Source organism: Sinohyriopsis cumingii, chromosome 17, assembly GCF_028554795.1.
Source record: "Sinohyriopsis cumingii isolate HCF-2022 chromosome 17, ASM2855479v2, whole genome shotgun sequence".
Taxonomy (NCBI): Eukaryota; Metazoa; Mollusca; class Bivalvia; order Unionida; family Unionidae; genus Sinohyriopsis; species Sinohyriopsis cumingii.
This window is the reverse complement of record NC_142977.1, coordinates 63,402,173-63,469,376: the sequence shown is the minus strand read 5'-3', so window position 1 is coordinate 63,469,376 and position 67,204 is coordinate 63,402,173. Positions and strand designations below refer to the sequence as shown.

Sequence of the window (67,204 nt, the reverse complement as noted above, 5' to 3'; positions counted from 1 at the left end):
TTAGGAAACATCTGATAACACAGCTGAAGAAAGATTTGGGATTCACCTCTCGTGACGCTTCTCGATTACTCAAATACAAAAATAAATATTTTTCTGTAAAGTACCGGTAATAGTGCCTGAAAATGAAGGTTACAAAAGATAATCGAGCATAGCAATTGTAAATTTGTAAATGACACATACAAATAAATAACCGGTAAATTTTTGTATGAAAATATGTTGAAAACCAAGGATGAAAAAAGTGCCATAAAGAGTTATGAAAACGTTTTGTCACTGCTAGATTTATCATTGGTATTAATTTATGAACGTCATTTAAGGTATTCATAATGTCGTAATTGCTCGATAATAGTTGCGTATTTCAGTAGTCAAGTAACGTTGAATTCTAGCGTCATTACATCTTATTTGAGACAATGGTTTTTATTACAGTAGCAAGCTTAAGAGACCCAAGAAAAGCTGCCGCTAATGCAATATCAAATTTGATAAACAGACACTTATAATTCATTTATCTCTCTTTGACTCGTCCTCAAACATTGTACTCTTGTAAATAATCTTTTTTCTGGATGTATATCATATATTTCATAAATTTTGTAAAAGAAACAATTTAACGTAATTGTTATATGGTGTCACGTTTACCCCGACCCAGAGTAGCCCAAGTCTGAAACATGCATAATCAAGGTAATTCTGACAAGCCATTGTTTGATGTTAAACATTGCCGCAGGCTAGCACTAATCCCTTACGTAAGAATCGTAGTACGAAGAATTACTTTGTGGTGTTAATATGTTTGCATATTTTGAAGAAATGAATTGATATTTGTAAAGAATTATACAGCTTGCTAGCCGTCGTAAGAGTTAATATTGTAATTAGCTATGTGGGCATTTTATAGTAGACTAGTACATGTGTTCATGAGATTATAGATTTTGTCATTGTTGTATTTGTGTACGCTTGTGGGAGTGTAATGTACAGACATGCGTCTGATTGTTGTCAGATTGTAGTACAATGAGATTAAATATATATGTGTATATACTGATGTGACGCAATGTATTGATGTCTGTATGACAATTCGCTGATACCGTGTTATTACGCCATTGTTTACCCTGCAAGATGTGTGTGGGAATTTCGATGTGTACGCATGCGTGACAGAAACCGTAATAGACATATCTGATGATAAATTGTTGATCTAGTGTGAGGTGAGATTCGATAAAACATATGTTAACGCCTTGTGGTTTTTCACATGAAGCTTTGAGGGACAGACCAGTTACAGTTTGGTCCCGTAGTCTCAGATAGAGAGACGAAGGAAAGGAGAAGAAAGGAGAGAACTCAGGAGAAGGTGAAGTCTAGGAGGAAAAGGGGAGAGAAGGGAGGAAGAGGAAACTGGGAGCGAAATTGGAGGAGGAGATGGTCGAGAGGGAAAAGGAGTCGAAGGAGGTGTTGGAGGAACGGAAGGAAGGAAGGAATTAGCGGGAAAGAAAGAGATGATTAGACGCAAGGACAGGGAGAAAATCGAACTCACACTGTAAATCACGGGATGAATTAGGCTGTCACTTGGTCGAGGGAAAGACGGGTGATTGAGAGTTTATCGTTTTAAATTATCCAATTTATTAAATTGTTATTAATTGAATTTCTTCTTCGTGTTCTCTATAATTTAGCCGTCGGCAACGCTGACTGGGGGCTCAGAGCTGTAAATCTACCTCGTCACTAATTTAACTTTCTAACTCCACCAGCCCGGGGTTTAATTAACTTAATTAATATATATTGGAAGAACCCCAACCCAATGCGTGCAACCGTCACATATAATTTGCGTAATTATTTAGAGGGTGAGATATAAACAACACAAATATACAACTCTATACAAATACACAAAAGTTGATCACGGCGCGAATACAAACCAGTTTCCCAATGTTTAAAGCTCATGGTCATTTATAAAAACACCCCCCCCCACTACAAAACAATATTAAACACACAGGTCAAGAAAAATTTCACACTCCATGTTTGAACGGCGGGGAAATTATACAACGGTTAAAAGAGTAGAGACGATTTAGATTGCTCAAAGGTAATAAATGTGTTCCGCAGTTGTATCATAAAATTTTTTTTTTATAAAAGCATGACGGTCATAAAAAATACTTAAAAACAGTTTACGCATTAGTAACCGGTGAACGATGTGGAACGATATTTCGCTCAAAAATGTACAAAGTACACAAGGTCTTCATCAAAGAGAACATCACCACTGTTAAGAGGCAAATCCTCCCTGGGGCTATTTTCATACTATACGGCAATTTATGTTAAAGTTGTTTCTGCTGAAGCCGTATGTACTGGTATCTTTCTATGCAAATGGTTAACATGACAAAATACATCTGGAGCATATCACTTGTAAATCCATACTCAATTTAACCGGTAGATTTCATTTATAAAAATACACTTTCATTTAAAATTCTATAAAAACAGTATTTAAAATGTTACAACAAAATTTATTTTTCTGGTCGGTAATTGATTCAGCTTCGTGAAATATTATAATCAACAACATATAAGATCAATTACCACACGACCACCGCACAAAATATTCTTTTATCAAGTACATTTATCAGATAGGGAGAAAAATGTTACAGTTAGGACTAATAGGCAGGGACGCGGAATAGCGGGTTCCTATGAATTGCAAATTTTGACTGCGGTGGTACCCCTGACCGTTGTGTGTCCCCAGAGTTTTATCCTATATGTAATGCCATGTACATGTAAATATGACCTAATGACGATGTTGAAGGACGTATTTGGAAGCTTTAAGTAATAAGATTGTTTTATAGACGGGGGCGATTGCGGAGATCGTATTGTTTACCGGAGGTGATTTTTAATAAATGTCAATAACCGTTACAGAAAACAGTGGGCCCCTTTTATCCATCAGTGCGTGTGACCCTCGTAGGTGCTGATATTGCTCTTCATAGCTCACTGACCATGCGCAATGAAGGTTCCATTATACAGTATTACACCATTACGGAGGGCGATTTGAGTTAACAAACTGCGATTCAGCAATGGATATTGTATAAATTTTCAATTAACTGTTTTCCCCTGATGACAATTTCAACAAATATATCTTTTTTTTAATAAATGACTATTTCAAAGACGAGTTATGGTTTTCCAACAATCTTTCAAGTTCTACATCAGTCAACACTTTTCCAAGTCTTCCAACAGTTTTCGAGCAAAATACCAAGTGAGCGATATTTAAGGCCAGGTAAATTCAAATTGGTAGCCAGAAAGCCGATGCACAAGCAACAAAACAGAGCTTATAAAGCCCATATGTGTTGGGTGTGTACAGCAGCACGTAGCAGTCAGGTTTAAGAGTCAACTGGGTATCTACTTTAAATTTAATTTACTTCTGTAAGTGACTTACACTTCATTTTTGAATTTATTTTATCGATTTAACAATTTCGTTAGATAAAGAATTTTAAAATACATATTGGTATACTGTAATTTTAGTAATGTCATGTTGAACTTCAACTTCTCGCATTATTCTAACATTAGTAATATCTTTACTTCTGTATTTCATCTAAGATCCATTTTCAAGAGTTTAAATATTTATACATTCGACGTTTAGTACCTGTTCTTTGGAAAAACTTGTTTGCAAATCCCAGCTGTATAAATTAGTTCGCCTTGACATCGGGATACATCGCAGTTATCGAACTTCGTGTGGATGATCATTGGAGACGTTGTTTCACTACATGTTCTCCCTTTCGTCTAAATTCTGTGTGGTCATTGAATGAGTGCATTTTCTCTTTCCAAAATCACGCTTTAACTAATATTAATTAGGCATAGTCGTTGAATGAGCCCATTTTCTCTTCACGTACCACCCTTTAACTAGTAAAGTTAGTGTGATCATTGGATGAAAATAAGTATCTCCTCATATCACACAAATTTAATTCTATAAATGTATGTGCGATCATTGAATGTATATATTTATATATCACATTTTCTTGGAATGAAACTCCCGATCTGATGAACTTATGTGCGTTCGTCGGGCGAACATAAAACTTCAACTTGTAGTCGTTTAGGACGCAGCTCAAGGGACACGACTCTCTTCTGTAACAGTCACTGATAAGTTGTCTCCTTTGATTTACTGCGGTCCTACTGGCTCCAGTTAAGGTTATCGTCAAGAATTATTAAGGTGGCGCTCACCAGATAATATGTACTTTTGAGAGAGTGACGTATGTAAGGTGAAGTAGTTCGCATTTAAAACATGCACAGTGGAGAGAATGTTTGCATACCTCTATGCTACATTAATGTAATGTGGATGATATTTCTTTTGGATATTGTACTTTTGGAAATTTTACATGATTTAAGCACACTGCTAACTAAAATGACTGCTCCCTTGTGTTAAAAAATCAGTCTGAATTAGTCTAAAGTACACTTTACATAGCAGCTATTAAAATAGGGAAAATGAATTTTGCCAGACTAGACAATACCAGCTTCTGAAAGTGCAATGAATCAATTACCAAATATATAAAATGTAAAAAAAGTTATCGGCTCTTTTTTATACAATTGACCTCTGAAGTTCAGGAAGTGAAAATGACCAAGTAGAGCTAGCACTTTTTTGAAAGGTGCACATTTGAAGTAAGGCCAAGCTGTATACTCTATAACCCATAGTACACCCATCAATCATACACCAAAATAAAGGGAATTAAAGGTTCTTTGCATTATACCTAAGATATACAAGGTCTTTTTTAAATAGCCAGTATAACCAGTGAGGAAAGCCGGGGACATTCTTTTCCTTTAAATTCCTAACCCTATGCAAAATGCGAAACTGTATAGCGCCACCTTAAAGAAAATAAAAAAATGTTTGCAATTATTTTTTTTTATTTTCATATAATTATGTATGATGTTCTGAATAAAATGGTACATTCATATTGCATTTAAGCATGAAAATAAGCTAATTATGATCGGTTTTCTCTTGCTTACATAATTTGCCATGAGGTATGTTTGTGTGAGTAGTGACCTTAATTATGGGGAAATTAGAAGACTTAGAATATAGGAATAGAGTCAACTTAAATTTAAAACTGTTGCAATAAGTGACAGAAATATATGGTGAAAATGTTTCTTTTCATTTATTTGCAATGAAATAAAAAAATAAATGATGAGAAAGTGAATTCGCTTCTTCCATATTAAACAATAGGCAAATATTTTACACTTTGACCTTTGACCTTTATGAAGCTGATGAGTTACCTCCCTTTTCTAATTGTAAAATTCATTGATGATATCTCAGAAATAATTCTGGCTAGTTTCATGTTCCTATCATTCAGCATAACATTGGTTGCTATGTTTACAAAATGTAATGTGCATTCTTAAAATAGCTCACTTTTATCATGGGGGGGGGGGGTAGGCTGGACTTGTTAGAGACTCTGACTCATAAATACTGTTCTGTGGGGAAAAGCAGGAGAATTATTCATAAGGATTGTTTTGATGCTTGCGACTTAAATGTTTCAGCCATATAAACATAATTAAATCATTAAAAAATAATACCTACATCTTCTTTATGGTGGCGCTCACCAGATAATATGTACTTTTGAGAGAGTGACGTATGTAAGGTGAAGTAGTTCGCATTTAAAACATGCACAGTGGAGAGAATGTTTGCATACCTCTATGCTACATTAATGTAATGTGGATGATATTTCTTTTGGATATTGTACTTTTGGAAATTTTACATGATTTAAGCACACTGCTAACTAAAATGACTGCTCCCTTGTGTTAAAAAATCAGTCTGAATTAGTCTAAAGTACACTTTACATAGCAGCTATTAAAATAGGGAAAATGAATTTTGCCAGACTAGACAATACCAGCTTCTGAAAGTGCAATGAATCAATTACCAAATATATAAAATGTAAAAAAAGTTATCGGCTCTTTTTTATACAATTGACCTCTGAAGTTCAGGAAGTGAAAATGACCAAGTAGAGCTAGCACTTTTTTGAAAGGTGCACATTTGAAGTAAGGCCAAGCTGTATACTCTATAACCCATAGTACACCCATCAATCATACACCAAAATAAAGGGAATTAAAGGTTCTTTGCATTATACCTAAGATATACAAGGTCTTTTTTAAATAGCCAGTATAACCAGTGAGGAAAGCCGGGGACATTCTTTTTCTTTAAATTCCTAACCCTATGCAAAATGCGAAACTGTATAGCGCCACCTAAGTGATGAAGTCGTCTTCTGCCCAAGATTGTATTGTACATAAATAAAGAGAATAATCTCTCCCCCATCCACACATTCATTAAGGAATGATAAACTGAGTAGGACACAATTCACACAGATAAAGAAAGTTGGTGATATTTATCCCTGCACAACAGTGACTGCAAACAAGGATTAAAATCAACCGCACAAGAAAAATACCCGAATGTCAAAGTTCAAATCTCTACCACCGTAAAGTATTTCTGTGAATCTAGGTAATCTCTGATTATTCAGTTTATTCCTGTCTACTGTAATTAAATTTTGCATCTTGAATCATGCGTAGAGTATGCATAAAAATGTCTGACTCTGTCACACTTTTGATCCACTTTATTACATAAGGTGTCTTTAACAAATAAAGAGTCCCTAATATATTGGGTTGTTTTATTGAAAATCAAATGAGAAATAAAGTACCTAACTGTACTTTAAAAAAAAAAAAAACATTACAAGATTTCGTTTTAATTTGAAACTGACTTTCAGGCACACAAAACAAATATCTTCTATTGGAAATAAGTTACTACAAATTTTTAAAAAAAATATCTTTTATTAAAGATATGTTAGTCTTTGTGTCTTGGTCTTAAATTCACCTAGTGCAAAAATTGCATTCTGCTGAAAGCTAACACTGCAATTTCTAACAGCTATCAAATTTAGTATTTGCTTTGAAATTAATTTTCTGATTGCAGTTTACACATTTATGACTTAAAGGAGACCAGAAACCAATGGAAATATAGAATAATAATAAAAGTACTAATGCAGAAAACCTTATTCTGAAGTATCATCTGCGACCGTAATGCCAATATTAAAATACTGGCCTATCTTCTAGAAGCTGAATTTCCGTGACCTCGTATGCAAAATTTCCGTGCCTATTCGGTTCCTTTCGGGATGTGACGTCATAGTAGCGACTCCAGCAGCCCAAGTGGGAGTTGCCAGAGTAAAAGACAATACCGTTTTGCGTTGCTTACGGGTGTAATAAAACATTAAGAAAAGCCTGTGGACAACACTTTTTTTTTCTTTTCCGAAAGATAAAGGCATAATGAAAGAATGGATACATTATTACAAACGAGTCGATTTCAAAGCAACACCATACAGCACTATGTGCTCGTTACATTTCTCAAAGGACTGTTATGAGAGGGATCCTGAAAAAATGGCAGCTCAAAGATACGCAAATGCTAGGCCTAGACTAAAAGTTGGCGCTGTTCCAGACATAACGTTGAATAATAAAAGTGTTAAACGTGCGAGTTACGAAAATAGGCAGAAGGCCGAGTAAGTGACCACAAAATGCAACAATCAATTCACAGATCTTTTATCTACACCAGCAGTGCTAAAAATAAATCTGATAGCCCGACACCCTGGGCCCCTCTAGTTTTAGTTTCGGCCCATCCTGTATTCAAAGTGAGGTGCCCGTCAGGCTTGTCGAAACAAAAATTGTTTGCCTGAGGAAACTTTGATCGCGCTGGTGAAATTAGTAAATGTATTTTCAAGATGTTGACATACATGCCTTAACACGGCACAATCTAAATCAAATCACTACTGTCCAAGGTGAAATTTAGATTTGATTTTAATCAAATGGAGGCTTTGCCAAAAATAATATTCTAAACCTGCTGTCGTGTTTCGAAAAAACACAATTTTCAGTAATCTTATAAAAATTACAAATTTAAAAAAAAGTCATTGTATACATGTAGTATGTATAAACGGTAATCTGAAATGATTGGAACTGATATAAAACTATTCCTTGGGCAGTTTAGATAGCAGCGATTAAAAGAAAAGAGGTCAAAGTTTCACATTAAATGGCTGACAATAGAAACTGGGGGGGGGACTATTGACCCAACCCCCAACCCAATGTGCGAGCGCCCATGGGACGTACCTTTTCTCCATGTGATACGCCTCATTATTCCCCCAGGACAAGCCCATTTTGCATATTCTGGTCAGCTCTGGCTAAATTGCAAAATAGCTAAAGTTTTGATTTAAGTACGCAAACAATAAAGCCGGTGTGACTAATGAACATAACTCCTTATCCTTGCATTGATCTTGTGAAAAGGACTGCCCTTCGGACATACTTCAAAGAAACCATGTTCGACAGTGTGTGTATGTTTAAGCACCAGCAATTGATTGCCAAAATAAACGATGCCTATTTTGTTGTTACTTACGATGCCATGGACTTCAGGTTTAAGTCTTAATGCATGTAACACTGTTTGCTGAACAATATACTGCATGGTATATTTTGTTTTATTCCTTGTAATTTAATCATGGTAATTAAACTTTACATATACGGTAGAGGAATGTCAGGTGTTAACTGGCCGAGTTTCTATGGCGGAAATGGAGATGCGATTTTGTTTGCAGAGAAAATTTCACAGTGATCATTCATTTAAGCTAATTGGTGACAATTTTATTCTTTTAATTTTTTTATACTATAGTACTGTCGTAGTTGTTTAAAAACATCTGAAATTTACTTGAATAATGTTTAATTTTCACGTTCTATTTACTAAAGAAGAAAAAAACTGTTGTGTGATATTAATTATTTTGTCCAGTACCGGATTTAGACGTGTGTGCGTGTGATTTGAATTTTTAACGTAGCTTTAACAATTTTTCAGGCATATCACTACGATGTCTGCAGTGTGGCAGTTTAGACTGTGGATTACATACGTTATACCTATTTATAAATGGTTTGGGGTTGGGGGTTTTTTCTTCTGACAAATGAAAATTGACAGACATAATGTAATAATCGGGACTTCGCTGCGAAAAATTTAGAGATATTACGAGATCGGGATGTAGATGAGGAAATACCCCCAAAATCGGGAGGTTTTTCTCCCGGCTTGAGAGTTGACAGGTATGAACTGTCCGGGCTTGTGGAATTTCAGTCAGGGCTTGAGTTTATTTAAGTCACCAGCCCGGGGCCTGTGCCTAAAAAATTTCTTTTAGCACTGACAAGTACAGTACATAAACTATTATATCAGACTGCAGATTCAAGTTTTGAATGTGCAACCCAAATGTGGTCTCCTTCCGTCTGCCTCGCTCGCCAATGTTTATGTTTGTATTCGAGGACTGGCTAGTATTGCGTCATGGTACCACGTGATCTGTCGTCTCATTAAAACTCGGAAAAACTCGGTAATTTACGGAATCGTGGTATCTTCCATGCAATAAAATCACTACCCGCTTACGATATTTAATTTATAAACATGACAGTCGAATTAAAATCTGTAGAGAATTACATACGTAGAAGGAAAATTTTGATTTCTAGTCTCCTTTAAGTACAAAGACGCATAGCATGCAGGCGAAAGAGTTTCACTAAATTTGCCACAAAATGACAGTCTGACGGGCTTTTCACAATAACTATCTCCCCGACGAGTTCATCAAATCATGAATATATTCTGAAAAAAACAGTTTAAAGACTGAATGCTGTCTTTCACAACTGGCATATTTTGAAATGCAACAAACTATGGTGTTAATAAAAAAGGATGACTTCAAAGTTCACAAAATGGTACATAATATTAAAATTGCCTGCACTGCAATGAAAACAAACATATACAAAATATCACATACTTACCTGCCATTCAGGAACGGTTTTGCTACTGTCTCTAGAATGAATAGATTTTGCTCTTTTTTATTTTCGATTTTACGAAATTTTTTGATTATGGCCTGGATTTATATGTGACAATAACACATGAAAATACATCGGATAGAAGAAGCTAGGGAGAAGAATGTTGACATCTGCAAATGTGTTTCTGTTTCTGTCACTGAATGTTTGAAATCCTAATGTGGGAAAAATATGAAGTCTTTCAAATGCAAATATAAAAAGGACGCTATGGAATTGAATGCTTATTTCATTGTGAGTGCAGTGAGGAGGATGTAATTGCACTTATATTCGAAATTACAGTACAATTTCGAAACGTGAAATCAAGATTGAGAACCTATGACATGGCTCATGTAATACGGATTTGCGGAACTAAGAAAGTACATTTTGAGGAAATTCAGGACGTAAAACTGTAAGTATATTTTCTTTCCATTCGTATTACCAGCTAAACAAGACAGTTTATGCTTTGTCACTAGAATGTTATTTATAAGGACATTTCTTGCGTCTACTGTATATTTTAGCCTAAATCCGAAACATTGTATCAACAAAGTTAACGCTGAATGTGCCAACGCAGCTGGTATGTGGCAGTCCACAAAACATCTGCTTTACTTCATTCTGGAACAAATTTAATCAACCAAAACGTAAAGCGCCTACTACGCGAGTGTACATGATTTGTTTACAAATTAAAGGCGCTGGCGTCTGCGTCCATTGTTTGTTTACAATAGAAAATAGTTCCTTTTATGCACGTGAATGCAATATGAATGTGTGCAATATCGTAAAATACTGACCGATTCTGACAATTTAAAGTTAACGGAGAAAAAATGAATATATATATAATAATAATAATAATAATAATAATAAAAAATAAATAAATATATATATATATATATATATATATATATATATATATATATATATATATATATATATATGTGTGTGTGTGTGTGTGTGTGTGTGTGTGTGTGTGTGTGTGTAATATCTCATGTAGACGTTTGTATCAGCGATTGTATAACACCCAACACTGCCGAGCAGCATACAACAGATATCGCTCAAGCACAATTTAATATCAGACATAAATTCGAACTTCAGTCACATGCGCAATAATATTGCTACATACTCAATACTTAATTTTGTATCGAATTTCTTTGCAGTAAGAAGGGGCTGTATACAAGGAGATTCTATCTCACCATACCTGTTTATACATTGTACTGAAATATTGTTAATATTACTGAGAGGTAATATAGATGCTAATGATATAGTAATTAATAATAAAGAACATTAAATTTACACAGTTTGCGGATGATTTAACACTTATCTTTGACAGTTCCCAGAAATCTTTATGTACTGCTCCCAATCTATTTTAATATCGTGATTCAATACTAGGTCTGAAAGTAAATCATGATAAAACCAAAATAATACAAAAAGTGGTAAAAGCTTTAGTAATTGTGTACTCCATCGCGCTTGCTGGAAATTAAATAATTTGAGGAAAATCTCCATTTAATCGAATTTACTTTTCGGAGGAACTACATGAGATGATAGATGCTAATTAACAAAAATACATTCCCAACATACAATTACTACTTAACTTGAGTACATTTGAAAATTGTAAGACAGAATTTAACACTGAAACGGAAAATTAATTACAGTATCTAGCTCCTTGTAATAAAAGTATTAAAAAAAAACAAACTCTAGAAGAAAAAAAAGACAATTTGAACTTATTCGTATACCTCATCCGTAAATGCCGACCATATCTCTCTCTCTCATGTGTGTGTGTGTGTGTGTGTGTGTGAGTCGGGCGTTTTTTAAATAGAAATAAATACAACACTTGCTGGTCGTGAGGTTTATTAACCAACAGGAATATACTGGATAAAAACCAGAAACAAAGACTCGAAATAAACAAACATTACAATTCTCTGGAAGTATGACTATCACTATAGATGCTTCCCGATGTGACCACTAGCAGACGATATTCTACCACTTTACCTGGGCGATGGGCAACCTAGCCGCTTCTCCTTTATGCGACCACCAAAACCGGCCATGTTGAACAAGGCACACTGAGGCAAAATCAAATTACATGTATACATTACAAATATAGATACTAACAGAAAGCCCGATTTGCGTTATGTTTATATATGAAGGCATATGCAAAAGCAGAATGGGTAAGGTGTTTTTAACGTGGACGCCAGAGGAAGAGGAGCTAAGGACTTTTAATATGTGGCATGGGATCTACGTTAGCGCCCCCTTCGTGCGGTTACTGCATTGTGACTGATTATTGACTCACGCACTTATTCACGACAAACACGCACCTGGGTCACATACTCTTGACATTTAGCAAATTTGTGTCTACAGCATAAAAATTCCAAGAACAATTACACAATTAGTAGCTGAACATCATGTCTTCTGAAATAAATAAAAACATTATTCAATGCATGATAGGCGTTCATAAATAAGATCAAGATATTAAAGCAACCTTGTGTGCAGGACGTCACGGGTTCGAACTCCGACTGAGTTATAATAAAGACTTAAAAATGGTACTAACAACTGCCTCGTTATGCGCTCAGCATGAAGAGGTTAGTGTTAGGACTGGTCACGACTGGTAGGCCTGGTGTCAGGATAATGTGACTGGATGGGACATGATGCTACATGTCTGCGGCATGATTCCCCAGTCCTAGACACGACTTTAAACCATCACACTGCACACATCGTAGAGATATGACTGAGAAGAAAAAAATATAAAGCTACGTTACGAATCCAAATGACACATACAAACACTAATTAGAAGCACAAAAGAAAGGCAGTGTCGAGACTAGCATTGGTCTGTGAACGACGATTTATGGGGCTCTAATTTGCGCGCTTGAAGTCCTGATTGGGTGCTTGGGGGTCCTTAAGTGACGTGTTATTCTCCAGAAAAAAGAACGCATTCTCTGACCTAGGTATCGTCGTCGTAAACGGGAATAGCCCTGTGTTACATTTCCTTTTTTTTTTTTTGGGGGGGGGGGGTACATGTTAGATACTTCCCGGAAAGTTTTTCATAGTGTCCTTGGAAAGTTGTTGGTTATCATCCTAGGAATAGTAATAGTCCACTATGGTCTCCCTCGTGCAAAGAGTACATTTTCTGCTTGGAAAGATCAGTGTCCATCAGGAATTTCTGAAGGACTGTTCATAGCACATGAAAATTAATTATTTAGCAGCGTATCATTGATTAATTGTAATTGTTTATATGAAAGTGTTCGGACTCTGCTTTGGGGCGTTAAGTCTCTTGGAACCGTTTTCGGTCGCTGTAGCACGGGGCGCTGTTGTCGGGGTGCCTTGGAATTAGATGTAAGAAGATGTGATCAGTTGACAGGTATTGATGAGGACTAATATATTTCGCGCAGTTACGCTAAGGTCTTTTGGGATACGCGTTATCCCGGTGTTTGAGTTGTATTTATATTTTCAAGGCATGAAGTGCTTCCGCTACGTTACGAAATGTAATAAGGCGAAATCATGCAGTTGTGAGGTTGTCATGTAGTTGTGAAGTTGTAATGCAAATGTGAAGTTGTGATATTTGTAGTCATGTATTAATTAGAGAAAAATTATTTGTTGTCTGGGTGCGTTGGAATTTCTAGCAGACAATGGTTCTTGTCGAGAATTCCTTGGAAATATGGGGAAAACAAGTGACTTCTAGCAGAATTCGCGCCAGGGTTGGATTCGCTCGGAAAAGATACCCCTTTGGCTTATTTCAAACGAAATGTTGATGAATTATCATTTAGAATGATCTGGACCTGCGATCCAATAAAAAAAATATTTCCAAAATATACTTTGCTCACAGCAATTTGTCCCGTTCTTATCTAACAAATGTGCAACTTTCATTATGAACATTAGTTACCTTAAAAAAGTTGAACACAATTTTAAATGTTTATATTGGATTGTCTTACATTATTGACAATACAAGTTCATATGTACACAATCAATGGTCTTTCATTATTCTCTAATTTGTTTGTTGGAGTATGTGATGCATATAGTAGGTATAATGTTGAACGTTATGCATATAGCATGTATAATGTTGACCGCTATGCATATAGCAGGTATAATCTTGAACGGTATGCATATAGCAGGTATAATGTTGACCGCTATGCATATAGCAGGTATAATGTTGAACGTTATGCATATAGCAGGTATAATGTTGAACGCTAGCGTCGACGAAATCAACACAATGCTAAAGCTTTATTTTTATCTTTTTATTTATTTCTTTTTTTTTTTTGTTCAAGTCCATAACTCTGGGAAAATGCGAGACACAACGTTTCTCGGAACCATTGTTATTAATACGATGCGGTGTATGTGCTGAACTGTCTTTACGTGAAGTTGTCCGGTGGTAGAGAAATACCATAAATCACATGGTCTTTACATATATCAATGCACCTCATTGCATGAAGTATTATTCGGTTTGAGAACTATATGAGAGAGAGAGGGAGAGAGAGACTGAGCTACCTTGTATATTGGTATCCACACGATCTCACTTATGTAATGTACAAAGCATCCGATAATGGTCCCACAAGCTAGTCCGAGGGAAAGATAACCAAGTAATAAAAAAAAGGAAATAACGCTCACTTAACGCATGCGCACGTAACTTCCTTTGCACTTCCTGTTGTACAAGACAATGAATGGAAAATTGCTTCGAAACTAGTGTAATGATCTAAATTTGCTGAAACGATATCCATAATTAACGTAAGCACGCATTACTCACTTTATTACTGTTATTATTGGCTTCACAAAGTTTCTAAAATATAAAGTTGTATTAGTATTGACGGAAGATGAGAGGGAAGGCTGATCGTCGGCTTGGGGAGTTGTATTGCTGTCCATACCCTAGCACAAGACGCAAAACTTTTGTTTGGTGTTTTACATTTCAGTAACATAAGTACGTAAGTTACATAGTGCTGATGCAATGGGAGTAAAATGCCTTGCCCAAGCCGTCTCAGGTTAGTTCGATGGTTGCATTCGAGCTAGTCCTAAAATGTAAGACGTCTTCTCTAAAAAATAAAAAATTGTTGTTGAATGACGTTTTAATGCCTAAATTAAACGGCGTTATGCATCATGTTCCTCGGTCGACTGACAGGGGAATGAGAGGCCAACATTTTTGGAACATCTGTTACTCTTGGCAGACTATATTGACACTTTTCCACAAATTAAAGTCTGCTTTAATGGGACTAAGTACTAATATTAGTATCCTTACTCGTACCTCGTGGACAGGGTACTAACATGAGCATATACGTGTTAATGGAGCAAGCCGGGTGTAATTCACACCCGGCGCTCTTTTAGCATAATAATAACACTTTAAACAAATTTCTTGCATATAATCCAATAAATTGAGTAATCCTCATATTTAATACCGGAAGTATCGAAAATCGATGTAGAAATAGTTGTAAAATCTTGTTTACCTTGTTTAGCCAATATTTTCATTTAGATTATCCGCCATGTTATTTCAAATAATGATTACTTCCGTTCTCAGCCTCGTTTGTTTGTGTGCCATATAAGGACATTGACGCCTTATTTGGAAATGTAAACAGATCATAATAAAAATTTGGCACCGTTTAGGTCAGAAATTCTGCGCATTAAGAGTTTGTTTGTTGTGGGGTTTAACGCCATTTTCAGTACATGATAGGCTATGCATGGCGGCCATTATTAATGGTGGAGGAAGAACCCAGGAAGAACCACCGACCCTCGAGAAGCTATTGACAGGCATTCTCACATACCCACATTGGCTGAATCCTAGATTCGAACCCACGCAGACAGAGGTGAGATGGTAGTGATCCGTAACGGAGAGTGCTTTAGGCCACTTGGGGGCCCCTGCATTAAAAGTAAATACGGTTTATCTGCAACTTTAATATTCCACCAAGAAGCAATTATTCACACTTGATTGATAATAATATAGCATAGAATTTCAAAAATATGGTCTGGCAAGCCTTACGTAGAAAAGGGGTCATGGCGGACAGGATAAGGTTAGAGTAACCATGCCAATTTATTTTGTCATGTAAGGGCTTAATAAATTCAAAATAAGCCAAACTTCTTTCACAACATGATTATACTTATGTAGTTGATTTGTACACTGTATGTTTTTCTGACTTTAGTGTTGATTTTTTTTGCTCCATTACATGATATGGGATCATTTCGTAGCCTCAGCCACAACAAATCAAGTTGAGGCAGCGACATCGTAACTAGGGACTAACTCAGATGTCTTTTTCCTAATGGATTCAAATTTTGACTCTTAGCAGATGGACATGTTTGTAGGTTCCGTTGACTAGATTTAGTTGGTTGAAGTTCGACGTGCTGAAAGAATGCTGAAGTAGTTTTGATTTGAAATATGTTTCTTAATGAAATCAATAAAATTATTAGGTAACTTTAATTTTAAAGATAATTATCTTTCAACCAATTTTGTCATTCTGGCTTCCATGCATTCCATCCATTCTATGGTTGGAATATACCTTGCCATTGGTTTGTATCCCCTACTGATTTAAAAGACAAAAAGCACAAATGAGAAAAAAGATGTACAGAACTTTGTTCATTTATTGATTTATACTCTCAAACCTGATTATGCCCACGTGGAACCCTAAAACTGTTAACATCTGCATGTTTCATTCCAGACGGAAGTTTTCATTGTAAAAGACGACCTGTTTGCCAGTCTTTTCCAGTGCCTATGCAAGTCCATTTTCAGGGAAAGGTGTATGTATGATTACACATGTATATACATCGAGAAAATACTGTCAGCTGCTTCCGAAATTTACAATGTCGAATGAAGCAAAGGAAAAGAGTGACAATTACGTATTTGCCTATCACATTGATTGAAGAAGCGGTGTAATTTCTAAGTAGATGTGTGCAAAGGATATAACTCTAAACTCTTAACATTATGTTTATTTATGGAATTATGTGGCAGTTACCAAATATCATGAACTTCATTACAATGATAATAATAATAATGAGGACTTTGTATAGTGCCTAATCTTTAGAAGCTCTAAGCGCTTTACAACATTAAACAACACCTATAACATAAAAAACATAATGATATTATATTACAAAAACAACATGAAATTAGAAAAACATTATAAAAAAAAACATGCTGAGAATATTTCAGGTAGGAAACATTATTAGGTCTTTAAGTTTGTTATTGCAGTCGAAATAAGTGAGTTTTGAGAGCACTCTTGAATGTGATCACTGTGTCTTTGTGTCTAAGTTCAGTGGGCAATTCATTCCCCATTTCTGGGCCCTGGTATGCAAAAGAATGTTGTCCATATGACTTTGCTTTCATAGTGGGAATAATGAGTATACGATTGTCAGAAGAGGAGCGCAAGTATCTTGCTGGTGTATACACATGGGTGAGGTTGGATAGGTATGTTGAACTAGAGTCTGACAGCGAAGTGTAGCACAGAGAACAAATTTTGTGTTTGATGTCTTAGGAAATCAACTTTCCCATACTCTATGCAACAAGGCATCATGTTAGTATGGAAAGTCCATTAAGCATGAAAGGCACACAGAAAGCCAGTGTTAGGGCCACTCTGGTCACATTCAGGTTAGAAATTATAAATCAGTGAATGAATTGACTTAGTTATGTGATCTTTTTATCACATTAAAGATTACCATTATTGAAATTGGAAGGGTGGTTAAAGACAAACAGGGAGGTATAGTCAGAATATATGTCAATAGAACTTGTAACTTTGACCACTGGGCCACCTGAGACCACAAATAAATATTGTATTATTAGTGCTTTCTTTCATGGAAATTAATGAATTTCATGACGTGGGAGGTTGTTTTTTTTCAAAAAAAAATTCTGAAGTGTTCTTACTGAAGTAAGTTTCATAAATGTCATTTGAAATTGACAGTTACATGAAATAATAATCAGATCTCGGAAACGCTTAATTACGCGTATTTGGATGCCAATTTTTGATCTGGGACACAGAAAATCACTGAGGCGGTAGTCCTTCGTACGCATATAATAAGTGTGCGGCAAATTTCAAAGACTTGCCAGCTGCTTTGTGGGAAAATGTGTTGGTCAGTTACCTGTGCTGATATTTACAATGACAGAATTCAGTGAGTGAAAGACCCCTTGATGTACATACATGTTGCCATTATAAGAGTACTTCAAAAAGAACATCATGCAATAGCGGGGCAGCAATTTCAAAGGCTTTGACTGGCGCCTGGGTGGGAAAATGTACCGATATTTACAATGATTGAATTCAGAGTCAGAAAGACCCAGAGATGTACATGTGGTCATTTATAAAAGTACATCAAATAAACAACTTTAGCTTTCATTATTGTTTTCGTTTCCGAATGTATCAGAATAAGTAGTGCTCAAGAATCAAGCCATGTTGAGACTTAGACAAAATGCCATTCGTAAATTTGGATAAGTATGTTGGGGTTAAATGGCAAACTTACGAAGATTGTAACGAGATTCGGAAGAGTGCTAAAGCTGCTAGAATTGATAGTTTGGATAGGACAGTAGCTAAGTGTAAGAAAGTGTGTGATGCCTAGCTTAGTGTTTGGAATAAATCCTTACTTGGATCGACAAAATTCAGTATCACTCTGATAGACGAACAAGAGCTATTTAAGAGGTACAGTGACTGACCATACTTTTTTTTAAATGCCCCTCGCCTTAGCCCGGTTAGTTCTAGTGTTTGTAGTGAAATGTATTCATCAATAGATAGTAGCTATGCCAAGTTTTGATATCAGTTACATTGACAAACTCCTGCCCATTCACAAGCATATGTTTTGATAGCTGATTAACCATTAACCCTTTTTCGAGTAAGGTAGCAACTATCAATTTCCTGCATGATATCCTTTGATGATAAAACATGCATGTTTTTTTTAAATCAGAATCGGTGATCTGGATATATATTAACTGAATCTTGTACACTATTTCATCATAAAATTACTTTGAAACAGTGGGCCCTACGGGAAATAGTGGCGGACTTCGCTAAGTCTGGGGTGTACCAGTTTATTAGATTGTTTTCGTACATCTTCGGGCAAATATTTTCAGAAAAATATACAAATTATTGAATGCAAAGCCAAGGTATTATTTTATTCAAGATTTAACTTTAAACTGCAAATTATGTAGGTCAGAAACGTAGAGGATAATGCTGTGTTGTGGAATTCGCAAGATGCGCTTTAAGGGCTAAGCTGTTTTCCGACTTGACATGTATTTGCAAAAATACAGGGAAAAAACAGCAAATCAGATAATATTTAACCATTGCCTAAAATTACTACAAGGACGTAGACAAATAAATAAACCATAAATTTGCAATCCTGTTAATGGACTGTTGTAATGAAGCTATATTAAAGTGAGTGATTACATTACAGAAACCTCTCCATCTAAAAATAGATGCACTCACGGCAGTGTTGATTCTGTAGGAAAGTAGGGACTGCATCTTTTGATGGTGGGACTCCTATTTTTACCAAACTGGGAGTCCTGTACTCCTTGTTTTAAAATCCTAGCGAGTTCTCTGATAATAATAATAATATTACAGATTTCCCATTGGTCTTGGAGTCATGGAATTTCTGACAGTGGATTTTACCAAATTGATAACTGGTAATTTCAGGAAGTGCTGAACACCGATTAGATAAACTTGTTTTATACACAACACTGTTACGATGAATAAATGGTTTCATTTCATATAACAAGTAGTTCTTGAGTTTGATGAAATGGCACTGGAAATGTTTTGGAACCGTGATGGAATTTGGTTTTGTTACGTCTGCAGGAACCCTGAATAAAGTTGTTATTGTTGTTGTTGTGGGGTTTTAACGCCATTTTTCAGCACACGCTAGGCTATACATGGCAGCCAGTATTAATGGTGGAGGAAGAACCCGGAAAACCCCAGAAAGAACCACCGACCCACGAGAAGCTACTGGCAAGCTTTCTCACATGCCCACATTGGCTGAATCTTAGACTCGAACCGCCACAGACAGAGGTGAGATGGCAGTGATCCATAACGAAGAGCACTTTAGACCACTTGGCCACTCGGGGCCCCCCTGAATAAAGTAATTGTAATAATAAAAATGAAAAGTATTTGTTGTAGTGGCATCAGAAGATGCAGTACTAACAGTAGCACTAGTTCATTGCTGTATTGCTCTCACAGACCTGCCAACCCTCACAATTTTGGGGTGAATTTTACGGCTATCATTTCAACAGTCTCTAACTGTAACCATATACAGTCTAGTTATCAAGGGAGTTCTATTACATGACGTTAAATATCCAAATAAGTATGATAGCTGTCTGTAAGAGAAATAGGGAAGATTTTAGAAATAAGTCTTGTACATGCCATATATATTTGTACTTAATGTTGCTGTTGTGTATTTGACATGAAAGAAAACTGATATCAATGAGGGTCATACTACCAGGCAAAGTAGGCAACTACGTCACCTAAAAAATGAAAACTTCACCTTTTTCTGTTATAAAAGTGAAAACAACTTCACCCTTGCCATTTTTTAATTATGTACTTAATATTACTTTTGTGAATTTGCCATAAAGATTCATATCGGTGTTTAAAAAAATCTGATAGCCTGATGCCCAGGGACCCTATGATTTCAAATCAGGCTCCACCAATATTCTACGTGAGGAGCACATTGGGTTTGTCAGAGTAATCTAATTTTCTGAAGGAACTTTGAAATGCAGAAATTAATTTTCAAGATGTTGAAATAGTAGATAAATAATATGTATGCAGCATACCCACATGAAGATCATCAGCTCATCATGTTTTTGTCAAAAGCTGTAAATTTTGCAAACAAAGTTATGCATGTGACCTGTGAATAGATTACTCTTGTTAGTACTCACAGGGTTTTAACATACATATGACTTTAAATACCAGAACCTTTCTATTGGGTACAGGAATTGTTCCAGCAGTCAATGCAACCAGTTCAGTGAATCATGGCCACATATTGGGCATATGGCTGTTGTGTGTACACGACAAGCTGTTGATTACTTTATTGTTATAATCTGTAGACTTAGGCCCAATGCAGGATGTTTTATAAGGTATCGTAAGTATGAAGGGATAAAATGTCATATCGGCTCTTGAGTCTTTGATTAATTATTGGTCGTCCATCTGCAAAGTTGAGACAAAAGGAAAAAAACAGACCAAAAATGATTTAGGATAAAGCACTTCAGAAAGTATTTTTGAATTCTTTAATGGTCTTGTTTACTTGCTATTGCATTGTTCGAGAGGTTTCAAGTTAAAATGTAATCAATAATAATTCTGCCATCCCATGTTCACTCTTACAAGGGTGTAATGAAACACAGATTAAACATATTAAGCAGCACTTATGAACAGCATCAAAAGTGTTAACATCAACTGTATAAACCATGACACATTTAAGATGCTAATGAAAATAAACACTACTGATGCACCAAGTAAGAAGGGCATTGTTAGAGAAATTAGACAATTGCTGACCTCATGACCTATAGGAAATATAGCTTCATGTGAAATCTTTCTGAGCTACAGTTAATATGCAAGTGAATTTAATATTATTTTTTGTCTTTTCATATTTGAAGTGTGACAGTTGCAATGTTTTGTTTAAAATAATAATAAAAAAGGGTAAATTTTGGGCATATGGTATTTGGAATCAGGGCTTGTGGAATTTGAGTCTTGGTTTGTGCTCTTTTAAATGTCACCAGCCCAGGGCCTGTTTCAAACTTTTTAATTATTTGAGAACTGCATATTACTAAAAATATGTCTGATTACACCCAAACTTGGTAACAAAGGTTGCATTACAAGCATTATCTTTTTCAGTTCAATCAGAGAGAGAATCCCAGCTGGCAGACATGAGTAGTTCAGAAGAAGTTTCCTGGATCTCCTGGTTTTGTGGATTGAGAGGAAATGAATTTTTCTGTGAGGTAATATAGCTCATGGTATTAGCACATCTTTTAGGTCTGTGTGTTCCAGCATAATGCTTAGGGTTGGTCAGTCATATTGTTATTATGTTTTATTGTTTTATCACTGGGCAATAGTCTTTCGGAGGAAATCAGCAGATCCCTAGTTTCTCAGTACTCTAGCATAGCTGCTATGGCCTAATACACATGAAATTCAGGTTTGAAACGTGATGTCAGCAAAGAATATGGTGAAGACATGTTGTCATTGTTTTGATGGAGTTGGCTTCAGCATTCAGATTTTGCATTTGATCCATTCTTTTGTTGCTATTGGATGTACTGGCATAAAACTCTGGGCTTAGTCATGCTGCAGGCTGCTACTCACCACAGGCAAAAGTAGATCACAGTTATCTACATTTCACACTCCATTCTATTTTTGGATTTACCTCAATCCCTCTGGCTATTATATCTACAGCAGTGAAGCTTGATGGGTCTGTTCATCTTGGAGGGTATTACTCGCCATGTGTAAATGTAGGTTGTAATGACATACTATTTTTTATCTCCAGTGTTTAATTTTTTGTATTTAGCTGTATTTCTGACATTATTATCTGTACAGTTGTGGGTGTTTCATTTTCGAGGGTAAAATTCACCACAGGCAAAAGTAGCCTGCAATGACCTTATCTTTATGCTTTAGCAATTTTTCAAGGGTTGTACTGTAAATTAGTGAATATAACATGCGTCAAAGTATAACACATACTCATTTATTACCCACAACTTTTCTATTGTGTGGAAAAAAACAGATTCCCATATACATTCATAACCTGCAGGTTTTCATAAGGAATAGTAGGTGACCAGAATCTTTGTTGGTTTCTTTTCATCTGGTGCCTTAAGCATAGCTGCCAACCCTCACGAATTTGGTGTGAATTTCACGACTTTTTCAGCGATTCACGGATTCACGCCATAAGACAAAAATTCACGAATTTTCCGATCCTCAATTATTTTAAATCTTTAATAAAATAACCGATTTTCCGTTAAGCGCTAGTCGTGATATTCGCAGTTGCCGAAATGGTCCGGTACCGCTGGTCACTATATTAGTAGATCTACAGCCGATTAGTACAGTTGGCCCGGTCGCAAGCATTTTAGCCTATTTTAATCTGTATGTATAAGAGTAGTTTTACAAGTGCTTTTGAGAGAAACTAGGGCCTAACCGGAAATTTGCTCCGCGCATGCGTCAAAACACTGATTCGAGTTACCGTTCAGCATCGTTCAGCATCGCATTAAGATTTTGAAAATGTCTTCACCACCAAGGAAAAAGAAATGTATTACTCAAAAAGTGAAGTTTAATTTGGAATATATCAAAAATTGGCCATGCATTCTGCCATTAAACATTGATATTCATTCATGCTTTTTGCACTCAGTGTGCCATCGCAGAGACGATGTGAGGAAGAATGTCGGTTGCAAGAAACACGTAGAAGTTGGTGAAATTAAGAATTCGCAGATTTCAGCTCTGGAATATTTTAAACCATTGGCGGAAGACCGCAGGCTACCAATGCTTAAGCATTATTTGTGAGTTTTCTTGTGTCGAACACAATCTACCTTTATCAACTGGAGAACATGCTAAACATTTGTTCTGACATATGTTCCTGGACTCGAAAATCGCTTCCAAATTTTCCTGTGGAAGAACCAAAAATGCTGCAGCTCCTGTGCATTCTTCACAGCAACAGTGATAGCGAAAGAGTATTTTCTTTAGTGAGAAAAAAAAAGGACAGACTTTAGGACCTCCTTAGCGGCAGAAAATTTGTGAACAATTTTAGTCCCCAAGTTCTACCAGCAGGCAAGAAGTCGGAACTGTTTAGAAAACAAACTTACAATCAAGCAGTTGAGGAAGTTCAAGTCTGCCACAGTATCATGTCTTAATAAATAAATATTTCTGCATATATGTAGTGTTTTATTTTTATTTTGCGAACTTGATATAGCGTAGTATTGATGGTCGGAGTAGTCAGAGTGGATGGAGTTATTGTCATGGTATTTTTCACGAATTTGTGTCCAAATTCACGACTTTTTATCCCTATTTTCACTAATTGTGAGCCTGGAAGGTTGGCAGCTATGCTTAAGTGGTTAGAGCGTCCACCTTGGATGCGGCAGTTCGCAGGTTCGAACCCCAGCTGAGTTATACCAAAGACTTATGAAAATGGTAGTTGTAGCTGCCTCGCGGGCGCTCAGCATTAAGAGATTAATATTAGGACTGGTCAGCCTGGTGTCAGGATAATGTGACTGGGTGGGACATAATGCTGAATGTCTGTGGCATGATGCCCTATTGCTAGACACCATAGTGATATGACTGAAAAATTGTTGAAGTTACATTAAAAATCTAAATTACACAGACAACCACACACATGCTTCTTTTATAAATAGTACAAATTACTTGGGTATGGTGAATCATCGTTTCTGTTACATTGTACTCAATAGATTTCAAACTGAAGAATCAGTTGACCCTTGGGCTCAAAATCTCAAGAGTGAAAATGGAAATCTCAATAGTCAAAACTTAAATTTCGAGAGTCGATTCTTTTGGACACTCATAAGCCCATAGCTGTGATTCCCTGTTATTGGTGGAAGCAAATGATGTTTAAGATATCTTGTCTCATGCTGAATAATGAGAAATACTTGTATCTTATTTTGTAGGAAACATACAATCTTATTTTTGTAAATGTGTTTCTCTTTCTGTGTTATTGTGTGTATATTTGGTATATGAAACAGACATAAGATAACTGTATACTTTATTATATTTTCAACTTCTTAACATAGTCTTTTATCAAGTGCTCAAATCATTTTATATGCAAAAGTATGCCCATGCAGCTACGAAGGTTAAAATTAAAATGTAAAGGTTGTACATCAAGGAAGTGTCAGTACACTTTTCCACTTGTCCTTAAATTTTCTAAAAGGTTTCAGAGATTGACTCTCTTTCTCCTTGTCCTCAGAGCTGACATTATCTTTCTGTTTTTTTTGGAGTTTGATGGTCAGAAAATTCATCACAGGCAGGTTGTTTCCAAGACTATTAAAGAAAATATACTTCTTTGCGCAATTGTGATCTTCAAGTTAAGATGTATGCACTGAGTGTTATGTCCATTCAGTATTTGTTAAATGTTTTGTTGATTGAAAAAAATTAATCGCCAATGAAACACAATCCCACACTGAAAACTGGCTTAGCAAGACGCCTTATATTCCCATTTTGTCTACCTGGTTATAAATTATAGCACAATCAAGCAAATGCAGATCTTTTATAAGAAATAATTCCAGTGAAGTCATAAATGATTCCAAATTTTTAAATATTCCCCAAATGAAGCAAATTGCCAATAAAAATAATTTAAGTTGGTCCACTTACCCTGTGAACCAGCATTGCAAGCTGCCATAATGATATACTCCATTTCTGACCAGTTGATTATAAGTTTATGTCCAAACATACCAGCGGTGCTATTTTGATCAAAAAGCAGTCTGTTCATGTCATAATTGTTTCCTTTTCCTCTATTATTAACTTCAAACATAATCTCAAAACAATTCAACCTAATTCAGTTCCTCCTCAGTGAATTGTTAGCTCCACCCAGTTCATATATATCTTCCATTGGTGCACTATCATTGGCTGTCAAGGTATAAACTGTTGTTGAGTAGGTGTCAGTCAGTACCTTCGAAAGTAAATTTGTTATGTTTAGTAAGAAACTAAGCTGGAGGTGAATCAAGGGTAATTAAGATTGATGCTCCAACCCAAATCTACATGCATGAAAGACACGCACATTGAAATTTCCATACGTCAGAAATAGGTCATATTTAAGTTCCATGCATAAAATCTCCAAGGGCACGTGTCTATTGAAAAACTTGTGTTACCACTAAATCCTAAACTGCCTGAATTTCAATGCATATGCTCTGTTTAATACAGTGCTGTACAGCCCGTGGGCCGCATGTGGCCTGCGGGCTGATTTTAAATGGCCTGCCAGAGCTCGAGCAGCTATATAGTTATTGCTTTTCAGTTTTCTGCTGCGGCCCTCGGCTTCAAGAAAAACATTTTTCAGTGGCCCATGGTGGCAAAAAGGTTGCATAACACTGGTTTAATAGGACATACTGCAGCAGAGATGTTTCAGTCAAACTGGGTCAATTCAAAATTAGTTTCGTCACCTTGAGCCATCTCAACTATTCCACGATGACACCACATGCTTAAATGCAAGAGCAAAGCTGCGCCTGTTCCTTCAGAATCAATAAAATAATTGGCTACCCATAAATAATGGACAGATGGCATGAACTTCACACCTTCCAATTTTACAATAAACAATGTACTGGTAGTCATTTAGGGTATGGCAGCTTGGACAAGAATAACACTGGCTACTGTTCACAGTGGAATCTGTAAATATGAAATTCTACCAGAATTCAACTCATACAGCTGTCAATCTGACTACGACAGTGAATCATACACAACATCACAGGTCTCAACCATCAGTTAGGCAAGCCTTGCCGAGTTTATGAATGGTTTTCAATACAGCATGTTGAAATTTAACAAAATTGTTATCACTCATTTATTAATATTATTGACATTGTTATACTGTGCCATAGAAGTTTATATTATAAAATTATATCTGTGGCAGTTTAAGATTTTAGTAAACACACCAACATTGCCACTCTTCGTAAATTAGTAAGTTATTAAATAGAACGTGCTGATGTTATAATGTTGTATCTTGTCTTGTTATTTTATTGGCTTGAAAATTTTTAGCTGAAATGTAAAAGATAACTCATTTACTATTTTGAACTTGGTGCATTGTTTGATATAGGAAAAGAATCTTTAAAAATATTACCTCATCATGGTAATATGAATAAAAATCAAATCGTAAAACAAATGGACATATATACATATATTCCCTGTGTGGGGGTGATAGGGAAAAACTTGGATAACTCGTATGTTATATTGACAGTTTATGGTAAAATATGCCATTGTTGATCAGGTGAGACTAAGCATTCCATGGATTTCTTGTTTTATGGAGTCTTGCTGACATCCCTATTTTTGAGGTGGTGACCTTTTTGACATTCTTCAGATTGGACCTGCCTGACAGATAAATGTTTTAATACTAGGATGAATGATGTTATTGGTAATGTGCAATGACCTACCACATGTATCCACCAATGTTTTCCTTAAGGAAGTGTCAAGAGGTCAGTTGCAGTTGTACTGTAGCTGCTGTCTTCAATGTTTCCGAACAGGCCAAGTGTCTCAATGGGCAGACCAAGACAGTTGGCTGCAGTGTCGTTTGGTGTGTAGAAAATAAATGAATTTGAAATCCCAGTCAGTCAGTTGTTTAGATTCAGGATCTATCCTTGGGATTAATTCAAATGAAAAAGTCACACTATGTCTTTTCATTTTCTTCCATTTTGTTGAGAATTTAAAATTTAGTAATTGTCTTAATTGCTTTGAGGTGCCAGCTATCTCTCCCAAATATTAAATGCTATAATTAGATTATGAAGTCAATTCATACATCCCTCGTCATTTTAAAGAGCAATCTCAAAAGTTGTTTTTCAGTGGTCATATGCTTCATAATAAACCTTTGTGCACATTACACTTGAAAACGTATGAATGCATTTGCAATGAATTTGTGAAATTGGATATTTTTGGCACAAATGCAGGCATCGTGCATGTAGTCATTTTTCATCAGTTACTTGAGAGGTTTTACAAACAACTTTGCAGACCTAAAATGAGAAAAATGTACTATTTCGATAATGTTTACAACTCATTCTTAATAGAGTGTCAAACAAGATGTTGTAAATTCCACATTTTAATCACCCTTTTCATTTCCCTGTATATTGCTGTATGCTGCAGGCAAGAAAGACACACACACACTCACATGACTCCATGCAGTTAAGATCACTGCTCCGGTGGCCAAGTGGTTAGAGCGTCCGCCTTGGATGCAGGAGGTCGTAGATTCGATCCCTGGCTGAGTCATACCAAAAACTTACAGAAATGGTACTAACAGCTTCCTCGCTTGGCACTCAGCATTATGAGGTTAGTGTTAGGACTGGTCGACCTGGTGTCAGGATAATGTGACTGGGTGGGACATCACTATAAACTGCCACACTGCAGACATCATAGCGATATGACAAAAAAATTGTTAAAGCTGCATTAAAAATTCAAATCATACACACACACAGTTAAGATCAAATCCTTCCAGTCCAACCTATGTGTCAGTCTTCCATCTCCACTATAAAATGACTTTTTTGGCACCTGAAAGAATGTCATCCCAACAAAGAACATCATCATACCTTGGCAAGGCAAAGATTGATGTTTCAAAATCGAAAAAGATTCCCCATTTGTTAAATGTCATCTTAGCTTCTAAAACAACCCAGAATTGTGTTTGCTTGGCATCAGGAGAAAAATTCATAAGCAAATCCTTCCTGCTTCAGTGCTTCCTACCATGAACTCCTTTCAGACTATTAAATCTGAACACTGATGGTTCAAAAGACTGCAAAAATGCTGCTATAGCCCTTTTTAGTGGTAATTACACATTAAAATATTGTTAACCTGATGATGAAGCAGTTCTTTTCAGCTAAGATCAAGGAAGTCAGTCTTATCTTCAGTTAGTCAAAATTCATTTTATCTTTCCTGACTCTCTTCAGTACTTAAGTTTGAAAACCCTTTTAAGAAATACTTGAATCAAATACATAAAATTATCTACATCTCATCATATAATTTTATGTTGGTTACCTGGTTATGTGCACATCAGAGATAACAAAAAAGCATGCTGCACTGCCAAAGCAGCCTTATCTCTCGACCTTCTGATTTTAAAATACACTATATTGATTTTAAACCTTGTCTTGTTTGGATTTTATTTAATACGTGGCAGGTTGTCCATAAGAAGCTTCACTCAGAAAAACCCACTTTAGGCAAATGGTCCCCATCCTATAGACTATTCATTAGGATGAAGTGGTTGTTGCACATCTGAGAATTGGACATGCTCAGTAACTTAGTCTGGCTTTGTTTTGAATGGAGGTTTAACCCGAGTGTGACCATTGCAATGAATCCTATGCGACCAGACACTTTTCAATTGGCTGTATAGACCTCCAGCCATTACAGAATCAATAATATCATGTTAAAAATATGAATGTATGTTTTGATGGAATAAGTGTATCTCAGAATTTTGATTTCTTGAAAGTAGCAACTATTTAAAACAAAATATAACTTCCTGAATCATCTGAGTGGTTGATTGATTTGAAATACCTTATGTCAGGATTCTTTTCCTATATTTTTTTTTTTAATGTGATTCTGGGTCATGTACAGTACTTTGCTACATTATGTTTGTTTTTTGGCACTATGTGGCCTTCTTTTGTTGATGCACTGTTTGACCTTCTCTTGTTGAAGCACTGTTGGACCTTCTTTTGATGATGCAATGTAAAATCCAAACTCATCATCACCATCTTTCTATTTTACACTTGTGCATGGATTATACAGGATTCATGAAATGAACTGTTAGGAAACAAATTTTAATTTCAGTATCTTAATATATACAGTACTTCAGTGGAATTTAGAACAAGTTTTTGAATCCCTGATATTAAAAATTTAATTTATCAAACTTGGCAGTTTACACCCCAGAATAATACCTTGGGATCTCCTGCCCCCCTTGATTTTTAATGTTATAACAGAAATAATAATCATAATATAAAAAATAAATATAATATGATAATAATAATTAAGGCTTTATTTTATGAGGGTGACACAATTAGCAAAAAATGAAGTCTCATGTTTGGTCCTCAATTATCATCATACATTCAGGCAAATGTATAAAATAAGACAGAAAACAAACATAAAAAAGGCAAAATTGACTGGTGTACATGAGAGCAACTAAGTATGAATTTAGCACACAGAACATTGTGCACACCAACATGCATGATTGAAAACATTTTCATACACACACACACACAGAGTTTTATATAATAATATACATATTCAAATATACCACATAGTTGGCTATAACATATTATAGACATTTTCTGGATTGCATCCGTATCAAACATCTGTGATGAAATGACGTCATTGATGATACTTCTTTAACATCTCGAGGTTGACAGTTGCAAATGATGTGACCCGAGAAAGCCAAACTATTTTTATACAATTCAGTTTTGGGCTTAAGAAGGAGAAAGTTATTAGATGACATAGAGCGTAACATTGATAGACTCAACCAGTTGAAACTTTGTACATAAATTTCGCATTTCTTAAACATATTCTTTAACAGATAGTCATCATCTTCAAATTCTTTATATTTTTGGACATTTTCAACTCTTTTGTCATGGATAATTATGACTGTTCGTTTTTTGAAGTCTTTCCACAATTAACAAATTTTGCTTTAAAAGCAGCATCGCATACGAAGTTGCTGTAGTCCAGATGGGGTTGAATAAAACTTTATAAAACGTTATCCTCTGGTTTAAGATTAGACATTATTTAATTTTTTATAGTAACCAGATATGCATAGCCATCGTTTTGGTAACATTACTGATGTGATCTGACCACAATATATTGTTATCAACTTGAAATCCTAAAAGTTTAGCTTGCATAAAAAAAAATTCAGCTCCATGTCATTAAAATGGATGTGGGAAATATCATCTTTAATTCTGTTACATCTTTATTGAGTGGTTATCAGCATCACTTTGGTTTGCTTAAGTTAATGAGCATTCCATTATGTTTACACCATTTAGAGGGTTTTACAAAAGCCGTATGTAAGTTTCTTTCGGCACTAGTTTTAGACAAACTAATAAATTTACCAGGTGGTGTTTTCAGAATATATCGTATCATTTTCAGTATTTACTGTTTACAAATCAGATAATTTATAAACGTAAATAGTAGTGGCTCTAAAATAGATTTTACTGTTGAGATATTTTCTCTCTTGATATTCCATTGCCCAATGTTGTAGTTTAATATGGTCCTTATACCTTTGATGGTATACTATGGAATTATATTCCATTGCCCAATGTTGTAGTTTAATATGGTATGGTCTTTATCCATTTGATGGTATAGTATTGCATGCTATTCCATTCCTCTATGTTTTAGTTTAATATGGTCTTCATCCCTTTGATGGTATAGTATTGATTGAGATTCCATACGATGTGATAAGATATTTTTAATGTCAGCTTTCAGGGCTGAGCAAAATTTTTTTAAACACTAGTCCAGGACAAGTGGTTTCAGAAAATTCACTAGTCCCACTTTTCTCTTCACTAGTCCCACCTTACTCGTCACTAGCCCCACCTTATTTTTCACTGGTCCCAAAATGGTAATCACTTGCCGAGATTTGATGAGACATATGTGCTTAATCCATAGGAAAAACAAAACAAAACGATATCCAACATAATTATTTCTTAAAAGAATTTAATTTTTCAAGAACATTGGTTGTTATACATTTGGCTTCTTCAGGTTCATTTATATTTGTTTTAGCTGATGGATTTGAAAATATATCCATGTATATGTCTGCCACCTGCACCAATACTAAGCAAGCAGTTGATAGCTGTGTCTGGGTTAAAGTCCTCAAGCTCTGGTCCATTTGCAGAAATCTTCATTGGCATTTGTAAACTCTTTTGGTTTAAGGAATTCCTTAAAGAAGTCTTGATTAAGTTCATTGAACTAGATCATTCGTTCACGCTCAGAATCCGTCTTATGTTTTATCTCTCCATTTTCGAACAAATTTACCTTCGCCGAATCGCCGTTATTACCTTACTTGCGAAAATAATTTAGCGAACTCATTTTATCCACAGAGTAATTATCAGCTTGCTTGACAACTACTTGTAAAGTGATCATAACATCAATTTTCTCTTTTAAATACGAACTGAAACAGCTCATTAATTAGCGTAATTGTTTCGCTTCAAACACAAAATCGCACGTGGAAGTTAATCATCTGTATATAATCAATTTTAATTAAAGAATCATTACTGTCATTTCATCAGTTCATAAATGAAACCAACGCTGATGTCGGTTAAGTACCTTTCATTAATTTAATTCCACTGACTTGCTGGATTAAAATCACAGTGAGCCACTTGTTATGATCTAGATTGAGTAAACTCATTGCAACAAAACTGCTTACAACACTGCTAATTGATCATACTGGCTTTCTTTTGTTTGACGTGTTTTGATTTGCCAATAATTTGGTCACTTAGTCCAATATGCAGTCAAGCAGTAAAAGGATGTAAATGTATACACGAAAAGGGGTAGAATTAAGTATTCAGTATGCCCAGAGGGCATGATTGGCCAAATAAAGGCAGATATAGTGAATAAAGCCGTAAAATAAAGACTAGCCCGACTTTTTTAAAAAGCACTTGTCCCGGACTAGCGACTTGGCAAATTTTACTTGTCCGACTTCAAAAATGACTAGTCCGGGACGTCAGGCTAAGGGATTTGCTCAGACCTGGCTTTGGTTAAAACAACAATTCAGCATAAACTGTGATGAACTTTTACTGACATTAGACCCAGAGTTGTAACTTAATACATGTATGGTTATCACATACCTGGTGATGGTACAGCTTTTCGTTACATTCAACAGCCCAATGCTGTAGCTTCATCTAGTTTTTGTCCCTCTGGTGATATTGTATTGCATGAAACTCCTTGGCCTAATGTCATTGTACGATATGATAGTGACAGACTTGAGGAAATATTTCACTTTTTTGTTGCAATGACTGCAGATTGAGGAAAGGTTATCAAATTTGGTGTGCAGATTGAGGGAATGTGATCATACTTGATGTGGAGATAGAGGGAAAATGTTTATGCATGGTATGGAGATTGGGGAAATTGTTCATGCATGGTATGGAGATTGGGGAAAGTGTTCATGCATGATATGGAGATTGGGGAAAATGTTCATACATGGTATGAAGATTGGGGAAAGTGTTCATGCATTGTATGGATATTGGGGAAAGTGTTCATACATTCTATGAAGATTGGGGAAAGTGTTCATACATGGTATGGAGATTGGGGAAAGTGTTTGTACATGGTATGGAGATTGAGGAAATGTTCGTGCATTGTATGGAGATTGGGGAAAGTGTTCCTCAATGGTATGGAGATTGGGGAAAGTGTTTATGCATATTATGGAGATTGGGGAAAGTGTTATGCATTGTATGGAGATTGGGGAAAGTGTTCATACATGGTATGGAGATTGGGGAAAGTGTTCATGCATGGTATGGAGATTGGGGAAAGTGTTCATACATGGTATGGAGATTGGGGAAAGTGTTCATATATTGTATGGAGATTGGGGAAAATGTTCATGAATGGTATGGAGATTGGGGAAAGTGTTCATGAATGGTATGGAGATTGGGGAAAATGTTCATACATGGTATGGAGATTGGGGAAAGTGTTCATGCATTGTATGGATATTGGGGAAAGTGTTCATACATTCTATGGGGATTGGGGAAAGTGTTCATACATGGTATGGAGATTGGGGAAAGTGTTCATACATGGTATGGAGATTGGGGAAATGTTCGTGCATTGTATGGAGATTGGGGAAAATGTTCATACATGGTATGGAGATTGGGGAAAGTGTTCCTGAATGGTATGGAGATTGGGGAAAGTGTTTATGGAGATTGGGGAAAGTGTTCATGCATGGTATGGAGATTGGGGAAAGTGTTAATGCATTGTATGGAGATTGGAGAAGTGTTCGTACATGGTATGGAGATTGGGGAAAGTGTTCATGCATGGTATGGAGATTGTGGAAAGTGTTCATGCATGGTATGGAGATTGGGGAAGATGTTCATGCATTGTATGGATATTGGGGAAAGTGTTCATGCATGGTATGGATATTGGGGAAAGTGTTCATGCATGGTATGGAGGTTGGGGAAAGTGTTCATGCATTGTATGGAGATTGGGAAAGTGTTCATGTATTATGGTGATTGAGGGGAAGTGCTTGTGCATTGTATGGAGATTGAGGGGAAGTGTTCATGAATGGTATGGAGATTGAGGGGAAGTGTTCATGCATTGTATGGAGATTGAGATGTGTTCATGCATGGTATGGAGATTGGGGAAAGTGTTCATGCATTGTATGGTGATTGAGGGGAAGTGTTCGTGAATGGTGTGGAGATTGGGGAAAGTGTTCATGCATTGTATGGTGATTGAGGGGAAGTGCTTGTGCATTGTATGGTGATTGATGGGAAGTGCTCAAGCACTGTATGGAGATTGAGGGGAAATGTTTATGCATTGTATGGAGAATGAGATGTGCTCATGCATGGTATGGAGATTATGGGGAAGTGTTCATGCATGGTATGGAGACTGAGGGAAAGTGTTCATACTTGGTATGGAGATTGAGGGAAAATGGTCATATTTAGGATGATGTTTTAGGAAATGAGTAGATATGAATAGATATGAATAAAGGTTTTTCATTGATAAAGTGGATTCAGTATTTAACATCATTTGATGGAATGTGATTAGTGGCTTGTGTCTCATCTTTTCTTTTGTTCAAATATGCTATTCATTTGCACCTTACCATGTACCTGAGCTGTAATCATTAAGTAAACTTTCAAGCTTTTCTTGAATGTTTATTATCAAGAACCTATAATTTACACATGTTCCATAGTAAAGTTGAGCACCCAGTTTTCATTCAGAGTTTCTTATTTTCTCCATCACTGTATGTACCTAAATGTAATTCTTGTATTGACTAAACAATTTACGCATCCATCACCTAATTTTAATGAGTGGGTAGGAAAGGGTGCAAAGTAGGTGACATTTTAGCTCATTAAAAATAGAATTTGGGTGTCTAGTGTGAGTAGAAATCAATATATTGTATTTCCTCTCTTTGTGTTATAAAGTGATGAATTCTTAACATGTTGTCATTTTGCTTTGAATCCCTTGGTTAAATCTTTACACAATTTACATTCACCATTTAGTCAATTATTTTCTGTATATAATGGTGTTGTTTTTATCTTTACTAGGTTGATGAAGATTACATACAAGATAAATTCAACTTGACTGGGCTTAATGAGCAGGTGCCCCACTACAGACAAGCACTAGATATGATTTTAGACCTTGAACCAGGTAAGCATGGCAGTGCCTTAAACACATTTTCCTTTGAAAAATGGTCAGTTAGCTATATAGATGGTTAATTAATTAAAAAAAATGGGAGCTAAGGTTTAGCATGTATTCATTTGATAAGAGTTCAGTTTTGTCATGCTCACAATGGCAGAAGTATTACATGATGGTAACTTTTTGTTAGGTCTTGCTTGTAGGAAGCTCAACATAGAAATCACATTGGCATCCATGAATGTATATGCCTGTACATCCATCTACACTCTAGACTAAACTGGATGTGGAAGTTTTTAATAAGTCTGTTCTAAGTAATGCTGTAAGTATCAAAGCTTGTTAGTGGGCTCAACATGCAGGTTATGACCAGCTTCTGATATATATATTATATTCCTAAAATTTCAGCACAGCTGACCCACTGGTCTTGAAAAAATCAGATGTTATTTCTCAGTGTATCTGACACATGAGGTCTGATATTTTCTTGAAGAGGTTGCTTCATTTTTTTTAATGAATTTTTGGTACTTTAAGTTATTAAGATGTTCATGCTGTCCCATTTGTCATGTGTGAAATAAGAGAGCATGTGTGTGTACTTATTTTGCAAGTATAAGTAAATGTGTTTGCTACATTTTCAGTTTAAGATGATGAGATATGCAGTGTTTGAAAATTAACAAACATGACGTGAAGAATTAGCAACTGTGATCCACAGAAATGTCATCTAATTCATGATGCTTACAATCTCTGAAAATAAAGTCTGGCATGTGCTTTGACTTTTATGAAATTAAATATCACATTCTTTAAATTTTAATCTAACTAGGTCAAAGTCCTACTTTTACTAATAAAAAAACCAAGCATATTTTATGTTTTTATATTTTTAATCGATAAATGCACTTTCTGTTTCTACAACTTATTTTATAAATCACTGACATTTATAGGATTTTGATTTTAAAAAAATGGATCTTATATGCACTTTCATTTCCCACTCATAAAAATGTAAAATTCTTCAGCTTGTTTATATTTAAACAGACTTCTCACTTTCATGGTGTTTCTGCTCATTATTTCATCATTTGCTATAAATTTACTATTTGCCTATTACTTCACCACAAATGACAGTAAATACCTTGAAATTCCATCATTAATTTCATAAATACTGAACATGGATCTTCATTGCTCGGAAAACCAGTTAAGAAAAACAATGTGTTTGAAGATTGAAGGGGCCACTAAAAATTTGATTTTCTTAGTGTGACTTAATATTGCAGTGGGAGAGAAAAAAACAATGAATTCATTTTAACTGTATCAGTTATACATTTCTTGCAAAATGGATGCCAGCCCATCTCTTCAGAGATTCTTCAAAAAATCTCATTGCTAAATTAATTTCATAGAAACCTATTCAGTATCAGAAAATCTGCCGATGAAAGTTGAATTAACATAGTGTCTATGCATGTAAGTTCAACATGATTTCATTCTTTTTCCTTTAATTAATGCACAGTTGTAAATGAAAATGAAGTCTTATTGTTTAGTTTTGAACTGAACCTGTTTTCGTTGGGATCATTACCATGTGATTAGTCACTTTTCTTGCTTCATTGCCCACAGGTAATGTCACCAATTACTGTCATCATTCATTTCAATTTTAATTCATTTCCCAAGGCTTCAAAATACATAGTACTTTGAGTTAGTATAAAATAATTAAAATTCTCCAACTAAGGCATTTGGCATGAAAAAGTCAGACGTTCTTGACTATTTGCTTATTTATCTGTCATAGTTTGAGTTAATATTAATCACTAAGAGGCTTACCTGGTGGACAGGGAGATAAAATCAAGCATCTTGATGATTTAGTATAGTTACCTAATAATTGTGGAAACAGAACACAAGTTTTTTGTGTGTTTTTTTCTAGTACAAATCTAGCTTTTTCTGTTCAGTAATTGTGATCAAGCAAGGATGTACAAAGTAGATAGCATGATGCCAGGGACTAGTTGATGTTTCTGTCAGACAAGTTCCTGACAGAGCAAGTGCAATTTAATAAAACCTCCAGGTCCCAATTTCATTTGCAGGATCCATACACTGCTTTGTTTTTTCTGGTACCATACTCTTCTGGTGCAGCACACACACTTTAAACTGTGGCAGTAAATGCAATCTGGAATTTGATTTATAGAATTGTTGATAATGCAAAGGAATACGACTAACAAAATACATCTCAGACAATTAATGGCTTTATTTATGCAGATTGGATTATAATTAATGTTTCAGTAAGATTCATTTCAGTCTGCCATTGCTAGTAATGGGTCAGATTTCTCTTGAACTGCAGTTAGAAATCAGCTCTAAAAGTCAAACATTTTCATACTAATTAAAAAATATTTCATCATGAGCATACTTCATTCTTGTCTTTCTCCATTCAGATGATGAGTTGGAGGACAACCCTAATCAGAGTGACTTGATAGAACAGGCAGCGGAGATGCTTTATGGGTTGATTCATGCCAGATACATCATGACAAACAGGGGAATAGCGCAAATGGTAACACAAGTGTTTACATGATGTTTTAGGATTACAAATATCCAGCTCTCTTTCATTTACTGTGAATTCACATTTTTTGAAGGGGAGGATATCAGTCATATTAGATTTTGTGGTTAGTACAAACCATGAATTGAAAAATCCAGCAAACTGTGATCATTCAGTGGGGAAAAAATAGGACTTAAAACTCATCCACACAGCTATATATTAATGGTATGGATTGAAAATATTATTTGTTTGAGGGGAATCTTATGTCTTATGGCATAGTGTCAATTCTTTATCAAAAATAGTTTTGCTTACAATAGTCCTACCAAAATTAATAACAATTGAACCACCAACATTTAATGTCAGTTTTGTATGTCAAGAGAGTCAATTCAAAATGAGGTAAATTATTAGGGCTGATAGGTTACTGCTTTTGTATTGGAAAATGTGAACCAGTGTTTCAGATGGAAATAGTGCACAACCTTGAGAGTGCAGTATATCCATCCAACAAGACAAGTTCATGTTTTCCCATACAAATGCAGTAATCTTTTTATTATATGCTCATTTTCTTATTCTATATAAGACTTAATTATGTAAACAAAACTACACAAAACAAAGTAACTGAATGTATGCCATATTCCAAACTAAATACACAACAGGAGATTCATCATTACGAAACATCAACATTATTAATGCCCACATAACTCCACCCAAATAAATTTAAACTTAGTCTTGCACTAGACATAACCTTTGAAAGAAAATGGTTTACTTAAAATTGAAATTTGGAGTCAAATTGTGAATGAATGCACGTTGCAACAACTTTTCCATTTGATCTCGATTTTGGTATTTTTTGTCATTTCTGTGAAATTTTGTGATTATGGACTGGTTTTATCTGTACCAATTCTACATGAAGTACATCAGATTTCAATGGCAAAGGAGCATAGTGTTGATATCTGCAAGTGTGTTTCTGTTCTGTCATTGAATGTTAAAATCATAATGTGGGGAAAAATATGAAGTCTTTCAATTGCAATTATCAAAAAGATGCTGTGGAATATAATGTTTATTTCATTTTGAGTGCAGTAAGGAGGATGTAATTGCACTTGAAATATAGTCGAAATTACAATACAATTTCGAAATATGAAAAGCTTGAGAACCCATGACATGATTCGGAACTACAAAAATACATTTTGATGAAATTCAGGATGTAATACAGTACGTATATTTTTTGCCATTCTTATTACCAGCTAAAGAAGACAGTTTATGCCTTGTCACTTGCATGTTATTTGTTGGAACCAAGAATTTTTTTAAATCTGGCATCGCCTAAATCTGAAACATTGTATCAAAAAAGTTAACGCGGAATGTGGCGAAGCAGCTGGTATGTGTCAGTCCACAAAACATCTGCTTTAGTTCATTCAGAAACAAATTTAATCAACCAAAATGTGAAGCGCCTACTACGTGGGTGTACATGATTTGTTTACAAAGTAGTTATCATACAGCAATCATTGCATATTAATGATATCACGTTCAGTCGTATTCTTCATTGAAAAATTGTTGGGTTTTTTGGGGGGGGATCTGTGAATTCATCCACATTGTCAACGCTGGCATCTCTACTTTTAATTGGCTCTAACAGTTGGTTTACTTCGTCCACAGACAAATAAAATAAATTAGAAGTGCTGACGTCTGCGACCATTGTTTGTTTACAGAGAGGAAGTAGTTCCTTTATTCAAGTGAGTTCAATATCAATTGCTCACAAGTTCAATATTGTAAAATACTGCATGATTGTGACAATGTCAAGTTATCGGAGACAAAAAAAATGAACATATAAAAATACTTGAAACCACTGTAGAAAATGTTTTAAAATGAAAATAATTACAGTAATTCATCCAGTAATGTTTCAGAATTTAATATAAATTCTATAATCACATACAATGAAATGAATTTATAAAATTATTGTAAACATTTTATTTTTATTATCCCAGTAACAAAGGTAGCGATGCTTACAAAAAATATTGTAAACATTATTTACGGCAGTATTTTTACAGTAGTAAAATGAACTATCTAATTTTATGCAAATTAGTATAATTTCAATCTTCCAAGTCATCAGTATTCTCATTAGTTGGAGTTGAAAAACGATGAAAATTTGTACTTGTGAAAATAAAGGAATTTACAGTATGGTTTGTCTGTGTAAGGAGTTGAACATTGGTGGGCATTGTTTTTAACGTAGATGGGGTGACCAGAATACATGTAGCTCTGTATCCTGACCACTTTTGCATTAGAAGTGAAGAACTTCCATCAGTGCATTTATCTGTAAGAGAACTTGAATATCAGAATCAGATCACTGAATTTCTTGTAATGCTTAAATGAGTGCTTGGTGGCGGGATTATGAACTGGACTAGAAGACAAGCTATAGCATACCTGTATCATGTACTGTCACTGAAGATACATAAGGCCTCATTCAGAGCCTGACATGTGCTTTTCCATTTAGAATTGGTTTGTTTAATTAATTAATTTGTTCTTTCGTCCTGACATTCCTTGGCAATTTAGTATGCATGCTAGTTTCTTATTCAGGTACATTGCTTGGTTATACTGTTACAAATCCACCAATCTTGTGCTCTTTCAGGGGCTTTATAACGTTCTGCCAGTTTTGTGATCTTAATTCTTTGTGATCCAATGCACTTTTAATTATAAGGGAAGCATATGCTACTTTTCTTCTCACTCTATCTTCCACATGGATGATTATTTTCTGTATCTCTTGTTTCTTTTGCTTTTTGATATGAGCACCATCTTGTCTGTTCTGATGCTGATATCAGACCCTAAAATGGCTGATTATACCATGAAATGAAAACAAAATGCAATTGGAATGTAGAATGAATGCAGATTAAAATGATGAAGATACATTTTGAAGTAACTGAAATACTCAAAAGCAAAATGCAAAACGATGAATGAATAAATAAATGCATTTCATGACTCGATTTGAAAACATTTCTTTTCAGGCTGCCACTAAATTTCAGTCAAAAGACCTTTCACATGATAATCCAGGATCCGATTCTTTACAGTGATACTATCTCCACTGCAGATGAGGTGTGACATTGTTCTTGTTGAGGCAGATCACTATTTTCACAAATATCATAATCCGAGAAATAAAATCAAGCAGTCATGACATGTCATATCCTGCAGCAAGGGGGACATCATCCTCATATTTGTTATCACTGGTAATGACAACTGTCAGTCTGATGTCTAATACGACCACAATGACAGCTATCTTGAAAATCTTCTCATTGCTACTCCTCATAAATGAAAGTTGTATCACCAAAAGACATTTCATAATGTTTAGTTGATCCTAAATGAAAATAGTGCCACGTGGGCATCCAATATGGCTGTCACAACAGCTGTTTGGTCCCAAATAAATGCAAATGTTGGTTTCCTAACATCCATGTATCTGACATGGTTTCTGTCTCATTGTTTTTGAGTTAATGCCATTTTCCTGCACATGAATGGCTATACAAGGCTTTATAACTGGTGGAGGAAGAATTTGGGGAAAACCCAAGTAAGAATCACTGACCTACAGGAATCTACGAGCAAGCTTTCTCAGATACCCAAATTGCACAAGATTGAGACTCCAACCCATGCTGACAGAAGTGTGATGGCAGTGATCTGTGAGCACATTAAACTGCTCAGGCCCTGGCTTCTGAAAATATTGTTATTACTATTCATACTAAATGGAAATCATTTCAACTTGGGGTTTTCATTAGAAGACTTCTTACAGGGGCCACAAGTGGCCGAGTGGTCTAAAGTTCTAACCATTACGGATCACTGCTGTCTCACCTCCGTCTGCATGGGTACATGAGATATCTTGGCAGTAGCTTGTTGTTGGTCAGTGGTTTTCCTAGGTTCATCCCCCACTATTAATACTGGCTGCCATGTATAGTTTAACTTGTGCTAAAAAATGGCATTAAACCCTACAGCAACAAAACTTATGAATGGTTTCTTAGTCCTAAATAAAAATTTGTGCCAGTCTAACATCATTATGGCTACCATGACAGCCATCATGAAAATCATATTTTTGCTACATGTCCCAAATGGAAAGTCTTATTGACTTTGGGTTTTCATTGAAGTCTTCCCAGGTTGTCTAGTTTGGCCTAATGGCCATCATGAAAATCTTCTTGTTGTTTCACTACCTGAACGTATGGTTATATTAACATGAGATTTTGGCCAAAATAATTGTACTGCTAAGTTGGTTCTAAATGGAACCCTTATGGTTGCTATAATAGTTAATTTGTTGTAATTGCTTAGAATATATGAGCTGGCTTTAACACTCATTACTTTAAAAAGAAATGAAGTTATCTTGAATTCCTGGAAATTCATTTTGGTCAGCAGGGCTTCACCCATTTGAGAGACTTTTGTTAAAGTAACTATGTTTCTCAGTAATATTTACCTGATCATAATATGGGTAATTTTTCCCAAGTCTTTGGCAGAGTGTGCACCTCTGCACCCATAATATGGGTAATTTCTCCCAAGTCTTTGGCAGAGTGTGCGCCTCTACACCGATAATATGGGTAATTTCTCCCAAGTCTTTGGCAGAGTGTGCACCTGTACACCCATAATATGGGTAATTTCTCCCAAGTCTTTGGCAGAGTGTGCGCCTCTACACCCATAATATGGGTAATTTCTCCCAAGTCTTTGTCAGATTGTAGTTAATAAATGTTGGATGCCAATTCCTCTTTCCACTTCTAAGCCCAAAGACATTTTTTTCACTAGGGAGGATGGACTTGTGACATAGTGAAATGACTACTAACATGCATTATTTTCAAAAATTGGAGGGTGGGCATATAAGGAAACATATGCTTTGTAAATATTTACCAAAAGATTGTACAGATGGGGTGAGTGAATGGTTTTATCACTATGCATGGGCTTATCAGATACAGTATTTTGATAAGTTAAGTATAATTGAAGAAAAAAAACATTTTACATTTTAAAAAATGAGTTTGTTTTGTGGTCCTTGATAACCCAAGCTTGTTTGGCTTGTTATTGAAGTACCTTGTTGAGTTTTGGGTTTTTTTGGGGAGGTGTGTGTGTAAATGTGTTATTATTTTAATGTTCGAAAATGTGTCATGTATTTGGTCAGACAAGGACCATCTTTGCTCTTAAACTTTCATCTTATCCATGCCTTCAATTAATTAACAGGAGAATTTAAATAATTTATGGGAGAAAGTTGATATAAATACCACGAACAAATGTTGTTATTTTCAGTCTTGACATGGCCATTAATAAGCACTAAGAAAATACTATCACAGCTGTTAGATATGAATGTAATGCCAGCAGACGTGTCATAATTCAATGTCTCTGATGAGCTAGAACTTTCCAAATTACTGTCTTTATTTTTACAATACATAGGGCTGTCTTTTATCCTGCCAGTATCATGAATAATGATATTTTTATGTTTTAGTTCTGCATTTTTTCAATATCACATACTTCTTTCATCAGCTGTGTATTCAACAAAAAAATATATATATATAAATTTTAAAAATATAATATTAAAACCATGATATGCTATATGTTGTTGTCTTGGCTACATTTGCAGAAAGTTGTGTCATCATAACACTATCACATGCAAGACTCCGTTTTCTTCACAACTTGAATATAGGATTTAGGATATTTTTTTCCATTGTTGCAGATTGAAAAATGGCAACAAGGGGACTTTGGATACTGCCCAAGAGTATACTGTGAAAACCAACCTATGTTACCTATTGGTAAGTTGTGATGCATCTACCAGTAGGTACATTGTATGCATTATGGTAAATTGTCATGTGATATCTGGTATAATTTGTCCCTTACGGTAGGTTGTGTTTTATCTAGGTACATGTTAGGCCTTGTGGTAAAATTTGTTGTTATATCTGGTATAGTTTGTGCCTTATGGTAGGTTGTATATGTTAAATCTGGGGACATTTTATGCATTTCAATACGTTGTAATATTACATCCAGGTACATGTTATGCCTTATGGTAAGTGTTGTTATATTTGGGACCACTCCGGTGGCCTAGTGGTTAGAGCGTCCATCTTGGAAGCAGAAGGTCGTGGGTTCAAACCTAGGCCGAGTCATACCAAAGACTTACAAAAAATGATACTAACAGCTGCCTCACTAGGCACTCAGCATTGAGAGGTTAGTGTTAGGATTAGTAGGCCTGGTGTCAGGATAATGAGACTGGGTGGGACATCATGCTTCATGTCTGCAGCATGATGCCGCAGTGCTACACATCACTAAACTAAGCTCATACCCATGGAGTATAAAGAATCTATTTTTAGTTGTTTACATAAATGAAGTATTAAAAAATTAAAAAGTTAATCAGGTCAAGCAGAAATGAACTCAGTTTTGGTCAAGGTCAAGTCCATCAAACAATGTTAGATCACAATAACATTTAATGAAAGAAAAAATTTAAAACTAACAAACAGACAATTAAATTAAATATACATAACATGGAAATATACCATATTTGGAAGTTTGTATGTCTTTGATTGGCAGAAAATAATTGCAAAAAAGCCTATGTATGGGAAAACTATATGCAGTAGTAGGCTTGAACCAGGAACCATTTAATTATTTGACTATCACCACATAGGTACAATTGGATGTGAATTCGCAGATTTTACCAGGCTGGATTTTCAGCTGTATTTGTCGTAGACCAGGAGAGTTTATGATATGGTCCACCTTCCATCTGTTAACACATGTTTGTTGTTTATACTTCAGAGCTACTTGGAGAATGGCCATAAAGCTTTACACACACAGATTTATTCCATGGTCTAGTTGGTCCTAAATGAAAATGGTGCTACTCAGGCATCAATATGGCTGCCACAATGGCAATATTGAAATAATGCTGTCACTACTCCTCCTGACTGGGTGACCATATTAACATGTGGTTTCACTAGAAGACTTCTTTTGCTGTCTTGTTTTTCATAAATGATGGATGGTTATATTAACATGTTTTCACTAAACCACTTCTGAAAATTTAAAAATTATTCCTCCTAAATAGAAAGTCAGATCATTGTATTGTTATCACCAGAAGACTTCTTACAATATGTAGTTAGTCCTAACTGAAAATGGTGCCTAGTAAGACTGCGACAGTGGCCAGCTTGAAAACCTTGTTATGATTGATTCTTCTGAATGAATAGTATACCAAAATGGGGTTTTCACCGAATGACTTTTTATGATGTCTTCTTGATCTTGATTAAACTGTGGCCATCTTGAAAATTAAGTGGGAAGTCATTTTGGCATGGAGTGGATTAAAAAAATTCATGTGGTGGCTATCTTGAAAATCAAGTGGGAAGTCATTTTGGCATGGAGTGGATTAGAAAAATTCATGTGGTGGCTATCTTGAAAATTAAGTGGGAAGTCAGTTTGGCATGGAGTGGATTAGAAAAATTCATGTGGTGGCTATCTTGAAAATTAAGTGGGAAGTCATTTTGGCATGGAGTGGATTAGAAAAATTCACGTGGTGGCCATCTTGAAAATTAAGTGGGAAGTCATTTTGGCATAGAGTGGATTAAAAAAATTCATGTAGTGGCTATCATGAAAATATTCTTTTTTCTACACCTCCCAAATGGATGGCTATATCAACATGGGGTTTTCATCAGTAAGCTTTTGTATTGTCTCAATAGCTGTCTTAAAAATATTGTTGCATGTCAATCTTACAGACTTAAGTAGCAAATACCAAACCTTGTATGCTCCAAAAAACCCAAAACCGAATTTCATTTCCTATTTTGGCACAGAAATTAGCTTGCACTTAGAAACCCCCAAAACGGCTTTGGAAATGATGCATATTCTGAGTTCAAAACTCACATTACTTTTCAAAAAATATGTGATCTTTGCCAAATGAAAATTCTTCAGCAAATCGTGTTTTTTCAAGGTATATTTGTTAAAATCTGAACCCTTTATTTTAGTCATATGACCCATATACAAACAGTTGTTGTTGGTGTTGTTGTAGGGTTTAACGCCATTTTTCAGCACACGATAGGCTATACATGGTGGAAAGTATTAATGGTGGAGGAAGAACCCGTGAAACCCCTGAAAAAACCACCAACCCACGAGAAGCTACTGGCAAGCTTTCTCACATACCCACATTGGCTGAATCCAAGACTTGAACCCATGCAGGCAGAGGTGAGATGGCAGTGATCTGTAACGGAGAGTGCTTTAGACCACTTGGCCACTCGGGGCCCCCATATACAAACAGAATGAGACAAGATTGGGGAAACATCCTTTGGTACCATCTTGAGCCAGTTACTGGATAAAGTCTTAGGTTTTCAGTGCAGAATTTACAGCCATGCTCAGATCTTTGAGCTACTTTGAAACCTCTCACACAAAAAATTACAAATTTTATCATCTTTTAGGATTCTTTATCTGTACTAAAAGCAATGCAAAACTTACAATTTTAATACTAATTAATATCCCAAATCATTTAAAAGCATTCTTTTGCCCTTTCAGTCTGGAAAAAGTATTCAGTACTATTCTTTCGCTTATTCACATTGGTGCTACAGCTAATGATAAGGCAGATAAAGCAGCAGGGTCAAAAAGTCAAGGAGCATTGTCCCTGACTGATGAAAGAATAGTTGTTTCTGTACAATAGCTCAAGTTCTCCAGCAGCTATTTACTAAACTTTATAGGTGGTCTGCACTTGGAGCAAGAAAGAAGTCTTGATTTGGAGGTCAAAAGATCAAGAGTTATTATCACATTGACTGAAAAAAATTATTTAACTGGTTCAAACTTTGTGAACGGCATGCCCTGGATGCAAGATGTTTATTGATTTTGGGGTCGGGGCAAAGGGCAAGGTCACTGATGGAACAAAGTAAAATGGTTTCAATAACATTAGCTCTACATCACAGAATTTGATCAAACTTTAGTTGATGGTTTACACTTTGGCTAAGAAGAAACCTTTTGATTTGATTAGTGGTTCAGGTCCCTTGACCAAAGAAAGAAATATTTAAGTTATTAACCATGCATTTTTGTCAGAGTTATGATTTACACATTGGGTTTTTTTAAAAAATTGCTTGTTGATTTGGGGGACAAAAGACCATGGTCACTGTAAATGAAATATGGAAAACATGTTTTGTATGGTAACTATAGTTTTAGACCACATACCTTGGCCAAAGTTTGTTGATGGCTTGCACTTAAGGATTGCTGGAGGTCTTTTGATTTGCAAGTCACTAGGTAAATAATGAGGATCATTATGAATCAATGAAAAATGCAGAAATTGTTGGTTCTAAAACAAGTTTCTTGACCAAGGTTTCTGAACAACTTGCAATAAAGTAATGAAGGAATCAGTCATTGGTCTAATGGTTTTTGCACATCAAGTTTAGACTGCATATTTTGACCAAAGGTTGAGGTCTTTGAGATGAGACCCGACGTTCACTAATCTACAGTGAATTATACTCTGGCATACCCACATTGAAGACTGTTAAATATGGTGACAGGTTTATAATGTGCTGTTCATGTTACTCTTTTAAAATCTTGTATCGACTCCGACACAAAATTGTTTTGTGCCATATTTAACGCATGAAGAAAAAGAGGTATTTGTCTTGTAATACAGATACCTCTTTGAGGCTGGCATGTTTTACTAACAGTAATGCTATGTATGATGTAACATTTGGTCATCAGGGTCATAATTTGGGATTATTTAAACTTGCAACAGCGAAACATGATATCTGTCAGTTGAAATAGGGACTACTTGTTGAATTATTGTTGAAAAACGTGGAAAGGAAGCACTAGTCATAGCAAACTCATTTCATTTTTCTGCAGATTCCAGGAGAATACAAAACCACATGCAGATTTGCTGATGCAGATAAGGTGCAAACAAAACTTAGCATTGGTATCCATATGCACATAGCACTGTTAACTTGTAGCATGTTGTGCACTATGGACAAATACTGCATTCTGACAGTTGAATTAATGGAGAAAATAACAAATATATAATAGATTTCTTTATTCCTTTTCCAGGTTTATCGGATGTACCAGCTGAGGCCATGGTAAAGTTGTATTGCCCCAAGTGTCAGGATGTGTACACACCGAAATCGTCACGACACCACCACACAGATGGAGCATACTTTGGCACTGGGTTCCCGCACATGTTGTTTATGGTCCATCCTGAGTACCGGCCCAAGAGGCCAGCTAATCAGTTTGTACCAAGGTACATTGATTACAGATCTGGTTTTTGTAGCTCTGCAGGATATAAGCCAGAAAATCTTGTTTGGTCTTTTGTCCGTCCATCTGTCTGTTAATACAAGTTTGTTATCTGGTTTGTTGGTTTGATAAATGGACTTAGTTCCATTTTTCAGCGCATGATATATGGCGGCCAGTATAACTGGTGGAGAAAGAATTCAGGAAAGCCCCAGGAAGAACCAACCCACAGGGAGCTACTTACAAGTTTTCTCACATACCCACATTGGCTGAGCATGATACTAAAACCCATGCAGACAGAGAGAGATGGCAAAGAACATGAAAGGTGAACACCTTAGACAACTCGGCCACATGAGGCCCCCATGTTTGCTGGAGGTTACCATGAAACTTTACATGCATGCATTCATCTCATGGTCTAGTTGGTCCTAAATGTTGTTGCTTGAGTCATCAGACTAGGTGATTGTTTGCATCTCTTAGTAAAACCCTCTTTAAAAGAATGGAAGGTCACTATGACTTACATTTCACTTTTTGCTGGCCTTGGTAAATTTTTGCAGTAAGCTAATGATTGATTAGACTTTTGGCACAGTATGAATACTGCTACATTTGGAATCATGAAAATTGGTATGGTAAGGCATCTTGATAAGACCACTGCAGTTAGAGCATCCACCTCGGATGCAGGAGGTCGTGGAATCGAACCCAGGCCAAGTCATACCAAAGACTTATAAAAATGGTACTAACAGCAGGGTAGTGTTAGGACAGGTCAGTCTGGTGTCAGAATAATGTTACTGGGTTGGACATAATGCTACATGTCTGCAGCATTGTGCCCCAGTGCTAGACATCACTATAAACTGCCACATTGCAGACATCGTAGCGAAGTGACTGATTTTTTTTTTTAAAGCAACATTAAAAATCCAACTCTCACACATACATGTAGATGAGTTATAGAACCTCATTACAAAAGTAGATGACTCTGTCCCAGCTTCAGTGTTACTGGTTAATTTTTTATTTCAACTATTTTTTAATTATTAAGCAAGATGATTGTGTACATCTTTGTTATTACTATACCTGCCCAGAAAAGGTCACTGTGACTTACATTTCACATGTTACTGGCGTAGGTTGAAATTTTACATTTTGCTTATGACAAAATAGGTGTTTTTGTATGCCATGTACATGCAGTCCCATCTAAAATCATGGAAATTGGTGGGAGATGCATCTTGACGAGCAGTTTTCTGCCACTGCAGTAGGTCATTATGATTCATATTTACACTTCACTGACTTAGCTTCAATTTTTGTAGACACTTTTCATGAAATTGATGATGATATACATATTGAAGATTACCACACCAGTACAACAAAAGCAGGTCAATGTGATTTGTATTTATTTTTTTTACTGGCCTTGGTCAAATATTTATATTTAACTTGTGAATACACGTGTTTAAAATACTATATTTATATTGTCTTTACTAAAACCATGAAACTTGTGTGAGGATGCATATTGATAAGCACTACACACTTATTACCAAAGGAGGCCACTATCACCCATGTTTCATGCTTCAGTAACTTGGCTGACATTTGTTTCAAGTTCATCTTTTGGGTGTTGTTGATATTACAATCCTGAAACTTGATAATTGGATGTATCTGTTAGTAATATATCCTTACAACCAAGGAAGGTCACTATGACTGATGTTTTATATATTACCACATAGATTAAATATTTGTGTTTACATAGTGACCGCATAGATTTTTCTTTGCTGTTTTACATCCCTTTGTGACCAATGCAGTTGGATGAATGAAATAAATCATTATTCAGTGTAGATTTGGTAATGACTGTACTTTGTTATGTTGTGGTCAGTTACCCACCGCAAGTTCAGCTATTGTACATGTGAATGAGTTCAGGAATTTGATGAGTGGACTATATGTATTTCATTTGAGACCAAAGTTGTAGTGGTTACTCACGGTAATTATTGATGCATAAACTCTGTTTCAGATAGCATTAAACTGTAAGGTTACCTGAAACCTGTGACTTTTACCCTGTAAAATTTGGCTTCTAATGACGGAGATTGGTAATATCTTCTGAAGCAGATTTTCAAGAATAGAGAGTTTAAAATGAATCAGATTTTTATCAAAACATTAATCGTACCTCTACAGTGCCATCATCTTGTTTGCATTGTTTTCTATGTCCAGCCATTGGAGCAAAAATTTCATTGTCACAATCATTTTGCTTAAGTTTTATTTTCAGTATGGTAATTAATGTTTGCAGTCACTGCTGGAAACCACTAAAAGCTTCGGAGAGTTGGTTAGGTTTCAAACTTTTTATTATACTCCAACTTCTAGAAGTTTATAGGATTCATTCCTTAAGCAGCCCTGTCTAACATAATAAGAGCATACAACATGTCAGATATGCCAGTAAACTGTTCAGTTTTTGGGGGAGTCAGGTAACATAATCTGTTGTCAAATATGCGGAAATGGCATGGTCCATGATAAAATTTAGTAAATATATCCAAGCAATAAAAATAGATGGGTAATCAGTTGTGATGCACCAATCATGGATTTTTAAATTTCAGCAACCACCGATTCTGACATTTGGTTATTTTTTCCCCTAGGTTATATGGCTTCAAGATTCATCCCTTAGCATACCAACTGCAATACCAGGCAGCTGCCAATTTCAAGATGCCAATGAGAGGGCTTGGACATAACAACAGTAAAAGATGAAGATCCATTCTTGAAGAACAAGAGAATATTCAGGAAAGAAAGAAAACACTTTGACTCATCCTTGGATTGTCTTGAGCTAATAATTGACTTTTTTTTATAAATCATGACTTGCATAAACATTGTGCTTTAAAAAAATGTTATAAAGAGTAATGTGCGACAAACCTTTTTTTATGCTTTGCTGATATTTTAAAAAAAAAATTGTCTGCTCTAGTCCTTCTTAAAAAGACCTAAGTGTTATAGTTTATTATTTAGTACCACGATAATAAGCACAGAAAAGTAAATCGTCTAATTTTATAACAATTCAGCAAACAGAATTATAATAGCAAAAACAACCCATTGTATTGAAAGTTGGTTTTGTTTAATGTTTCAGATTTTGCATACCATTAAAGTGAAGCAAGAATTGTAAACTTGTTATTATTATTATTAATATTATTATTATATTGTTATTATTATTATATTGCATTGTCCTCATCCTCGTGGGTATTTTCTGCAGATTCACGTGTCCATTATGTCATCTATTGTGAGGGATTTAACTAGTGTCTTTATAACTATATCTGAACAGTTAGTGTTTACACCAGTTACTGCTGGGTATGTAGTTCAGTGTGACATTTTGTATATGCATTTAGCAAAATTATTGCACAGAATTTTGAAATATCAATAATACAGTAAATAATTTCCATGGTGCTACTGGTAAAAGCGACCCCCCCCCCCAATATAACCCGAGCAAGAGCATCATGACAGAAAACAAATATACTGGTAAACCAGTCAATTTGATGTTATAAAAACAACCATTTCCAAGTACATAAAAAAATGTAGAAAATATCAATAGTTTATCAGTTATATTATTAACTCTATCACCCCTGGATATTCTTTTCATTTTCACCTGAAATGGCAGTAGTAAGTGCCTTTTGGTGGTTACTTCTAAATGCATCCAAACAATTCTTCTTCCAAGATATTTACATTTGGCTGGTGAACAGCTCCAGAGGCCTAGCGATTAGAGCAGCTGCAGGAGGTCGTGGGTTTGATCCCCGGCCGAGTCATACCAAAGACTTACAAAAATGGTACTAACAGCTGCCTCACTTGGCACTCAGCATTAAGAAGTTAGTGTTAGGAATGGTCGGCCTGGTGTCAAGACAATATGACTGGGTGGGACATCATGCTACATGTCTGCGGCATGATGCCCCAGTGCTAGACATCACTATAAACTGTCACACTGCAGACATCGTAGTGATAGGACTGAAAGTTTTTTAAAGCTACGTTAAAAATCCAAGTCACACACACACAGCTGGATGCTAAATTGCATAAAAGACATTGTGTTTGATTTTGCTTATGCATGTGCAGAAGGGCAAAAATTGGACTACATAACTAGACATAAATCTTTTAGTGAAAACCCTGTGATGATACAACCATTCATTCAGTAGAATTGCAGTAAGATTTCCAAGATGGCTGACTCCATGTTCATATGACCATCTGTTCAAGGTGGAGCCCCCAAGTGGCCAAGTGGTCTAAAGTGCTTGCCTTTATCGATCACTTTACATACCACATCAGTCTGTGTGGGTTTAAGTCTCTGGCTCAGCCAGTGTGGGTATGTGAGGAAGTTGCCAGTAGCTTTCCATGAGACAGTGGTTCATACCAGTATTTCTGGAGTTCTGCCTCCACCAATTATACTGATTGCCATGTATAACCTATCTTCAGAGATGCCCCCAGGTTTTTATCTTAAGGGGGGGTTTCTCCTCTTGTCACAAAAATAAGGGGGTAGAAAACAACTGAGGGGGAGGAGGAAACAGTCATACTTCCTTATTTACATAACTCTTCAGTACTCAACTCTTTGTTCATTGTTTCTCACCCTAATCAGTTTCATATCTGATTATTCAGAACACCCATTCACAGCTAACAGGTATTGTCTTTTGGATAATTTTTCTCCAAAATAAGATGTTTCACTAACGTAAGCTATGCCAAAGTCTAAATTACTGTCTTCAGTTAGCACTGTACTGGCTACTACGCTCGATTTAAAATTCTGTAATGCTGTATTAGGATTTAAGTTCATTAATGCCATAGTCTAATTGTTCAAGCAGGCATTTTGGTCAAATTAATATCTTTACTTTTTAATTTCATTTTTAGATTTTTATTTATCAGATTTATCGTAACCTTTATGCAAGAACTATATGGTTTTGCAGTACATAATCCTGCAGGGCTAAACTGTGACTAGAAAAGAAACAAAAAGTACATTGTAGTTATAAATCATTACATTTTAATTTGACTTCGTTTGTCTGTCTTTTCTACGTGCATGCTTGAAATACCACTGAAACAAGGGGTTGACCATCATGCCGTCTGTTTTCGTCCATCCTGTATGTACATCAGATTGGAATTTAATGGCAATATTTGGTTCTAAATCATCACTCAATGGCATTTCCTTTAACACTTTCCCAGCTTTTATAATCTAATATACTTCCCAACTTTAAAAATAAATTGCCTTCATTACTATGACAGCCAGTATTTGCCGAACTAAATCATCATCTATAGATGAACAACAATGGAATCGTACCATTTTTGGTCTTCTTGATAGCCCATGTAACATGCATTTGTAAAACTTCCTTTCTGCAATGTTCAGACTTCGACACAATGCTTGTTGCAGATCCCAATGTGTTAATTAAGGTTAACAACCATTCATGTCAAACAGAAAAACCAGATGTGTAAACAGTTGCCAAAAAAACAACTTTGCAACAAGTGCTTCAATAATTTTACCATTTCTACAAGTACTTTAAGGGTGAACAGCTGAATAAAGTTTGCATAATGTGCATGGTACATTTTCATATGCATGACTTGAAATTAATTTGCAGGAATTCTTGCACATCACTGCTTTCCAAGTGTGCAAATTCATACAAATTTTGTGTGAGTCACGCAATCGCTGACCGTAGGAGCATCTCTCTATGTTGCTCCAAGAAGTTATGTTAAACCCAAAATGAACAACCACCCATCCATTCAGGAGATTGGAACCATTATCATTCAGGACAAACTAGACATATCTCTTAGTGAGACTCCAAAACCATCTACTGAGTGGCCATGACACCATTTTCAAAGTGATGGCCAGATTGGATGTCAGATTTGTGCCATTTTCATATAGTACCAATTAAACATTATTAGAAGTCCTTTAGTGAAAAAACCATGTTGATATGACCACCTGTTCAGGAGGAGTAGTGGTAAAAAAATAAATCCAGACTGCCATTGTTGCAGCCACATTTGATGTCTCAACAGTACCATTTTCATTTAGAACCAACTTGATGATTGAGTGAATGTGTGTGAAAAGTTTTGATAGCAAAATCTTGTTAAGTAGTTTACAAGTAACAATAACAAAACTGTTCCAATGGACAGACAACAGACCCTCCCAATAGTTCTACTGGAGTTGACAATACTAGAATTAGGTAAAAGACCTTCATTGCACGCCCCCACGCTTTGAAGCTATGTCTCAAGAAGTATGGCCTGATTGAAGGGCAAATGTTTCAATGCTTTTAATATGTATTTCTCTTTCCATATCCAGTTAGTGCATGTGTGTGTCTGCATGTATATATCTATATATGGTTGTATGGTGGACATTTTGAGTTTCAAAGTTTTGTGATAAAGGGCAATTCACAAACTCCAGGTGCATGAACCAGGACATGAATTGGATGCTAAGAGCATTTATCTCCTTGTGTCCATTAAATGAATATAAGATTGTTGGGTAGGAATCTTCAGTTTCCAATCATAAGCCAGTGCCAAGTTCCCAATCCCAGGGGCACAAACCAGTCTGTGCTGGATACATGTCTGAGTTCATCTCATGCCCTTCATCTAATAAATGATTAGAAGGTGGGAATCTGGACTGGTTCCAAGCCATGATCCAGGGAAAGTCCCCAACCTAACGAACATGACCTATGGTCCATATTGGATACATCTGGTTTTATCTTGAGTCTTTCAAACTTGTATCGTCACTGGTTTAGGAAATCACTATATTACTAATTGCAGAATGACATAATTTCCACTTTTTTTTCAAAATGTATTTGAATGGATTAATTTGGGAAATTATTTAAACATATGTGTCAATGATAATTATGAAATAAATGTTCCAATATTATGAATACTTGAAGGTTCTGTGCTGGATAACAATGCACACCTTCCATGAAACAGCCTGTCCGTGAAGGAGAAACACAGAATGACAGATCTGCATATATTCTAACTTGATGTTACTAATAACAAAACACGGGAACTATAATGACAAGACCTTTATTTCAATTTTCAATACCAACTGTACTTAAACTTCAGCTATAAACAGTGGAAACTCTAGCTAAAACAATGTCCATTTTTCATAAAATATAAATTGCTCTTTTCCATTCAAATATAGAAGACATGGTTATGAGGGATTTGCAACTACTGAAAAGAAAAAAAAAGCAAGTAGTAACCAATACACATTCCCAAGGATTCTTATTCTTGTTTTCATCTCAATTTGTACAGGTTTTAAAGTCCATTTTTATTTTGTGCATTCAATGGTACTTGCAATAGCCAAGTTCCTCCGAGTATGAGGCGTTCAGTTTCGACTCAAGTTGTGAAGAAAATGTGAATTGTTACATGTGAGTAGTCATTGTTAATGATAATTATTATCTGTGTTAAATATTTGAAGGTGACAGTTTGACATACAGCCATACTAAGCATCATTTCTTTAAATGCATTTTTTTTTGTTTACAGAAACTAAACCCAATTATTTTATGCACTGTAGGTAAAGTAGAGAGAGGGGTGAAAAATATACACAGAATCCTTCAACATTGGAAATACTAAACACAGGGCTGTCATATAATACATTTATTGTTCTTTCTTTTTTCTAAAAAAGAAACTAACTTCTTTATTTCCCTCTCCCTCCACCAACATAATCTTGTATCTTTTATGCTGGATATGAGTCAATTCAGTTGATTTAATATTATAGCAGGGTCCCCACTCAATAATGATTTTTGGGCAAAGTGATATCTGTCCACTCCAGAATAAGATAGCGGGAAAAAGGGAGAAGTGAGTGAACCGAAGTCAAAATATACAGAGTTCTAAAGAAAGACTTAAAACATAAGGCAAATAACATAAATAATAAACAAAAGGAAATACTCTCTAGATGTTATAAAAATACAAAACTTTTTTAAGCCTGATTCAGCAAAATTGTTGTTGAATTTTATTGCAAAAGAAGATAACCTTAAAAATAGGTTACTATCAAAAACAGGTGACAGATATCAAAGTACAAGTTTTCTCTCACTTTTACAGGGTGTAACATGAAGCAAGCTTGTTTCCCTTTACTAGTAATCAGCTTTTAAAAAAACATCATTTTCTCTTTATTGGGCTACAAATGCACAGAAAACTTCAAACATCATGTGTGAAATTTCATCCTAAATCGCACAAATTGAATGCAGTTAGATATAATTGACACAATACTGACACAAAAGTTGATAACAAAGCACCAAAATGGTTTAATACTGCTGTTTGGACAGAAAAAAAGACAAAATTCAATTTTGTACTGGGCAATATTATAGCATTTGATAGCACAACACAATCTGTCAGTCTGACCCTGATGCAGGCTTAGTAATATAGAATATACCTGATGCACCAACCCATATAGTAAGAGGTAGGAAATGGCGACAGGATCTGTCTTAGCTTAGTGGTCATCATACTGGAGTCTTGAAGGTTGCAAGTTCAAATCCTACCAGTGGATCAAGTTGGGGTGGCTATCCTTGTGTATCTTTGGGCAAGGAACTTTACTGTAATTACCTAAGTACTAAATAGCCTACTGGTGTGGCTGTTATAAAACACAAAAATAAAACCAAATCATTTTTGGTTGATTTCATTCATTTTTGCACATTTTCATTAATGTTTTGGAATAATAATAATAATGAGGACTTTGTATAGCGCCTAATCTTTAGACGTTCAAAGCGCTTTACATTAGACAACACCTATAAGATAAAAAACATTTATAATGATATGATTACAAAAACAAACACCATGAAATTAGAAAAAACATTTAAAAAACATGCTGAGAATATTTAAGGTAGGAAACATTATTAGGTCTTTAAGTTTGTTCTTGCGGTCGAAATAAGTGAGTTTTAAGAGCACTCTTGAATGGGATCACTGTGTCTTTGTGTCTAAGTTCAGTGGGCAATTCATTCCATGTTGCTGGGCCCTGGTATGCAAAAGAACGCTGTCCATATGACTGTTTTCATAGTAGGAATAATGAGTATACGATTGTCAGAAGAGGAGCGTTAAGTATCTTGCTGGTGTGCACACATGGGTGAGGTTGGATAGATATGTTGGACTAGAGTCCGACAGTGAAACGTAGCACAGAGAACAAATTTTGTGTTTGATTCTGGATCGAATGTATAGCCAGTGTAGGGTACAGACTAGTGGGGAAGTGTGCTCTGATCGTGGAACTCTTAAGTATGATCCGAGCAGCTGTGTTTTGAACTTTCTGAAGTTTCTGGAGCAGATATTGAGATGAACCAGACAGAATTGATTTACAGTAGTCAGTCGTGAAAGTACTAATGAACACACGAGTGTTTTAGTGGCATCAACTGAAAGAAATTTGTGAATTGAGCTGATGCGTATCTATATCTATTTCAAACATAACCTTGAGAAGTTTCTCTGACATAATTATCTTATTGAGAACAGAAAACTGAAAGTTCACTAAAAGAGTAAAGACTAACCTGCAATTGACTTAACAATTTTTACCAAAAAAAATCATTTTCATGAATCTTCTTTTAATGTTTCGTAGCAAAAGCAACCAAGGTTCAACTGCCCAGCAATGTAGCATTTGTTGTACTGCCATTTATGCCAGAAGTTATGCAGTAAATGAAGGAAAAATTTCAAAAAGAAATTCTCAGCTCTGTGGTCTCCAAAATAAACAGAATAAAATGTCCTTTCTAGTAGTAAAACTGGGAACCACCGTTATCTCCACAATAAATACAACACAAAATGTCCTTTCTAATAGTAAAACTGGGAACCACTGTTGTCACCACAATAAATACAACACAAAATGTCCTTTCTAATAGTAAAACTGGGAACCACTGTTATCTCCACAATAAATACAACACAAAATGTCCTTTCTAATAGTAAAACTGGGAACCACTGTTATCTCCACAATAAATACAACACAAAATGTCCTTTCTAATAGTAAAACTGGGAACCACTGTTATCTCCAAAATAAACAGAACAAAATGTCCTTTCTAGTAGTAAAACTGGGAACCACTGTTACCTCCACAATAAATACAACACAAAATGTCCTTTCTAATAGTAAAACTGGGAACCCCTGTTATCTCCACAACAAATACAACACAAAATGTCCTTTCTAATAGTAAATCTGGGAACCCCTGTTATCTCCACAACAAATACAACACAAAATGTCCTTTCTAATAGTAAAACTGGGAACCACTGTTGTCTCCACAACAAATACAACACAAAATGTCCTTTCTAATAGTAAAACTGGGAACCACTGTTATCTCCACAATAAATACAACACAAAATGTCCTTTCTAATAGTAAAACTGGGAACCACTGTTATCTCCACAATAAATACAACACAAAATGTCCTTTCTAAAAGTAAAACTGGGAACCACTGTTTATCTCCACAATAAATACAACACAAAGTGTCCTTTCTAATAGTAAAACTGGGAACCACTGTTATTTCCACAATAAATACAACACAAAATGTCCTTTCTAATAGCAAAACTGGGAACCACTGTTATCTCCACAATAAATACAACACAAAATGTCCTTTCTAATAGTAAAACTGGGAACCACTGTTATCTCCAAAATAAACACAGAACAAAATGTCCTTTCTAGTAGTAAAACTGGGAACCACTGTTATCTCCACAATAAATACAACACAAAATGTCCTTTCTAATAGTAAAACTGGGAACCCCTGTTATCTCCACAACAAATACAACACAAAATGTCCTTTCTAATAGCAAAACTGGGAACCACTGTTATCTCCACAATAAATACAACACAAAATGTCCAGTCTTCTTTATTCTGATTTTATTTTTATTTATTAACTCATAACAGCTTACCTCCTTCTATGAAGATTATCTGAATACAATGGCTTTATCAATAAACTGGTCAATGTAAATTGTTCTGTGATAAAACACAAGTAATATCATGCACTATCCATCCCATGAAATAAAGATTCTGGAGTTTCCAGTCAGCATTTTTTAGTACAGTTTACATGCATTCTGTAAATATAATTTCACTTAAGAAGCAAATAAAATTAACATATGAATAGATATTATACATAAATAAAGTACATAATTGTTTATCTTTTGTAAAGAAAAGCAATATGTGCAAACTATGTTAAACAGAGTGGACTTGAGTAAATGGATGGAGGAAAAAAGCATTCAACCATTAGAGAACTAGATACATGATGCACAAACTGAAAAAGGGTTAAATCTGTCTGGAGTAGTTTAAACTAACTCCTTAGCAGTATTACAATTTAACTGAATGTTTATTTACAGTTCTTTACTTCAATTTGTTTGGCAAGTGAGTCAAAACTGAGTTCTACCTAAATTCATACTGCCTGGACAATACATAAATCAAAACTATTTCAAAAATTTATTTTTAATTTTTATCAATTGTTATAACACAAAAACCCTTTGCAGTTGGTAAGGGACAATCAATAAGAATGATTACATGGAAATGTTATAAGTTAATATATTTTGTTTGAAAAGGAAAAGAAATTTATTTTCCTCCATTTCTTATTATTTCTACCTAATTCGGTTTTGTATAATTTGATCTGATAATGACAAGTGGAGTGGGTTATACATTTATGACCAATTATAATTCCTGCAACGTCTACCTCATCCTAACAGATGGTTCTGGAAGTAGGCCATTCACCTAAGGGCTGTTCCAGTAAAACATATACCCCCCGGAGGGAAGGCACTTTCAAATTCAACCAAACCCACAACAGAAGCAATTTAAAATAAAAGTATGATCTACCGTCAGATGTGTTTTAATCGAGAAACAGTGACCCTTACAGAAGTATAATTTTTTAACATAATTTCTGGCTATGGGTTAGTGGGCGGTAGAAGCGATTTTAATATTGGGTTGGGGACAAAAGCAATTTAAATGACAGCTGGTTGGAGGTAATCTGTTGAATTCTTATAGATCATATAATCTACTGCATATTTTTATTTGTATTCATTCATTATAATCAGTCTTTTGTACTTTTGTTTGTTTGTCTGTCAGCCAAGTATGTCTCTGATACTGTGAAATCACAGATTTTCATGGTGGCTTATTATTTGTAGATGTCATTGATCAGTCCCTAATAATACCTACTAATTTAACATCCATGAATACAGATTTTATAATAGATATTTCTATTCTAATACAGAAATCATGAATTTATATCCTTACTAAACTCTGTGCTTACTAAAGTGATCACTATGTCTTGCTATTTTTCTTTGTTCTCAGGCATGCTGCTTTTGATTAGAATAATAGTTAAATCTTGAATTGTTTTAAATGTGTGGTCAGATTCTTTGATTCCTTGTCATTATTTTTTTCATAAATGTTTTGGTAAACTTATATGATTTGTCAGAAGAAAAAACCTAACGATGCCTGTGGAAGTGATGTCGCATATTTTCTGCATACTTTTACACTATACCATTTCTTGTAAGAACATCTTTTTCAGTTACCGATGTCTTATTTTTACGCCTTGTTGCAAGACTAATATAAAGTTATTTAAAAAAATATAGCAAGTCAAACATTTTTATATCATAAGTTAGATTCTAAAAATCGGATGAAAGTCAAGGAATCATTTTTCCCAGAGCACTCATAAAATCAATGTCATTGCAGTTAACTGTATTGTCAATCGCATCATCATTATCACTAATGGCCTAGCAGTAACATTCTGCACTTTCAATCCAGTTGTCACAGGTTCTGTCTTGCACTTCTTGTCTTTCATATGAGACTTATATCTATGGCCTGAGGGGCTTTCATGGCAGAGTGGTATAAGATGCTTGTCTTGTGATACAGATCTGAGGGGCTTCCATGGCAGTGGTACAAGATGCTTGTCATGTGATTACTTGCCTCCAACGTGTAAGTAAGAATGTTGCCAGTTACTTGTGGAAGGTCAGTGGTTCTACATAAGTGGTGTTTGGTGTCTCAAAAGGACTTGGATTTTCTTCAGCTGTAAAACTGGCTGCCATATATAGATTCTCTTCATCTGAAAATGGTGTAAAGGCCATAATGATCTACTGAAACCCGAGATCTCGTGACTAAATGACTTCAGCTGTTGGAGATAAACGTCAAATCAACAGAGGCTCCATGTGCCCAAGTGTACTAAGGTGCTTGCTTTTACATCACTTGCACATCTCACAGAGTGAGTTTGTGTCACAGATCAACCAATTTTGGTTGGTGGTCTTTCGGGGTTCTTCCTCCACCTAATATATTGTTTAAAAAAAATCACCAAAAAACCCAAATCAAGCCACACTAAATCAACCAACTAATCAACTGTGGCTACAGCAGCAAAGGTACTAGTCAATCATTTTTGCCACAGCTGTATGAGTTTATAACTTTTGACTCAAGTAATTTTTGTAGACCTTAGAATATCGTCAATTATGCCTTTCTGACAGTTACCTAAAAGTCATCATCAGTTGGTGCAAATAGATTTTTCATGGCGAGCATATGAGATGGAAAAGACTTGAGCAATCCTGCATCACACACTGCCGAAAAGTTTACATTTTAGCTCACTTAAATTTTCTCTTAACAATGTTCATTGTTCCAGCTAGAACTGTTATAACTTATTCAAGCTATATTCACCAATATCTGGAGATACGCATCTGTAATAAATATTTGTAACAAAGTATGAGAATGCATCAATGTTTTTCAATGACGCATTTGAATTGAGCAACAACCACAATCAACAAACCAAGAAATAAAATTATTCACATCTCTCAGGCAGAAGTAGGATATAATCATAATCTGCCAAAAGATTTTTAAATTTTTAAATTTGCCAAATATTTTTTTCCAACCATACTGATTCAGTGGACATATCACCAGAATGGACAGAAACAGACCAGAAGGTTAAAATCGATTTGATACAGCTTTTAAGTAGCTAAATTCATATTGGTTTAGTTAACTGTACACCCTTTATTGTCTTCCTTTTGATGAAATTTCTTACTGAAGCTAAGAACATAATGTTGCACACATAAAAAAAGAGGCACACTTCAACTCATTATTGTTTTTATTATACTTCTCCATTCCAGCCTGTTCTTATGATCTTGTCCCCCCACATACTGTTTGTCTTGTTTATGATATGTATCTAAATTTCTCACTTAACTTTTCCTACTACTATACAAATGTTCTGTGAATATGCATATCAGTGTGAAACACAATGGGGAGACTAAATCCAAGATTGAAAAAAATCTACATTTCTGGATGTATTCTGCTTGGATTCCATATCTCTGCACAGAACTCAAGAGTTCAGGACTCTATGTACTAATTCAGTTCCCACTGTAAACCTGTGCAAACACAATGATATTAAAATTCAGTAACTTAAAATTTTGAGTGCTCATGATCAAATTTGTATCAGTATAGACATATCTATGATGACAGCTTTTGTGAAAAGAAAACCATAACAGCCGCACCATTTTCTGGATCTATACAAATTTGAAATGTGTGCTTTCAATATTGCACCAAAGAGTCAGCTGCTGATTTCAGTAATGAATTGTCCAAACTTGGGTCTGTAAAGGGATGGAAATTATGTTAATAAAACAATGTCCCTCACATTTTTCAGTTACAAGTAGGACAAGCTCTCAAAATATTGTTTTTACTAAAATCTTACTTTCATTATCAACCAATCAGGGACAGTCAAACCCATATATACTCTATTTTAAATAATCTTCACTGATTTATAGTATGGTTCTCATTTTTTCACATCTGTAGTAATGTGTGTCCTTTAACAACTCTCAATGGTTGTAAGCCTTTTTCGATCATGCTGAATGGACACACTGTAAGATAATGTTCAAGTAACAGAAATACCATGGGATAGCCAGAGACCAATAAAGTCGAATAGTCAGTTATCTCCCCTGCAGGGATGCTGCCAGGATTTCAGGATGTACTCTAAGTTTTGTGTGTGTGTGATCTCCAATGAGGAAGTGGTGGAGGTGGGAATAGCCTAAATAGCTGTCACTCTTTCTTACTGTTCCACTCTGTTACGGCTCTGCTGAAATCAAAATTCTCAAAGAGATGTAATCTCTAGTTGTATAGCGATTATTACTGTGATGTCATTGGGCATGGTCATGTGCATGTGGTGGGGTCTTGGCTAGGATGGCATAACGACCATAGGCTTACTCCATATTTGACAGCTAATTATGATGTCAAAAGAATTAAAAAATTTCTAACAATTCAGTTGGACTCGGATACTTGATTCATAGTCAGTGAACAGGTTCTAAAATTGATGTGTTTATTTTGGAGCTATGTTCCTCCATCACATTCAAGATTTGGATATACCAAAGGTGAAATTGGTACAGTTGCATCCTAAACTACTATCATGGCTACTTCAAATGTTACTTAATGTGAGACTTTAATGCAAGAACTCGCAGCTTTAGTGATTTTTGGGTTTAAAAAATAATTTCTTCTCAAACAACTCAATTTGGTGCAGATTACATTGTATTTTAATGATACGGTGAGAATTCTTGATGTGTAAAAATTGCACAAGAAATGAACAACATCAGATCAGAAAATTACTACCACTGGGAAAATAATGATAGGAATATACAGAAATAATGATATAATTATTTATGTAGAATATGTGGTGACAATACGAGCGCTAGTTCTACAACTTTGTGCAAAATACATCTTGTACAACTATTATGTTGTTTCTAACAACACTGTAATATGGCAATAATTTCTGTCCAGTTTTTACTTTAGTCCCTTGCTAATTAATAGTTTTAGATTTTACAACACTAAGTACATTTTACCTTTTGACAATAACACATCATTACAAATATTTAGATTGCAAGAAAAAAGAAGTTACAATTTTATTAAAAGCACTGGTACCAGTAAGACTAAAGGAGATGGTAAAAAAAAAAAAAGAATCAGGATGATTAGTAGTGTAGTTATAGTAAAGAATCCATATATCAGAATGACATCAAGTAGTTTTTCATCATCAGTTAATGATACTGCTTAAAAAATGTATTGTACTAGATAATAGACATTTTTAGTTATCCATTTTGCAATACAAATACCAAATGATGGCTTGGAACTAAGTGCCAAAAGGTCTGCAGAAAATACCAAGATGATCAAAATATACATAGGAAGAACCGAACACAAACAGGACAAATTTTTATCCATCTTGATTTGAGTTTACACAGATCAGTCAGTCTTTTATGTTTAATGTCATTTAATTTTTGCACATAGAGAGCATGTACATCATTTGGTCATACATCTGCATGATACAAAAGTTTGTCTTTCTCTTCTTTTGTTGATCAGTGGTTCTGCCAACGTGAGATCTACACACACTTAATTATGTTATATGTGGATTCTCTGATGTTCCCTATGAGCATTAATCTGTTAATTGTTTCTGAATTTAATATGATCCTCCTCCTCAGTGTACAAATATTATTCTGTGCTGTGAACTCCTTTCATTGCCTGTTGTCTGAAACGCATATGCATAACTAGCTTGAACAAGTTACTGTTCTTTATGGTTGTGCAATTTTCAAAATCTCACATGTATGGCCCCATGGGTATTCTTTCTTTGGATATCTCTGTTCCAAAAAGAAGAGTTTTGAACCAGAGGTCTTGTTAGGATTTTAAAACTAAGAGTCCATGGAAGTCCCACCAGGAAAAGTTGCAGTCCCCTCTCAGAAAACTATGCAAATTATAAGAACTATTGGTTGCCACAGAGTTTAATTTCTACATTCTTTATAACACTGACATAGCTCTTGCTTGTTCATCAGAGTGAGTCTGAATTTTTTTCGATTCAAGGAAGGTCTTATTCAAAGCACTAAGCTAGGCATCACACACTTTCTTACACTTGGCTACTGTCTCTTCCAAACTATCAGTTCTAGCAACTTTAGCACTCTCCTGAATCTCATTACAATCTTCGTCAGTTTGCCATTGAACCCCAAAATACTCATTCAATCCCAAGTCTCAACATGTCATGATTCCGAGGTCACGTGCACTGCTTATTCCGTTACACTTGGAAATGAACACAATAATGAAAGCTAAAGTTGTTTATTTGATGTACTGTTATAAATGACTACATGTACATCTCTGGGTATTTCTGCCTCTTAATTCAAGCACTGTAAATATCAGTCTATTTTCCCACCCAGTTGCCAGTCAAAGCCTTTGATCTTGCCGCTTAGCTATTGCAGCATGTTCTTTTGATGTACTCTTATAATGGTGACGACGGGGGGCCTTTCAACCACTAAATTCTGTCATTGTAAATATCAGCACAGCTAACTGATCAACACATTTTCCCACTATGCAGGTGCTTGATGCAGGACTGGCAAGTCTTTGAATTTTACCGTCCACCTAAATAAAAAAATTGGCGTCCAAATACGCGTGATTATAAGCGTTTCCGAGACCTCTGTCAGTTTTCACTAACATGAACTCTGCCAAAGATTCATTTCCTTGAATCATAGTTTTGCTGCCTCTTATGCCAGATTTTTCTCTTCCATAATGCTGTATTAGGGTTTTAAGTTCAACATTCCCATAGTCTGCTTGTTTAGACATGGGTATTTTGAATAAATATAACCGGCATATTGTCCATCCAACACGTACATTGGACTCGCACTCAACATCAATTTTGGGCTCAAAATCACAAACTGGTATTTCCAGTGACATTTTCCCAATGTCCAACAGACCGATATACATGAAATTCATTGTCATCATAGCTATCGCCAACCAGTATTTGCCAACTGAAAACATCGTCTGAAGACAAACTGTGTTGTGATTCAACCATTTTGGTTTCCTGTGTGGCCGTTATTGGAAACATGCATTTGTAAAACTTCCACGATGAAAGTAAGGCTAAAACTACATAAAATGCTTGTTCCAGGGCCAATGAACCAATCAAATTTTGTTTAACAGCCATTCATGTCGAACTGAAGTATCTGGATGTCGCATCAAGTGCTGTGAGATTATTGTTAAGTGACTGAAGTACTGGTAGTCAATCAGAAGGAGAATGAGCTTAAAATCTGTTTTATTATAATTCAGGGTAAGGTCTGTTGCCACAATTTCTGTTGAAAATATAAATCTGGCAAACAAAGTTTTGTAGTGCGATTTCCTCACTAATGAAGTTGCAGCAGCCTTTACACCATCCTTTGAGCCATCAGCGTAAATTCGTTTGCAGTTCTTATATTTGGAGAAGATCCTTAAAAGAGTTGTGAAAAATGGAAGGATTTATCTTGGAATTTTTTCCTTCATGCAGAGTAACAGTTGTGGCCAAAAGGATTTAGGAAGCCTATGCAGGTGTTAAGGAAACACTAGTGATCTTGTATGCATGCCTACAATACCGACAAAGTGATATAAAAATCTGGGACCAAAAATTTTATTTTTTCAGAAGATGTGGACTGTTTTTGGTGAAAAATCTCTGGCCTTCAAATAGCTTAGCCAAACAATTCCAGCTTTGATAAGCAGAAACAAAACTAACTAAAAAAGACTATAATATTCATTTTAAAAAAATTAAATCTCGAGGAAAAAGAAATGAAAATATTCTGACTCAACAGAAGATCTCAGGTCCTAACAGGACTAAAAAATATGGCTAGTCTACAGAGGAAACCAAGTTACTGTGGGTCTTGCTTAAGATAGCTTCAACATACATGTATTTACATGTACATTATCATGACAATGCAGCTCTTTCTACAATTTTACATGTTGGGATTCATCAGCAATTTTACATGTTGGGATTCATCAATCCAGACATTTTAATATTTCTCTAGTTTTTCTATTTTTATCCATATATGATGGTACATCGGCATTATTTGCTCAGTAATGAAAATCCATTATGCCTGGGGGGCCCCAAGTGGCCGAGTGGTCTAAAGAACTCTCTGTTACGGATCACTGCCATCTCACCCCTGTCTGCGCCGGTTTGAGTCTCAGATTCTGCCAGTGTGGGCATGTGAGAAACCTTGCTGGTAGCTTCTTGTGGGTTGGTGGTTATTTCTAAGGTATTCCCGGGTTCTTCCTCCACCATTAATATTGGCTGCCATGTATAGCCTATCGTGTGCTGAAAAATGGCATTAAACCCACAAGAACCATTATGCCTGGACACCTAGTACCATGATCATTCAAATTCTGTTCAGTTTTAGATAAAGTTTTGATTGTGGCAGATTGGCATCATCTGTATTATTCTGAAAGCCCTTTATGCCAGGACTGTTTCAAAAAGTTTAAAAGAATTCTGTTGAGCAGTTTTCCTTTAGTTGTTCATAAATGTTTTTTTCTACTTTTACCAACAGTGGCAATATTTGATGACTGATTGCATTTGTTAAAACTGAAAGTTCTATATGTTAGGTTTTTTCCTGCCCATAATAGTTGAATGAATTTTGTGAAGACATTATTTAAACTTTGAAAAAATTATTTTTAGTAATGGTGACTTAATTCGATAATGGATAAGCTTCAGTTTTAAAAAGATTTAAAGTCTTCCATGCCAAAACGCTTTGTCAAATTTGGCAAAGTTTTCTTTTCAAATCAGTGACATTTTCAAAAGTCTTTTAAAGATTTTTCAATTTTTATTAACAACAGTCACATTTTGTGAGGGATTGTATCAAATTTTCAGTCTCAAACAAAGCTCAAAATTATTTTTTAAAAATCTGAAATTCTTCTGTTCTAGCATTTTTGGTACTGTGGCTTAAGCTTGAATTTCTTGCACAAAAAGTTGAGATTACAAGGCCTAAAATCCTTGCATATCATGGCACCAACTTTAGATTTATGACAATATCCCAAAGTTTCAGTCGAATACAGCAATTTATATAGTTTTAAAGGACTTTAATATACCTGCCTTGTTGAGGACAACAACGGTGACATTGCTGCCAGAAATGCAATACCCAAGTGTCAACATTTAAAGAGACAAATATTTATAATTAATAATAAGTGACATCTATTTTCATACAAGGAATGCTGGTAAATAAAGCTAAATGATACACTATTATTCCACTATAAAGCCTATTGTTATAACAGTTTCAGTATGATCATGTATCCCATTTCATTAAGTGGTAGTAAAGCCATGTCCTTCATTATAAAGTGGT

General features: G+C 35.4%; 1 protein-coding gene across 3 annotated transcripts; it reads left to right on the top strand.

The window, feature by feature from the left end:
* The first annotated feature begins 14,322 nt into the window (after positions 1 to 14,322).
* LOC149779096 (casein kinase II subunit beta) lies at positions 14,323 to 50,375 on the top strand. Of its 3 annotated transcripts, XM_089939657.1 has the most exons (8): positions 14,389 to 14,478; positions 16,392 to 16,470; positions 21,522 to 21,625; positions 34,520 to 34,622; positions 37,001 to 37,116; positions 42,770 to 42,845; positions 47,077 to 47,266; positions 49,860 to 50,375. In XM_089939657.1, the coding sequence occupies exons 3-8, from the start codon at positions 21,554 to 21,556 to the stop codon at positions 49,966 to 49,968; spliced, it is 666 nt and encodes a 221-aa protein (XP_089795783.1). In that variant the 5' UTR covers positions 14,389 to 14,478; positions 16,392 to 16,470; positions 21,522 to 21,553; the 3' UTR covers positions 49,969 to 50,375. The 3 variants fall into 3 exon arrangements, with proteins under 3 accessions (XP_089795780.1, XP_089795782.1, XP_089795783.1); XM_089939654.1 differs by lacking the exon at positions 16,392 to 16,470 and having other exon boundaries at positions 14,323 to 14,478; XM_089939656.1 differs by lacking the exon at positions 16,392 to 16,470 and having other exon boundaries at positions 14,387 to 14,438.
* The last annotated feature ends 16,829 nt before the right edge of the window (positions 50,376 to 67,204 follow it).

Excerpts from the sequence above, each read along its gene's own strand:
- LOC149779096 (XM_089939654.1), top strand. The coding sequence starts at position 21,554 with ATGAGTAGTTCAGAAGAAGTTTCCTGGATCTCCTGGTTTTGTGGATTG. Across the intron at positions 21,626-34,519 it reads GAAATGAATTTTTCTGTGAG|GTTGATGAAGATTACATACA; the intron begins GTAATATAGCTC and ends TATCTTTACTAG. Across the intron at positions 37,117-42,769 it reads ACAGGGGAATAGCGCAAATG|ATTGAAAAATGGCAACAAGG; the intron begins GTAACACAAGTG and ends CCATTGTTGCAG.